Here is a 59,147-nt window from a genome sequence, read left to right as displayed (position 1 = left end):
ACTCGAAAACACGCGTGCCCGTGCCGGTTCCAACCGAAAACCGACAACCGCTCGATTTTAGAGTGGAACCATCGGTTCCCATCCGGTTCAGCCCGGTTCTATAGTGGAACCACCGGTTCCCTCCCGGTTCTATAGTGGAACCACCGGTTCCCGCCCGGTTCTATAGTGGAACCACCGGTTCCCGTCCTGTTATAGAGTGGAACCACCGATTCCCATCCGGTTCAGCCTAGTTCCATAGTGGAGCCGCCGGTTCCCATCCGGTTCAGCCCGATTCACACATGTAACACATGACACGCACGTGCGAGCGTGCCCCACGCACACTCACACGCGCACACGGATGTCCGAGCGCACGTGCGAGCGTACCCCACACACACTCACATGCGCACACGAGTGTCCGAGCGCACGTGCAAGCGTGCCCCACGCACACTCACACATGCACACATGTGTCCGAACGCACGTGCGAGCGTGCACCACACACACTCACATGCGCACACATGTGTCCGAGCGCACGTGCAAGCATGTCCCACACACACTCACACGCACATGCGAGGTTGCCCTAATATTTTTATACACATTTTACAATTCATATTGCATAGGTATTTATATACCAAATTTGAATACCCATCTTTCGATGTGGGATAATTCCCAAACATCATTAAATGAAAACGAAATGTAAATATAATCTATTAATCAGTAATTTATAATCACATGTAGTTAAATGGCTTGATGGTTATGACTTTGAATTTTTTACTTGTGTATATAGTGGTTGATATAAATATTTTTGTTGTTTTCGAATTCCATTGGGCATGTATTGCATTTTTGTTGTATATATAGTGGTTGTTATAAATATAAATATTTTTGTTGTGTATATAGTGGTTGGTATAAATATAAATATTTTTGTAAATAATATAAAAGATATGAAAAAATAAAAAATATAAAAATTAATTTTTTATATAACCGTTAATTTTTGTTGTATATAGTGGTATAATTATTTTTGTAAATAATATGAAAGTTATAAAAAAAATAAAAATAAAAAGTTTATTTTATTTGAAATCTTCATCTTTCTACTAACAATCTCTTTTACTAAATTTATTACAGAAACCTAAAAAAATAAATATTTGAAAAATTGAAGTGTTATTTCCAAAATTTGTACACATTTTATTGATTTTTACATTGATAACCAAATATTTTATTTTATTTATGAATTTTTACATTATAAATCATGTAATGTACTATTTTTCTTACAGTTGTCAATAATGCATTTTTAATTATATAATATTATAAAATATTTTTAATTTGTTATTATTTGTCTAATAAATAATTATAAAATGTAAACTAATAATTATAATTTCAGTATATAATATTATAATTTGTGAGGTTATAGTAATTTTGGATTATAGTTAGTTAGGCTGTAATAGTTTGGGTTTTTTTAGTGGGTTAGGGTTTTTTGCCAAAACGAGATTTTAATGGCCATTCTTTCATTGATTGGTCTACTCTTTATAATAGTCCATATATAATTATATATTTTATCCATGATAATTCTATGATTTTTTTTTTATGTGATGTAAATTTAATAGTTAAAATAAAATTATACAGGGAAAGAACGTCTCAATATTCACAAATTGATAAAAAAATAAAAGTTAATAATGTAGTACCCTCATTTTTTATTGGATTCTTAAAACACAACATTTATAATGAAATTTAATAATTTTTTCGGATTTTTTTGAAGCTTTAATCCTACCGATTCAGCCGATTCCCGATCCGGATCGCCGATTCGCCGATCCGGATCGATTTTTTAGGTGCCCGATCCAGGTCGCCAATCTGGATCGATTTTTGAGGTGCCCGATCCGGGTGACCAATCCTTTTTTTAAACCATTGGTTTTACCAAAACATAACCTTAATATAAATGACTGTATGGGATAAATTTTAGAAAAATCTAAACAATGTCGGGGAAGATGTTCGAATCAACGGCTGTGAAATGAAGTAGTGATTGCAGTTGTTGGATAATACTATTTGTGCAATAAGAAGGTGCTCACAACCATGAATATCTGACTTTATATTTTTTCGTAGAGATGAATAAAGGCCCACGACTGATTAGGAGTGTCGATCTTTAATGTGACAATCGCATTGTGATTCAAGAACTATGATCTAAAGATAATCCACATAATATTCGTATTTAGCTCGGTTTTTTTGGGTTTTACGATGAACTTGAAAAATAAATCGCAATTGAGCTCAATATCCTAGTTGTATACTTCAAGATGAACACAAAGTATGTGATGAAATAGTTTATTAAAAAAAAATACCGAGGCACATGGTGGGACTACATCTCCAATTATTCATTTGGGCTCTGAATGATGTAAGCTTCAGGTCGACCTCCTCCCAACCCAGGGATGATTATGCAAATCAAAAAGCGATTTGCTTAATTTTTCATCTTTTTCTAAGACTTAAAACGAATGTGTTATTTGTACTTTTTGGTTTTTTTAGGTTTATTCTTGTATTTTTTTTAATTTCAGAGATTTAAGGGGTAGAATTAAAGGAAATTATCACTAATATACCTATATTTTAATCAAATCGGAAAAAAAACCTCGCCTACACCATTTTTCTCAATTTTAAGTTTTTTTTTACGAAAATACCCTTTACGATAGTTTTTTTACTGTAATAAACATTATGGTAATTTAAATACCATAATAAGTTGAAGGAGTATAACGGTAATTAAAATATCATAATCCCTTAAAGCAGTATTACGGTAATTTAAATACAATAATACTCATTATAGTAATTAAAATACCGTAATACCTTAAAGTAGTATTACGGTAATTTAATTACCTTAATATTGCCCAACCCTCAATACAATGGATTTTCTACTCTCTCCAGTCTATTATTTATTTACTCCCTCAACAAAAATCTATGCTAACTATATTTTTCAAATCTCAAATTTTTAGGATATAATGTCTACTTAATTTTATATGGTTCTCAAAATTTTAGAGCAAAACTACTTTTAAATAAGTGTTTTTTAGCGAGAGAGTAGATCCACAACATGCTCCCGTGGGAATATGGAATTTTTTAAAAGAAAGAAGGGTAGCCCTAATATTAGCTTCGATTTAAAGTTTTTCAAGCAATAGGAGGGTGGAAGTGACTTGGAAAGTATTACGGTAAAGACTTCTCATACATTACGGTAATTAAATTTCCGTAATACTACTTTAAGGTATTACGGTATTTTAATTACCATAATACTCATTCAACTTATTACGGTATTTAAATTACTGTAATATTCATTACGGTAAAAGACTATCATAAAATGTATTTTTGTCAAAAGAAATTTGAAAATTGAGAAAAATGGTGTAGGCGAGGTTTAGGAAAGTTGGGTTTTTTTTTTTTTTATTATTTATTAAAATGTAGGTGTATTAGCTATAATTTCCCTAGAATTAAAAGTTTTTTTTATTTTAAATATGGATATAGATAGGGATTAACATAGGGTGGACTCCCTTGCAATTCTAGTGAGAGAGTATAATATCTCAACTCTTTAATTTTATTTTATTTCATGCTTTATTATTTTTCTCCCTGCACCAAGTGCATACCATGAAACCATTTTTTTTTTACTACAATAAGGTTACAATTATTTATGAAATCATTTTTTTTACTACAATGAGGTCACAATTATTTATGGCCATTGGATGTGAAATTTAATAGATTGACGTGTGTCATCACATTCAAGAAATTTTATTTTGAATTTTGTGCTCAACTAAATATACATCTCCAACCACACAATTTTACATCGAATGGTCAATAATGATTGTTCCCTCCTTATATCAAAAGCAAATGATATCATTATATACATTTCCATATCTAAAACATTCACGCCTTTTTGTTTTTTGAAAAAGTGTTTGGTTAGGCAATCGGAAGAAATCCACCTTAAAGATTGACGTTTGGGTCCAAAGTTTTGGGATATGTTAATCTCAACTATAGTGTTGATTATGAATATGAAATCTTTATTTCATAAATATTTTTAAAAATCATTATTTTTTGGACACGGTTTCTATGAGTTCGTATAGAAATGAGTCTCTTTTTAAAAATCTATTTTTGAGATGTATTTTTAGACCCAATTCTTAATGACATATAATCTCTAACGTGGAGATCATGAATATGAAAATATAAATAGATTTTAAAATTTTATATATATAAAAAAAGAGTAATGATTTTATGAGACCCTCTCACACCTATGTGTGTAGGACCCAAAATGATCGCCATTAAATGTGGCACAAATCTCTAAAAAAGTTATCACTTGGGTGAGAGATTTGATTTTTTTAGAGAACTGTACCAAATTTAATGGTGATCATTTGATGTCCTACTACACACATGGGTGTGGGAGGGTTTCGCAGGATCATTACTCAAAAAAAAATTAGACTGTTAGTTTCAACTGTTTTTAGGTGGACCATCTATTTGCATCCATCTTGTACTTAAGGGGATGTATATATAGATATGCGTTCCCAATACATGAAACAATTTTTCTTATTTTTTTAATATATTTTTCCAATGTCCATTCTGAGGTATAATGGGAGCACCATTATTTTACTGACAAACTCATTATGTCTGTAAATTTATTGTGATACTTAATTTTTTGGGTAACAAGGTATTGCTCCAGTTGTTGTATATTTACGTTGCTTTGGATTTGTTCTATTACCTTTCACTGGACAATCTGATTTCACGGTGAGAAATTCCTTTTGGTGAGTTTATTGATATGAGAAATTTTTTGAGTATTTTTAGCTGATTATATTTATATGGACAGATGTTTTATTCTATGGTGATTTATTATAGGGAAAAGTTTATATAGAGCAGAGGCTCTAAACAATCAAATTTGAGCTTACTTCAAGAATTTCACTAGAAGAAGTTGTTTTGATGCCCAAATATCCTCAAATTGATCATCTCGACACCAAGATGTATGGATATGAGAAAAAAAATGGATTTCAAGTTTTGAAAATAGTGTATTTTGTAACACATTTTTGAACCGTCAATTTTCAAGATTTTCAAGTTTTCATAGGAGTGTTGATCTACACTATTTTTTAAGCTTTAAAGCTTTAAACTTTACAAGTAAAGATGAAAGTATATTTTAAGACTATCACAAGATTTCCAGTATTGAAACCACGTTTCTCGATACTATTTGAAGGTAAGCTCTAATTTGATTGTTTAGACCATGGGCTCTATACAAACCGCACCGTTGTTAAATTACCTTGCTTAGAGACTGGACAGTTTGTTTTAACCAATCCATTGCAGAACTAATGGTTATGTATCAACACCTTATTTTTCTCTCTTTTTTTTTTTTCGGTTGGTGTCGATGCAGATTGGATAGTCTGTATAATGATTAGCTGTGCATCTTCTTCATATGTTAAATGCGAAGTAACTTGGGCCATTACTTAATTACATGTAAAATTCTGTTGTTTGGTGTGAATTCTAATCGCTCTATGTGTGTGCGGAAAGAGAGATAGAGAGAACATATACATGTGTGTCGGTCTTTTTTCACATTGAGAAATTCCCTTTAGTGAGTTTATTGAGGATGATTTGAGAAATTTTTTTATTTTTCTGCTTATTATATTTATGTAGAAAGGTGTTTTGTTCTATGGTGATTTATAAATCGATCTCCTGTTTGTACACTTGAAAGGGGGAAATGTTTGTGGGGTGACTGCTCATCTTTAATGATATATAGAAATCATGAATACGCATGTAAGTTCAAGAAGGCTCTCTATCACTTGAAATTTAGAAGTCTTAGGTATATAGGGGGACAAGTGGAGATGACTAATAATACCCCGAAATGATAGGCACATAATCGACCTAAAAATGCTTTAGTGATATTGATTGTGCTAGAAATTCCTATGCTTATAGAACAGTAAGTATGGGCCTTGCTTGTCCCTGCAAATTCTGAGATTTTATTGAGGATCTCTGTATTTTATTTTCTTATGAAATACCCGTTGTTCTTGATGTTCTACCACTTCCTAAGTAATCATATTTCATATGCAATTATATTTTACTTTTGTTGCACTCTATTGTCTGATGCACTCCCAGTGGCTTGTAAGTTATTGTATTCTGTCTGCAAATCTAGGGCCTAATTTGTGTTAATTCTGAATTTTTATTGAGAATCAATGTACTTTATCTTATTAGGCTTCAACTTTTAAATAAAAAATTTCAAACAAAATATTATTATTATCACATGTATGTTTCCAGAGTTCATGACCAGTTTTTGTGGAAACCTGAATATCAAGCTACTATAATGCGAATTGTGCGACTAAAATTAGTATATATTTTATGTGCATTGGAGATAATATTCATGTTTATTTTTCTCAAACTGGTATGTAATTTTAGTATTTTATTTAAGTGTATTGAAGACAATATTCATGTTTCTTTTTATCGACATGGCATGTAATAGGATTTACGTGGTAGAATATTTGGGCAGGTCAATGGAAGTAGGTTTACTTGATACCTTTTGACAAGCATAAATGACAACTTGTGACATGCTATTTGTCTGTTCAAGGGATTTGCCTTATTCTAGTTGCTCACAAATTTTATTGGTTCTTTGGATTTCCTAAACTGAGAGTTGCTTGCTATTTGTTTTTTCATTTCAAAGTTTTCCATCTCATAAATAAATACTCAATATAAATAGCTTCTCAATGTCCTATCATTTGGGTCTTATTTTAATATTGATTGATTCTTGGGCCTCGCAATGTCATCTGCTTCCACAAGTAATAGAAGACATCCGTATGTATGATAATATAGAATGTGCCCTCAAAGCATCTTCAAGGCCATCTAACCTGAATAGGTTGTATTGTAAGTGTGGATTATTTGAATTCTTTCAAATGGTGTGACGAATATGTTATTGTTGCGAACAATAATGTCAATTTAAAACGTCACAATACACAACAATCAAATCAAACCAATGAATCACAATAATGTGTCATGGTCAATCAAGATGCGAGTGCTATTCATGAAATGATGCTAAGTGAATTAGGATGCTTGTAACATTTTTTGTTTTTCTTATGTGTAACCAATAGTTGCTTATTTGTATTTATCTTTGTTATTTTTGTATTCATTTGATAGCCCTACAAGAAACAAGGCAAGCTCTCGATTTGGTGTATTTTTCTTCATTAAATAGCACCAAGCAAAACTTTGACAAATATTTTATTGTTTTTCATCTGGTGATTTCTTCTAATTTGGTTACTCCCATATCATTCGCAGAAATATGGGCACCAAAGAGAGAGACCACCTCCAAGTACTAAAACAAATATAGGCACTAAACCAAACGGTAACAATCACTGTAGAAAGAGAGAGACGCGCTTGTTTAGAGAGCCCCCAGTTTTAGCGTCAAAACAAACACTTGGTCATATATTCACACAATCTTTTGCTATCAAATAAGAGTAAACACTGCGTTCTGTTGATTTGTGCTCCATCCCTCCCATCTAGGAAAGAAAACGGTGTCCTACTAAAATAAGCTCAATATTGGGCGGAAGTTAATGTTTTTCGTTTTTTTTTTGGCATCATTTTTAGAAATAATTAGCAGATTTCAAATGCGTCAATGGGAATGGAAACCTAAACTGACAGCTGAGGCTCAAGTGGTATTACCATCACGACTTCAACTCATTCCAAACCAGAGGTTAAATTACTCCATTAGAAGTGTCATTTATCAGTCATTGCTGCGCAATTTGTACCTTCCTCAAGGAAATATTTGGAGCTTAAGGTTATTACAAAGATTTACAGTATTGAAACCACATTTCTCGACGCTATTTGAATGTGCATTTTATTTTGATTATTTAGAGCCTCGACTTCGCACCCATAATAAACAATCAGACACCTTAATAAACCATGCACTATTTTCTTTCCCGATATTATTCCAAGCTTCATCAGATGTGAAAAGAGGGGTTCTTTTGGAAAATATGCCTAATTGCCAAACCTTCAAAATCTGGACCTTTGGGTACATGAATAAATAGAACAGCTGTTTTTTGTGGGGTCTAGGCAACAGTGATTATGAGTTCACCATTCATGGAGAACTTATGAACGATGAGGGTGAGATAGAAAAGGGATGGGTGATAAAAAATAGTTATTGAAATGGTGCTAGATGAGGAGAGGTGTGATGAGTTTAAGACCTACCCAAAATGGGGTATTATTATCTAAGCCTCCATTGCACTTGAACCCTTTTCTTCTTTCTCTGTTTTTTTTTTTTTTTTTTTAAGTCACCAGGGGAAATGGCCCCTACCCGATTTTTATAAATAAGTAGAGAAGCAAAGTACAACTCAGTTTAACATCCCTATTGTAAGGAATTTGGGCAACATCCATAAGTAGATGAAGAATATTAATGCAATCGGACGGTCTTGTACGTCAAATGGTGACATCAAAGGAAAACCATGACTTTCTTGGCAAAAGAATTGACCATCATTGCACTTGATAGTGTAAATTAAAGCCCCTCTTTTATGGTCTTACTAACAGTTTAGATGCATATAAATGTTGAAGAAGCAGGGGGGGCACCACCTTTTACTTTCTTATCACAGTCCTCACATATAAAGGAACCAACTCAATATTTCTCCTAGTCCACAACCGCACTGATTTTCATTGTCCACAAACAAGGGGTACTCTTCTACCCTAAAAATAGGGGCTTCGGCTTTTCATATATCGATGAACATGTTGTCTAGGTTTTTTGGTTTAAATCCAAGGCTCTATTTTATGAAAAAGAAAGTGCACGTTTTAGCACGCTTCTCCATCCTCAATTGCAATCCATTAAATGGTTATTAAGAAGATTGAGAAATATTTAATTTTAGTGCGAGAAGGTCATAATCATCCATAACGATCATATATAAAATCAATTATTTAGTAGTATATTATTGCAAGCACTCAAATCTAAAAAAACATTTATTTTGCAATGCACTTCTATGAACATCTTGGGGGCAATCATGATCCTTAAGTACGATGCGATCGTGATCCTTACGTACGATAGCTAACAATCTCGTTATGTACCACCCCTTGAGTTTTACCTAACAAACAATAATATACATAATGGAATTCCTATTCTTGATATATACCGGTCACAAATACCTTCAGCCATCAGATGTAAAATCAGATAACTTGAGATCTCTTGTATGCCCGTTTACATTAAAATAAAAAATTTATTCGACTCTGATCTAAGCCGGGATAGTACCCTCAACTAAAAGACTTCAACTGCAGCCAACAGTACACCCCTAAAAATCTTAGAGTTGAGATGTCTCACATGCCCGGTAAACTCAAAAAGATAAATGAAGAAAAAATCTTGGACTTTGACGTAGGCAGTGATAGTATCCTCAGCTACCGGTCTTTGAGTGAAGCTAATAATGCAAAAAAAAGATTTGCTACTCCCTCAGGAGTATATCATCCATTTTACTCTATCTGGCAAAACACATGTTAAAAGATACTTTTTAGATTTTCAAATTTTGGGGATGTAATCTATACATCTATAAATACAATCATCCCAATAAAAGAAATATTCAAAATAAACTCTCTGTGTAGGAAATAATATGTACTAAAGAAAAACAAATGCTTCAAGATTGAATAGAAACCATCTATTTTTTGAAAAGCTAGATCTAATTGTCACAAGCCTTAAAATTAAAATTTTTATTGTAAAAAATAATTATCCAGTAGTTCTTACGTGCTTTCCAAAATTTTAAACTGAAAAAATTATATGTTCCCATGAAAAAATTGAAAAATTTTTGAGTGAGGGGGTAGATACACAATATATGCTCCCACGAAAGTATAATATACGGCCCTACTTACAAGAAAAATAAAAGAGTTTAACAATGGTTTATCAAAGTTTAACAAACTTATTGTATACTTATGCTAACAAAAACAAAAGTATAGAAACATCTGTCATTAAAAGTAAAGTGGAGAGCAAAGTGTGTGCACTAAAGACTCAAACCATTGGTTTTCACCACTCTCTCTTCTCTCTGGACCAGTGGGTCAAGAGAAGATCTTCTTTTCATTAAAAGGAAAAGCAAAATATTAAGCTCCAAACTCCAAAACCCAGGGACTTACTTTGGGGCCCGAACCAATGCCCGAACCTAACTGGCCCCGTCACTTTATTTCATCGATGTTAATTAATAATGAAACCTCGTAAAATGTATTAAGTGATAAAGACGACAATTATTATGGGTTAAGAAGAGAAGGTGAATGCTTTGATTACGTGGCATGAACTTGGACTACGTGGCGCTGTGTTCTCCGTATCCGCCGGCAGTGGTGGAGGGTGCCCCTCTGCCTCTCCTCTTTTATTTTCTCTCTCAATTGCTTCTCTACTTATATTTTTATCGTCTCACTTATATATATATATATATATTTTTTTTATTTTTTTCAAATGATTTTAAAAATCATCAAAATTACCCGCGTTTGCTCTAAAATTAACACCATTGCGATGTTAGATGAAGTCACCAAAAAAATAAGGCTTAGGTTTTATGAAAACAAAATAAACCCTAAACTCAAATCCTTGTCTGAAAAATAATTTCAGCAACGGAAATCACGATGGCTCTAAAATTAATTTTCAATGCCGACAATGAAATTTGAAACTAAAAAAATAATATAGATCTTGCGGATTTATGAACACTTATTTTTTAGAGCGAAATGGATAATATAGATAATTTGTTGTAATATACATTTTTTTGAAAGTTTGAAATAGATTTTTTTTTACAACCATAATGTTCAAGCCAAAATGAGCAATGTAAAAGTTTCCTTATGCTTGAATTACAATTTTCGACCAAAGGTGAGGCTTTACTTATTGGAAAAAGTTTATATAAGTACGAGGCTCTAAACAATCAAAATAAAATGCACATAAAAAAAATTCATTATAAGAGGTCATTTTGATGTACAAATATCTTCAAATTGATCACCTCGACATCAAGATAAATATAAGAAAAAAAAATAAAAAAATTAAAGTTTTAAAAATAGTGCATCATATAATAGGACAGTTAATTTTCAATATTTTTAAGTTTTCATAGATTTACTCAATCTACACTTATTTTAAAACTTTAAATTTTATAACTAGATATAAAAATATATTTTAAAGCTATCACAAAAACTTCAGGTAACGAAACCACGCTTCGCTTTGATTGTTTAGAAACTTGGCTCTAACCGGAAAAAGAATGAACGGCCAATTCTTTAAAACTAGTTGGGCTGAAGATGCAAGCGATGTGCATTTTTAGACATTTTATCTCACCTCTTTTCTCTTCTATTTTATTTATTTATTATTTTGGTAGGAATCGAAGTCATTTCTCCCTCCTCTCGACTCTCTCTCTCTCTTTCACTCACGTGGTCCTCGTTGGCACCGATGTCGCTGAGTTGTACAACCCATCCGAGCCCATGGCTCGGTAGGCCAGGCAGGCTCGGAGAACCGTTTGCTTGGTCCAAACCGCAGCGAATAAAGTAGTCGGTAAACAATAGCAAAGGCCAAAAACAAAGGGGCAAAAATAGAGTTCGAGGTTGGGGCCATGGACGCTCATTGATTATGGCTTCAGAGGGAAGCTAAAATGATATGAGAGAGAGAGAGAGAGAAGAGAGAAGAGAGAGAAAGCTTGGCTTCCAAGACACCAGCAACAACTAAACCTACTCTTGTTCATCATCTTCTGTTTCCCCTCTCCAAAACTTCTCTCTCTCATTTTACTTCTTCTTCATCTGCTACTGCTTTTTTTTTTATGATTCTGCTACTTATTGTTTAGTTGGTACAGGAAAAATAAAACCCATCACGCAACTTTGCACGAGAAGCTCCACTGTAAAGCTAAGAAGAAAGCAGAGACCCTCAGAGTTTCACCCGTGATCCACCGAGCTTTAACACTCAATACCTTCTCTCTCTCTCTCGCTCTGTTATATATACAACCAAGTTGAGCTCACAAAAACCATAGGTAGAGAGAGAAAACAGAGAGACTGAATAGAGTTATTGAGAGAAAAGGGAGAGATTATGGGGTTGAGGGTGGTATTGGGTGTGTTGCTTTTGGTGCATTTCCATCTGGGGGCGCTTGCTATTCTTGACCCACTTGATTTCTTGGCTCTCCAAGCTATTAGAAAGAGCCTGGAAGATATGCCTGGTTCCTCTTTCTTGGCTTCATGGGACTTCACCTCCGACCCCTGCAACTTTCCTGGGGTGCTCTGTAACACCGACATTGAGCCCAACAAGGTGGTGGCTCTGAACCTTGGTGATGCTAGGGCAGGTGCGCCCGGGCTCATGGGCCGGCTGCACGGCTCGATAGGCCACCTCTCGGCACTCCGGGAGCTCACAGTTGTGCCCGGTCGAATAACTGGACCAATTCCTGAGAGTCTAGCTGATTGCAGAGAACTGATGTTTTTGGGCATAAGCAAGAATTTTCTCAGTGGCCAGATACCACCTGGTCTTGCTAGTTTGCAGAGGCTCCAGACCCTTGATTTCAGCTATAACCAGTTGATGGGCTCGGTTCCTCATGGCCTCGGCTCATTGCCAGGCCTCGCAAACCTCATTCTGTGCCATAACATGCTCACCGGCTCTGTTCCCCCATTTGTTTCTCCCGCTCTGGTTCGCCTTGATCTCAAGCACAATGATCTCTCTGGTCCCCTCCCCTATACTCTCTCTCCTTCCCTGCAATATCTTTCTCTCTCTTGGAATCGCCTCAGCGGAGACCTGGGCCGAGTCCTGGACCCATTGCAGAGTCTGAACTATTTGGACCTGAGCATGAACAAGCTAACAGGGAGCATCCCCTCCGCCATATTTAGCTTCCCTCTATCTTCATTGCAGTTACAGAGGAATTCGTTTACTGGCAGTGTGACTCCTTTGGACGAAGTGAGTGTCGGAACTGTGGATTTGAGCTATAATCAACTGAGTGGGCATATCTCGCCATTGTTCGCCTCCGTCGAGAATTTGTACCTGAACAATAACAGGTTCACAGGGCAAGTCCCCGCGAGCTTCATCGAGAGAGTTTTAGTGGCGGGTATCCAGATACTGTATCTTCAGCACAATTATCTTACAGGCATTGAGCTCAGCCCTCAGGCCTCCATTCCTCTGACTACTTCTCTCTGCATTCAATATAATTGCATGGTGCCACCAGTCCAGACCCCCTGCCCTCTCAAGGCTGGGAAGCAAATGATCAGGCCTACGCAGCAGTGCAATGAGTTCAGGGGCTGAACACATTGCACCACTTCTCTCTCTAAAAGCTTGTTTAGCCACTTGTTTTCATTGGTTTTCTGATTCATTTATTTATCATCGATATTTTCCGCGTAATGATTGAAGGTCTCGATCAAGCAATGGTGTTGCAGAGATGAGTAGCGAGCAATAAGCAGCAAGGAGTGAAAATTTGGAGTAGGAAGAGAGGACCATAGATGGTTCCTCTGCTTTTTTGTTCGTTTAGGAATAATATTTTTTGAGTTTCTTTTATTTTTTTACTGCTACAAATGCAACGGTGTGAATAGAAAGTGTGCCACTATCATTCATTTTTTGTTTGTCTCTCTGGTTGTTGATTTAATTTCCTGCACCCAAGCTCTAGTGATGCTGTAGTTTTTATTAATATTGATGTACAATCTGCTCCTGCGGGATCACTACATGTTTTTGGCTTTTGTTGTTAAAGCACTGGGCTTACGGATTCGGAAGGGAACTGTTTGGTAGGCATTGTGCATGATATCGTGTGAATTAAGATATTATGCAAGTAAGGTGTACCGAAAATGCAATTTTGGTGCCTTGATATGAAAATCTATTGTTTCCCTCAATTATGAAATTTAAAGTTCCAGAGATAATAACGATCCAGCAGATTTATAAACACTTTTGAAAACTCTTGAAAATAGATGGTCCCGATAATGTGTTAGAAGATTTAACTAGAAAAGTTGGAGAGAACCGATTTGGGGGTTTTTAAGGTGCACTTTACTTGTACAGTATAAGGTAAGGTGGGTTGACGCTTTACATAAGCTTTTTCCATCATATAATTTAAAATACAGGTACATTATGTTGTGTCTCATTGAATTTTAGTTGATGAGGAATGAGTTTACTCATTCAACACATCACATCGTGAATTGTGAAGGTGTGGGGGCGTAGGTGGAAAGGATGAAGGGAGGGACCATCTCCTCTCTCATGACTTGAATCATATCCCTTTCCTTGCCTTTTGGATTGCACGAGATCTGATGATCATTCATTGCTACGCACATGCACCATTGTCTTCTGCTGTTTGCCCTGCCCTTTCCTTTCCTTTCCTTTCCTTTCCTTTCCTTTCTCCACAAAAACAATAGTAAGCGACTCACTCATCCAAGCTGTTGGTCAGAATTTGTTGCACCCATGGCTGGATGGTGCTTGCTAGTTGTCACGCCTGCGGTCTGAAGCAGTGATTCAAATATCCGAATCTGCTCTTGACTGGGTAGGCATCTGTTTTCCAAACAATTTACTTGATTTTTTAGTCGGCTGATCTGATATATGGGCGATTCCTTTGTCCGATGATAAAAATAAAAAATAAAAAAAATAAAAAAAATAATATAATAGTTGGGAAATTTTAGGGATTCCTTAAATCAGAATCATCCACTCGATCCCAACCCAACCCAGGATTCTGTGTCGGATCAGGGATTTCTAGGATTACGGTTTGGAGTTTGAAATTTTGAATGTAGTTATGATATGTCCACAAGCACAAAAGTCGATATTAATTTCATTTCGGTCAAAAAAATATGGAGCTAAAAAACATGTAAAATGAACAAGTGTGCCGGAAAATTGTTGATTGAAACGAACACTATTAGTTTGAAATGGACTGAAATAACTGAACGAAAAAAAAGAGTGTGTGCATACATATCTATTTCTGTGAATAACTTTGTTAATTTCTCATGCCAAATAAACAATTGAGTCTAGTTAGCAATGAGAGTAATCAACAAATAAACCAATATTTATGATTTACTAGTTCTCTAAGGGAGTTATATCCCAATTGGTTAGCAAAAACTAGATGAATAAAATTTACGTAGGTTCAGAGACTTCTGTTGAGAAGTTTTCTTCGAGAAAATGATTATGTTATTCAATACCATACTGTATTCTTCCCAAAATGAGATTTTTTTTTAAGTTATTTTGAAAATTGGGAGCTTCTTAAACATTTTTTATTTAAAATTCGGATGAACTTTAAAAAAATAATAACATTCCAATTGGTGTTCTGCTGGGGATGCTGTGGGCCCATTTCTAGATGTTATTATACCATCTGATTTCGCACCTTACAGCTTTGGGTGGTGTTTGTTTGACGATCCCTTTTAACTACGTTGCTCATAACGTCTAGCTACGATCATTCATCACATCTGGTTAAGATAAAGTATATAGAATACATGAAGATCCGAGCAGCTGGATTTTCAAGAAACTACTGAAAATTGGTAAAATTGAATAAAATTTGCTGAAGTTTGAGTTATATAACTTGAAAATCTGCCAACATTTTCATGAATATCCAAGCAGTTGGATTTTCAAGAAAACTGAAATTTGGTAAAAAGTGATTAAAATTTGCTGAAGTTTGAGTTATATAACTAAAAAATCTGCCTAGATTTTTTGATTGATCAAACTCAATTGCTGAGAGAGAGAGAGGTATATAGGCCTTATAAGTCCCTCTTTTGGGGTGGGCCAAACTGAAAATCTGCTGATCTGACCATATCCATATATTTTTTTGGAGAAATGCACACATCATATGAAAGTTCGATCATCTATCATGTGAAGTTGTGAACTCTTGAAATACCAGTGTTTTGAAATTCTGATCGGGAGGTTGGTTCAACAGCAGCTGGACCGATTTGCATCGTCAATCCAAGTCGGATCAAATTGATTCTCCAGTGTGAAAATCGGTTCAAATTTTTTTAAGAAATAACTTTAAATTTGTAAAAATTCAAAATTTGTAAAAAATACTAATAAACAAAAGGGGGTGGGAACCAGGAGACCCAGCTGTTCTAGATCACTCGGTTCCTTGACAGACTCACCTAGTTCTCTAGCAAAACGTAGTAAATCTATCAAAACTGAACTAAGTCCCGGTTCCAACCAAGAACGAGTCAATCCCCACCAACTCCCAATCATTGACAACTCGTGATCCAGATCGACGATTTCTAAAACAATGTGAAATACATAAATGCATGTGCATGTTAATCTCCACTATACGTTGATGACAGATGAATAAGAGTTAAAGCAATTAAAAATCCTAGTTACGAATATAATGAGACAAAATTGCAAATTAAAATCCTAGTTACGAATATAACCAAACATAATTGCAATTAAAATCCTCGTTCCAAATATAACCAAACATAATCCTGATATAGTACCCATGTTTTTCGGGATGGACATAGGTAATCCTCGTATGCATTTTGTATAACTTTGGATGGAAAGGTAAAATATTTGGTGGACCAGTTGTTTAGATTATTCATTAGGATACACAGGTAAAAACACAGGAGATTGAACCCAAATTTTTTCAAAATCATCTGCAGCTCGTTTGTGATAAATTTAGAAGAAAATTTTGATTTACGCATGTGCAGATGACTCAAATCAAATTCCCGATTGAATGTAGTGAAAATATTTGCTGCAAGAACTTAAAATTCAAATTTTCTTGAAAATAACCATCTTAAATCCCAAAATTTGGATAAGAAATAGGACCTGGTTTCTATGCAGCCAAGCCCGCATATGTAGAAATGCGGGCCTATTAATAAATCTATTTTTGAGATGGATTTTTGGACTTAATTTTTAAGGGCATGTAATATCTAACATGAAGATCATGAATATGAAAAATAAGTAAATTTAAAAAACTAGAAATAATAATTCTGGTAAGAAAATATTTGGACAGTTAGTTTCCATCGTTTTTAGATGGAACACCTACTTGCATCCATCTGTAAGATGGATGCTTTACGCTTTCTGGACCGCATTTATAGAAATGCGGTCCAGCCGGCATAAAACAATTTTCCTAAGAAATATCCTCCTAAGTTACTCTTTTGCCAGAGGAAGTTGTTGTCCAGTATGCTCCTTCAGAAGCATACTACATTTATGTGTGAGTGTGAGTGTGCGTGTACGTGTGTTGGGGTTTGGGGGGTTAGTAAGGTGGGAGTGGAACCAGACATCATGTTGTCGTGCCCACACCACCAAGGCAAAGGCCAGTGATTGCCATTTTGACCAGCCTAAGGGAAGTTTGAGCTTAAATTCATTTTTATTTTATTTTTGTAATAAATTGATCACAAAGTGAATCAAATATGATTTAAAAAACTCATGAAACCCCTATAACTACATATCTATATGTCCAAATAACACAATTCAGACATGCGAGACCATCACAGGGTGGTCAGTGGAGATCAACATTTACGTAGTCCATTCTTTGTGGATCTCCACCGCCCAGCATCGGAAATAGATGGTGGATACCTTCCTATGCCCATGTGGCCCTTGGGAGTAACTCAAAATGTAATATCGAGGAATACACCCGTTATGATTTCATTTTTGGGAGCTTAGTCGAGATAATAGGTAAGCCAACATATGGAAAGCCTGCAAATCCTATTTTAACAAACATGCTCTTACTTTGTTAATTTAAAATGAACAATAATAGTCATTCAAATAAAAAGTCTAAAGGTTGCCTTGTCGCAATTTGGATTATGGTCCTGAGTGCATTCCCAAACTGAGAAGCCTTTTACTTTCGAAGGTCAAAAACTTGTGAACTATGCATGGACCATAGATAGCATTCAGGCCATTGAGTTGAGATCCTTAGTGAATTATCTAAGTGTAGGTTGGTCCATGCTCTCTCAATATTGGGGGACCAAGCTTTTGGTTGAGTTGGGGGACCAAGCTTTTGGTTGAGTTGGGAGCATGTCAAGGGGAGAGGCAATTTTAAGTGGTAGTTTATTCCAAAATAAATAGTAAATAGGTATAATTAATAGGGAAAATTATGGATACTCCACGGCATATTTAAAAAGTTAATATTTTAAAGACTAAACTACCCTTTTAATCTTCTTTTACCCAATATATATATATATATATATCCTTGCCCAAAATGGAAAAGTGCGAAGGCTTCTTGAATTTGAAGTCAGATTTCGGTCCAGCACACTTTTGTGCTGGAGTATTAGACCGACTTTTGGTCTGGTACAAAAATATGCTAGATTGGCTTTGAATTCCTCACTACCGGTCTATATTTTTTCATTGTTTTTATTGCAGTTCAGGAAGAAATTTGCTAGCAAAAAATTGCGGTTCGACAAAAAATGCACCAGACTGGCTTGTAGCTTCTGACGATCCAAATTTTTGGTCATGTTCTTCAAATTCGACACTAGTTTTGTTGTGCCTATACCAAACAACATTTTTAGGCAAATTCTGCCGGTTCGGCAAATTTTGTGCCGAATGGGTTCCCATTTTGGCTTCGAGTGGCATCCCATATGAGTTAAGATAAACATGAGGGTACATGTACTCAAAAGGGTAGTGTCGTTATAAAAATCATAACTTTTTGACTTGGGGATAAAAGCAAAGTGGTTAGGGATGTGATATGAAAAGTATTGGAGGGTTTGATGTCTATAAAATACATTTCAGAGGAGTTATCCATAGTTTTCCTATTTAATATTTGGTATGAAAATGTCACAATCACCTCTTGTCATTAGATGCGCAAAACAGGCAATTAAAAATGTGCTACTTGTTGGGTTTATGTAGCCTTTAAAAGCCTTAAGAGAGATTATATAAACATTTGAATAAATGATGCATAAACTCAGTAGGAATGTGGTCATCCTGTGGACCATATTAAGTAAATGCAATTTGCTAATACTCAGACTAGGCTTGACGTGCTAGGCTAGTTGAGTAGGAAAACCCAAGGTACCTAGGCAAAGAGATGAAATTGATGAAGGTTTAGTGAGTTAGCCCTTAATGAGGTCAGAGTATGTTTGGATGAGAGTCGAGGGACTGTGCGACCCTTGTATGTGATGAACAGTTTATAGAGAAAAGACTAAAACCTCATCGTTGTATCATCACACGACATGTACATAAATAAATCCACTATTATAGGTTAAGTGTGTACATATGCGAGAGATTACCCCTATGCACCATAGAGTCATGGTTGCATCATGGTCATGTAGATCGTTGTTTGTCTCCAGGGGAAAACCTGAAATCCGCAGACTTAGATTACATCCCCTAGCTCATTGATTGACTTTGGTGGTCCAATCATGAGCCTCTACAGTGAATTGTGGGTCAATTTGAGAAAGTTATTGTGGATTGTGATCAATAGTTGAAGGTGAAGTGCTCTTATGCATTGATTAAATCTTATATTTATTCGGATCCGATTCCCATCAAAATTAGTTTATGTTATTTGATTTTTAGAATGTTTATTTGAATTTTTATGAAGCTTATGATATTTTAAATTTGTCATTTGGATTTATAAATCAAGATAAATTATTTATAAAGTTTTAAATAAATTAATAGGTTTGAAAAATCTAAAAATCAATTTTTACTGTTTTGAAAATATGTGGGACCCCCTCTATAATTATTTGAGGCCCATTTAAATCACATAAGACAATTGGGTGGGGCCCATGAGTGACCACCAAAGGGTGGCAAGCCACACCCATAGGGGATTGTCTTTTCTTGCTTAATATGGTGAGATGCATCCCATGCTAATTAAGGAATGATAATATTGAGTTTTAAGATATCTTTTTAATCAAGAAGGTTTGATTTTAAAAATAAAGAATGAATATTTACGAATAGAAAAAGTAAAGAGATAATTTACTTATTTAACTTATTTGATGGGAATAGGGTTATGGATGTGAGGATAAGGTTATAACACATTTTTTAGCATCTTGATGACGGATTTAGGGAATTGATGACTCACATCTCTCATCCTACAAGTCTCTTTAGATCGACAATAAATATTTTCTCTTTCGATTTTATGACAAACGCTAATGCATACAAATATATATAAAAATGATCATTCTTCTCCCTTGTCTCTATACATCTTATTCATTCTCTCTTATCTCTCTAAAATAGTACACATCTCTTTCTCTCTCTCATATAAACAATCCTATGGGGCACGGCCCAACCTAGTAAGTCTCTCTCTCTCTTGTAGACTCTAAGGAGGCACGTCCAAGATAGGTTATGTTATCTTGGTTGTCTCTCTCTCATGGGTTTTAAATCAGGCTAGTTGGGTTATATAATTTTGTGAGCAACAAAGGGATCATCCCTAACTAGTAGTTTTCTTTCTCATTTTTTAGTTTCTATCACTCATGTGCATCAAGCCAATGGGTTTGAATTACGCCTAAACATTGAGGCTTTAAGTGGGTGGTTCTAGATAGAGATCTGTGTGCATTGTTTGTGTTTTGCTATAAGAAGGATAAATCAAGAGATCGATCGAAGATCCCGAATACCATCGAAAGGAAGAGACTCGACGTGGGGTGTACTACACCCGGTTGAGGTAATATCAGACACTCTCTTTTATTTCTTCCATATTTATTTATTATATCTTTTATTTCCAAGCATAAGGTTTGTCTTTTCTTGTTATTGAAAGAAAGGTTTTAAATGACTTCAAGTTCTTGAGATCCTATTGTATTATTTTATTTTATTTTATTTGAAGTTATTATATTGTAAAAAGACTCTTGTATGTAATCTAGATCGTAAGAAAAAGAAAAAAGAATTGAAAAATAAATAAAAAATTATTATACACTCCGGCTAGATCACACGAGTTCTTCTTTCACTACTAGCCATGCTCAAAGTTTGAAAGATATATATTTTTAAAATAGTATAAAATAAGAGCCACATAAGAAAGTAAGTATATTGCCTAGCCCTTTGGGTGGCTAGGGATGTGCTATTGATCGTACGCAAAGTATTTTTAATTTTTTATTTTTTTTTGCTCTTTTTATTTTGAGCTGTGCAGAGAGAAATTACACACATTCAGTTTCACAACAAATGACTAGAGAAGCTTGTGAACAACTTGCACTAAATAAACTATATTACCTTTAAAATACTATTGAGTCATGTAATTGAATGCACATTATAGATCCAAATCTTATCTTCTAATACAACTACTGTTATGTCTTTATTACTCTGGTAATTTCCTGCAACAATTACCCAAAAAACATCACTCTCGCTGCTCTAATTCCTGCCATTTCTTTTTATACTACAGCATGTTTTCCAATTTGTAATTTGACTAAAAGTATATAAAAACTTATTTATCAAAAGAAGAATGATTGATCATGGTTTTTGCCTTAAAATTTCCTAGTATAGTCCCTCTACTCTAACTTATCCGGATTAGTTCTTAAATGGGGAACTAATAAAAATACACTAAACTTATCAAGTATCAACTATTAACATTTTACTCATTTTTAATTATTTAAACTCATGTTCATTTGTATTTTAATGGGCTTTCTGTTTAATAGTTGATAAATTAGATGCATTTTAAAAAAGTTTCCCCTTATAAGATTTGGTCATTCTGTAGTTAAGGCTTCAGAAAGCATGGTGTGTATAAAGTAATAAGGCATGTGTCAACAAGCTAACCTATGCTACACTGTGTGCCTTGATGTTCCACAATTACATTTAGTTAGTGCTTGAAAATTTGGCGATCTATATTGAGAATCAACCCGGCCCGAATTAGTTCAGGAAGGAATTGGTCTCCCCTTAGATGAAAAGAGGAAAGTGCGGTCCGGCACACTTTAAGTAACCATAGGAGAGCGGATTGCCTATATTGAAAGAGAAGGCGGCTGCAGAAATAGAGTCTTTACGGGGCAATGAGAGCGGTAGGGCAAGGGAAACATTCCATCTTTACAGGGCTTAAGGTCAAGGGTATGAGAGAAAGAAAGTATTTGTTTCTGGGTTTGGAGTAGCAGACGATAAGTGAGCCAATTCCTTCCGATAGTGGATGCTGATGGATCAGAATCAAAACTATATTTTCGGGAGTGGAGTTGTAACAAGTACTGTTTGATTTCTTTGGGGTTATAGTAAGCAAGCGTATTAGTACACAATAAAGGCGATAGTTGAAACCAATGATGCGCTTTGTCTTTAGGTTTTGAACTGATAAGAGCTTTGAAGTCGGAACTCAAAGCTAGTAGTGCGTTGAGCAAGAATTCCTTCTTCCAGTTTCAATTTATAGATAGTTTAGGGAAGGCATGTGTTGTGATGAGATCTGTCTTTCGGCTTGGTCGATCAAAGAGAAATCTTTCCTCAAGGGAAACTCTTCGGGCTTTTAAAGATGAGGCTTTTGGCAAAGCCAAGTCAATTTTGGGCCACCAAACCCTGCAACTGATGAGAAGGGTAGGGGAACCGTGTATGTTGTCACACTCCCTGCCTTCCAAGGTACCTAGAGGACAGGCTAGACACAGCAGAGCAACAACTCAGGAGCAGATTCACCACTAGATGGGGGACAAGAGACTACCTCTTTTGGTTTGGCTTTTGGCTTTGAATTTCATATGCCTCTCCGGTCCGCATTTTTTGGTCTGACTTATGGCTTCGAATTCTAGAAGCCTCTTTTGGTATGACTTATGTGTGATGAACCGCATTTTTCCATTGTTTTTTGCCATGGTTTTATGCCAGGCAAGAAGAACATGGAAAAAAGCAGTCCAGCAGAAAAATGTGTAGGAGCATAGTCTAGGTTTTGATGACTGATGGTTGGTCCGACAAAGGTTTCTTTCGGATCAAATTTTTGGCCATATTCTTCCGGTCCGACAATTGCTCATTTTTAGCAAATTTTTGTGGTAAATTTTGTGAAATAGTCTTATTTTTCTTCGAGATGTGTACCACGTGAGTTGACAAATATGGTCGGTACGTGTACTGAAAGGGCTAGTTTATCATTAAAAAGTGCAACTTTTTGACTTCGTGGGGGCAAAAAAAAAAACAATAATTAAATTAAGGGTAAAATATTAAGAAGGTCATGTGATGTAAATAAAAATCAAAGTTTGTTATTATTATTATTATTATTATTTAATTAATAATAGAAAGAGAGCTATAATAAGGATAAAGTTACATGAGAGGAGGGAGGATTTTTTTGATAAGTATTGTTAAATAGGAGATTTAATGAGAGATTTAAGGGATATTTAAATAAATTTAGTGAGAGATTTAAGGGAAATTTAAATAAATTTAGTGAGAGATTTAAGGGGAATTTAAATAAATTTAGTGAGAGACTTAAGGGAATTTAAATATGATAAATATATGGGATTTAAATATGAGAATGTATGTTTTGGATTTATTAAAGGTTGAGGGCTTGAAAAATTGGTATGATAGGTGAGGTTAAGAGAGAGAATATAGAGATAGAGGTGGGTTATTTTGGAAGCAAATCTTTTAAGACAAAAAATAGAGAGAACATAAGGAGATGAAGAGGAAGATGGAAAAGTTTGTGGACGTGAGAGAGAGAGGTTTTTTTAGGCTGTTCGTTTTGAACTCTATTTAAAGGGAGATATCCTTTTATTGTAAACGATGATAAGAGAATGAAAGTTGAATAAAGTTGATATTGCGATAAAATTTTTTGGGGGATTCCCTTAGAAACAAACTTTTTTTTGGGTAGATTCTGTTTTAAACGTTGAGAGATGATAGATTCTCTCAGCGATTTTTTTTTATTTTATGTTTATTGTTCCATTGTTATTTTCTCCATGCATCAGTTGGTATCAAAGTAAGTGAGATCCAAAGATCCAATAGATGTCGATGAAACCCACTCTTACGTTCGAGGATATATTGAAGCAACCCATGGATTATATGGGTTGGCAAATTCAAGAGAGCTTGAATACAATATTGGAGTGTATTCGACAAGAAATAAATGAAACTAATAAGTGGTTATAACGATTGGAGGACATCATTCATAAAAAAGGGCAATGCTAACTTGGTGCCAAATCTCATTGTAGAGACAAAACAAGTTTTGCGATTGACTCGAGCTATTGATCCAGAACGTCAAGAAGAAATTTGCATATGAGATCCGCATCTTGTAGAGCAACCATGAGATTTCGATATTAAAATTGATCTCCTGAAATTTCATGGTAACATCCACATTGAAGCTTTTATTGATTGGCTAAGTGCAGTTGAGAATTATTTTGAATGGAGTTAATTGCCAGAGGAATGTAAGGTTCAACTTGTTGTTACCAACGTCCATGGGTATGCTGCTCTCTGGTGGGAGTTCGACTTCGTAGTGAAAAAAGAAAAATTACTGACTGACAAAAGATGAAAAATAAATTGAAATTTTTTTTTCTCCAGAGCAAATTTTCTCTCAAGAGCTCGAAAATCTTCGACAAAATAAGAAAAAAGTGTAAGATTATACTAGATAGTTTTATCGATTAATTGTTCGAAACAACCTCCAAGAAACAGAAGGACAAAAGTTTACTCGATATGTAAATGACCTTTAACCAACCATTAAGGATGACATTTTTCTACATTGACGTTGAACTTTAAGCGAAGCTTTTCAAATTGCTTTATGAGTAGAAACTAAATTTCAAGAGCACAACGATAAGTGATTTTACACTCAGAAATAAGCTTCGTGCCAACCAAAATTTAATGACAAGAAAATGGATATTGCAAAGTTCACTTGTTATCGATGCAACGAGCCAGGGCACTGTGCATTTGAATGTCCAAAAAAGAGGATGGATGTACACTTGACTAAAGAAGTGGACCTTGCTGCAGGATCCGCTTTGAATCAAACTCGAAGCCGAGCTTCTCCCAGAGTAGAATGATGCAAATAAAAATTAGAGTTTATTTATTTTTTATTTTTAATTAGGAATAGAAAAATAGCCCATAAAAGGATAAAGTTAAGTAGGAGGAGGGATAAATTTTTTTTTGGGTGAGTATGGTTAATTGGGAGATTTAGTGGGAGATTTAAAGGGGTCTAAATATATTTAGTGAGAGATTTAAGGGGATTTGAATATAAGAAAAATATGGGAAGGTATGTTTTGGATTTATCAAACGTTGAGAGGATGGCATTTGAGGTTAAGAGAGTATAGGCATGGAGGTGGGTTATCTTTTGGAAGCAAATCTTTTAAAACTAACAGTAGAGATAAAATAGGGAGATGAAGTGAGAGATGGGAAAAATTTGTGTACGTGATTATTTAGTTATTTGTTTGGAAGTCTATTTAAAGGGAGATATCCCTTCATTGTAAATGATAAGATAAATGATCAAATGAGAGTTGATTAAATTTGATCTTATGATAAAATCTTTTTGGGGTGAATTCCCTTGCAAACTTTAAGAGAAGTATATTTTCTCAATGATTATTTTATTTGATTTTTATTGTTCCATTTTTATATTCTCCCTACATCAACGTGGTTAGTATGTGGGCCTAGCAGAAATGCAGGCACCTTAATAAATATATTTTTCAGATGAATTTTTTGACTTAATTTTTAATGATATGTAATCTTTTGCATGAAGATTATGAACATGAATAAATAAATAAATTTTAAAAATTAAAAATAATAATTCTATCAAGAAAACATTTGGACAGTTAGTTTCAATTGTCTTTAAGATGGATGCTTTATTCATTTGGACTACGTATGTAGAAATGCAATCGAACGTACATAAAATAATTTTCCTATTAAAAATAAAGATTGTATACAATGACCATTTGCCTTTGACACAAGGTGGCCACAATTCATTACAATCATTTGATGTGAAATTTGATAGCTTGGATGTGTCACAAAGTTGCAGAAAATTTCTTTTGAAATTTGAGATTGGTCAATAGGATAATTACAACCACCTAATTTCACATCCAATCCAATGGTCGGGTTGTATCTAAGAGGTTTGGAAAATCGTTTCATATGGGGGGACGGCATTTCTACATTTGTGGTCCCGGAGGCCTAAAGCATCCAATTTTTTAAAGAAGAAAAAAAAGGCATACGTGAGTAAAATTCTATGGTCGTTGAGTGAGAGGGATGCATAAGAAAGAAAATGGATGGGCGAAGCAAACAAGAGAAGGCAGAAGGACGAGCACCCGCACCCGCACCCGCACCCATCCATTCATTATCTCCTCAGCTGTGCTGTGCTGCGCTGCGCTGCGCTGCGCTGCGTCGGTTTCAAATTTGAAACGACGTCTGATTCTCCTTCTAGTAACTTGTGCCTGGGAACGCGCGTTCTCTAACGGCCACCTGCGCCTCAAAGCAAATAAATATAAAACCCTTTCTTCCCCTCTCTTCACATATTCTCTCTTCTTTCTCCCTCTCCCTCTCCCTCTCTCAAAACAAGGGGTGGTTGGTGAGTTCTTCAGTTCTCAACAACAACAGGTGGTGAGTTCTTGTTTATGCTTATAATTAAGTGAAATAGAAGAGGTGGTGAGTTGTTGTTTATGCTTATAACTATCCGCTTCCCAACTGTTCATTTTTCTTTGCAGAAAGAAAGAATGGGAAAGAAGAAAGTGGCAACTCAAACCGTCAGCATCAATGCCAAAGAGGAGAAAAATGGCGCAAATCCAAAAACTAAAGCTGATAAAGAGGAAGAGAAGGCCAATCTCAAACGCCTCAACAACTTTCTATTGAAGCAAACAATGGAGCTCAGAGAACAGGTCGCCTCTCTCAATACCTCAAAGCAAACCCTAGAAATGGAGATTTCAAGGGTAGAAGCAGAGAAACAAAGGCTTGAGGCTGCTTATCAGAGATCAATGAAGGAGCAGGACGACAGCAGAAACCTCGAATCCGAGCTCTCCTGGAGCGTAGGGATCCTCGTCCTCTCTTCTCAGCTATCCGAGCACGATGAGATATTGAAGAAGTTCATTGAAGAGGAGGAGGAGCTCAGTTCGTCTTTGGTCGAGAGCCTGAAAGAGGCTCGAGCAAGGCTGGTTGAGGGTTCAGAGTCATGGAGGAGAGAGAAACAAGGGCTCGAGTCCTTGATTTCAGTGTCTCAATCCAGGGTGAGAACACTTGAGAAACAGAGTGAAGAGAGTGAGAGGACTAGGGTTTACAATGAGGCAAAGATCGATGATATTGAGAAAAACGTTGCCCAGCTCAGGGCCTCGGAGTATAATTTGCAGAAGCAATTGGAGGCCCTCAAGGAAGAGCAGTATGAGCTCCAAGCTGAGCTCAATCGAGCTAAAGCTGAATCTGATCGGCTTGTTAGAGATAGAGAATGTTGTCAAAGGGAGCTCTTCCTGAAACAAGAGGAAGCAGAAACCCTAAGAGGCTCTGTTACAGAGATGGAGACACGTGATGCTCAAAACAGGAAGAAGCTTGGAGAGATGAATCAGAAGCATGAGCAGTTGCTCCAAAAGTTGAAGGAGAAGGAGAGAAGCTTGGAGACTTTGACAGAGGAGAAAGCTGCTCTCCAGGAGAATCTGGAATGTTCAATGTCTCAGTTTGATGCAAAGATGAAATGGTTGATGAGAGAGAAAGAGAACTGGGAGAAAGAAAAGGCTTATCAGGAGAGCAAGATCTCTGCATTCGAGGAAGAGGCTAGCAAGTTCAACATGGCTAGCATCAATATGCAGAAGCATTGCAAAGATCTCAAAGGAGCTCAAACTCAGCTTCAAAATGAGCTGAGTATTGCTCGAGAAGCTAGAGATCGGTTTCTTCAGGAGAGTGTAGCAAGAAGTGTAGAGCATGTCCAATGGAGAAAAGAAGCAGAGGGGTTTCAATCTTGTGTCAGAGAGTCGGAGAGAGAGAAAGCAGAGCTGGGGCTTGAGCTTGAGAGGATGAGGAAAAAGCACAGCCAACTCCTCATTGATATGGGGGCAAAGGACAAGAGCTTGGAATCTGTGAGAGAGGAGATAACCATTCTGCAAAAACAAATGGAATCCTCTCTTGCGGAATCCGAATCGAAGGTGAAAGAGCTCATGAGAGAGAAAGGAAGCCTAGAGCAAGCTAACGCTTGCAAAGATGCCATGATTGCCCAGATAAAGGAAAAGCTCGATGGCGTCACTGGTGTGAAATATGAGCTTGAAAACTCACGCAAAGCTCTCTCTAAGCTCCAGGACGAGCTGAAACTTGCCCTTGAGGCGACAGACAAGTCTCTTTGCAGTACCCAAGGCCTGAAACTTGCTCTCAAGGACATGGAGGAGCACAGTTCAGCAATGGAGAAGGAAGTAGAGAGGATGCATCTAAAGCATGGCCAGCTTCTCCAAGAGATTAAGGGGAAAGAAACAAGCTTGGGTTCATTGAAAGAGGAAAAATTAGCTCTTGAGAAGAGCTTGGAGGAGTCCTCCGATCGATCAGAGGGCCTCCTCCTTCGCATCGATTCGTTGGAGACAATGTTGAAGAGGGTTTATTCGGAGCTCAAGAGCAGTACAATGGAGTCTATGAGTGATGAAAAGGAGGAGAATGGAAGAACAGGTGAGGGAGATGAGACTCTGGAAATGGGTGGCATTGAGGAGGAGTTGGAAGTGATATGTGGGGCATTTAGGAGGAAAGCAGAGAGAGAGAAGGAGATGAGAGAGGAGGTGGAGATGGTGAAGGGGTTATTGGAAAAGGCAGAGCAGGGGAAGAGGGGGGGTTTATGGGGGTGGCCTGTTGCAGCCACCACTGCTGTTTTTGCTGCTACTGCCTCCCTTGCCTTGGTAACAAGGTGGTACCCTTGACTCTCCCTCTCTCTCTTACCGTTGTTGAAAAATAGAATACTTACTTGCTTGGTTTCTCTCTCTATTCTAGCTCTTTGTGAGCAGAGTTTTTTTTGTGAAAGATAGGACTTCCCTCCTCTCACTCTTGGATCAAGGTCTTTTTTTTGTTTGAACAGTAGGGATCAAAGCATTGTTAAGCACTGTTAACAATACAATACAATACAATACAATAGTTGGTTGGTCTCTCTTCTACCTCTTGGTGAAACAAGTTTTTATTTTCTGTGGGTACGATATAATGGTTGGGCTACCCTCTTTTTGTCCCAATTACAGATTTGACTGACATTGATGGGGAAGGTTCATTTTCTTTTTATGGAATTATTTAACTGAAATCGTAACCACATCTCTTTTTGATGTTTCCTTAAACCTTTTGGTTTCAATATAGTGTTGTGACAGGGCAGCTGAGATTTTGCATTCAAGACCCTCTTATTTTTGCTTCCTATTGAAGCTAGTCGTGTATAACTGTATAGTGCGTGTGGTCCATATAGACTTTCTGCCTCCTCAATGAATGGCGGAAATGGTGATGCCCTAACCATATATATAATAAATACAAAGTGCACAGCACATTTGACCAAGTTTAATGTGCTCCCACTGGTGCGTCCTGTACACTTACTCCTTTGCAGAAAAAAAAAAAAACTAGTTTGGCTGGATTTTTCATTTGTAGGCCACCTGTGTAAAAGCCCAGACATGGGCTCTGATTCACCAGCCAAGCCCGAGGCACAGGTCGACTCGGCCATATCAGAGAGCTTGACTCGGCCAACTATTGATAAAAGTGCACAAATTTCGAAGGCTCATCCCAATTTCAGAGTTAGGCATCCAGGCCCGGCTCCAAGTGACGTAAGTTAGTCGATGAATGAGGATTACGTTTCTGAGGTCTAACAGGGCACCCACTTGAAATAATACCTTAAATTTCCACAGCACGTCAAATAAACCTCTGAGGAAACTCTGGTCAGGTAATTTAGAGCCATGCAAAGAGTGATACCAAGGCTCCTTGCAATTTCCACAGATTCTTACCCTTGATGTTCAAACATATGTCTGAGTTGAAGCTAGTCAATAACCTCCAACGCCTTCTTTTCCTCCAGATCCTCGCATACTAAACGTCTCTATTCCTTTTATCTCTTTCTCTGCTTTAGCTAACTCGAATAATCATTCCCACGTTTGCATACGTCGATACGTCGAAACATTTAGGTCATCATAATCACCAAGCTTATCACGAGTTCCTCGCTTGCTTGTGAAGTCTTCGCCATTACAAACATCAACAGCCTTTGCCCCAGTACTACTGTAAACCAATTGAAGCCAATGAAATTGCCAAACACGCAGCAAACATATCGATAATAAAAAAAATTCATAAAAAATCACTAATAAGGATCAAGTTTCTGAGGTTTACCGGGCACCCACTTGAAATAACACCCCAAATTACCACAGCATATAAAATAAACCTCTGGGAAACTCCAGTCAGGTAATTCATAGCCATGCAAGCTCTTGCAAATTTGACAGATTCTTATCCTTGCATATGAAACATTTCTATGAGCGGAAGCCTCCAGTCAATAATCTCCATAGCTTTCTTTTCCTTTCATTCCTCGCTATCGCATATCGTGAACATCTCCATTCTCTATACCTCTTTCTATGCTTCAGCCAACTGGAATAGTCCTTTCCAGGTTTGCACACGATAAAATCATTCAGGTCATCATAATCACAGATCTTATTACGATCCAATTCTCGCTTGTTAGTGATACATTTGAGAAAGGCTTCTCCATTACGAACATCAACAGCCTTTGCCCCGACGCAACTGTAAACCAATTGAAGGCAATGAAATTGTCTAACAGGCAGGAAGCATATCAATAATATATTAAAAAAATTATAAAAATTCACTATAGATCTCTAAAGAAGTCAAGTCCCACGACCATGTGATAACTTTTATAGAGATCTGTGCCAAATTTAATGGTGATTATTTGGGGTCCTACACACATGGGTGTGGGCGAGTCTCATAGGATCATTGCTCATAAAAATGCACATGCATGATTACAATTGGTGTTTTTCTAAGATGAGAGCCCACATAAGACAAGTCAGCTAATGTTGATTTGCAATATATTCTTTTAACATTTAAAAGTCCAAGATGTTCTAGTGAAAAAGAACGGCGCTCATGGCTTGTTCCCATAATAAGCAAAATATAGCAAAAAGAAAGATTCACTTACTTTTTGGTTCCATAGGTTAAATACTTGCATCTCTCTCCTAAGTGCTGCATCTGAATCTTTTGCAAATTTGATGCAATTATCAGACTCGATTCTCGAGGGACAATATTCTGCAGCATTAGTTTGAATTTCAAAAATCAGCATTGGCAAATCTTATGAACAAAATCATAAAAGTTAAAAGATTCATGAAACAGTAAGGTCAATTATTGATGAATGATTTCAATCCCGGTATAACCATATAATTTACCTGAGAGATTTTATTTTGTGAAGTCAGGGAAAAAAGATAATCCTTCAATGATTCAAGCAATGGTTTTAATGCATCTATATTACCCTCCTCAAAAACCATAAGATTCAGCAGTATCATCAACATAAATATGCACCGCTTCCATAAAATCTCTGGTCCCTTCTCAAAACAAAATGAAAGAACACCTACAAAATGAATGAACATGATCTTGGTACTCTTATGCCTCTCAGGATATCTTCCCATCACATCATAGAGAATTCTTTCGATAGGCTGACGAACTTTGTAGTTACCAAAGAGACTAATAATACCAGCTATAGTCTCAAATTCTCTACATATTGGATAGTCTTTCAACGTTTTCAAAATACCCAGACTCCTGCTCCCCCTTATAAGCCTAATTATTTGCAGCAATGAACAGCCCATTGCATTCAATATCGCAGCAAGAAGGCAAGCCTTGTGGTAACTTCTTCCCTTCACTCTTGACTGAGCATTAACCCTGTTAGGTCCAGAGAGGGATCTAAAAACAACACACTTTAATATGGAGCAAATTTCATCTCTGTGTGACTCATCCAGAACATGTTCATTCTTTGTGATGTATTCAGTACATGCAAGCATCATATCAGAAGAAGTTCGAGACAACTCATTGCTCAAGGATTTTTGGCAGAAACCGACAAACTTGAGGATCTGAGAATTGATTTGCCTGTTAATAAAAGTCCGAATAAAAGATTGCAAAGGTTCACGACAGTTTCTTCCGGGTTTTCTTCTACTTCTTTCTCCACTAGAACCAGAATTAGAGTTTACTGGAAAAAAAGGGTAAGAAGGATACACATCAGATATGTGCCTCATGTAAAGCTGAATCGATAAGTCAAATAATTTTATATAAGAGTCATTCAATTCCTCCACTTTTAGGCCAACATCAATGAAGTGGACACCAAGGGATCGGGTAATCAAAGTAAACACATGTGCCTGGAATACATCGGGTGAAGAAATATTGATCATAAGATCAAGCAAGGTCATAACTGCCCAATGGCTAAGGCCATGGCTCTTAAAATCCCACTCGTCTGACCAGAATATTGTGTGAATAAACTTGTTCATGGCAGCCTCATTACATATGGACAAAAGAAAATGAGCAGAAATGACTTCCAGCACACCGTGAACATCCTCAGAGGTAGCATTGTGCACAAACATTTCCGAACCGAAGTCCAATTCAGAATCTGCAGCCATAAGATACTTCCTCAAATCTTGATGAAGCAAAATTTCATCAGCAAAAACCTGAAGAGATTAATACACCAGTTACACCATAAATAATGGCTTTCCTTTTTTGCGTGAGTTAATGCATAATGGCTGTCATCATAGTTATTCGAAACAATATGGATTTTCCGAAGATAGGAGGGGGAGAAGTAAAGGAAAAAATAAATGAATAAAATGTGTCCACATGACAAAGTTCACTTCAGGTCTAGTAAAAATGATGTCTTGGAACCCCTAAACGACAGAAATAACCTAGCTATCCAGGTCAGTTCTCTGAGCCATTAAGTGCAAGCTTGGCGAGTAATGGGTCCTGAGTCTAACCTCCTGACAGATATAAGAAAAATCCCTTACTCAAGATCAGACGTGGCACATCCCCAGGTTGCCACCTGCCGAATCAAGTTGGGACCAGCCCGAGCCAACTTGATTTGCCAGCTACCAAGTCAATACCATCAACTACCTTGCAAGCAATGAAGCAATGGGTAAAAATAAAATTGCCTAGAACCATAGGAAATGTCAGCTTCTGTGTTTCAAGAAGCAAAAGAGAAATAATGTAACAGTTTTGACCAAATATGTTGATTCATATTCTTGACTCGATATTGCTCAACCCATGCTACAAATGGAGGATTTCTGTGCTTTGAACAGCAAACACAACCTGCTTTCTCGAATTATGTGATTCTTTATACAACAGCAAAGAAAGATAGCTTCCTGATGTTAATTTAGGTGCAGGCATCAAGCCATTGTTTGCAGTTATTTACACTACTTGAAAAACAAACAAAACAATACAGCTTCCAACCAGGGCCTATGCAACAGAGTAACTTCAAAGATACAAAGTCCAGATCCAAAAAATATGTCTGAGATATGTTGGGTACACTTGCAACGCAAAGAGAAACCCAGCCTTATTTTTATGCATGATGGCAAAAACTTCAACAGGATTATGATAAATCTACTCTAATACTCCAATCCTTTACTAAGCAAAAATTGTGGAATAAAAAAACACGAGGTAGTCCCATTAGGGAAATTGACTACCTTCCTACGAAGTCATTCTGAAGAGCTAAGATCAGAATAGGTTTACACTAGATAGTTTTGAGAAGTGAAGCCCGAAAAAAGTAAACCATGTAGTCCTGGTGCAAGTGCAGCCTGAAAAAGTACGCATGTAGTCAAGGTGCACGTGAAGCATGGAAAAAGTAACCCATGTAATCAATTGCTGCACACCAAAAATGATAAAGCATAAGACATGACATGTACAGGAACCCAAAAACCAATATGTAAATGCAGTTTTAATGATGGACCCAATTAGGAGCATTAAAGGACAACCCACTAGCAATAAAAATGAGGATGCATGAGTTACAAGAACATTGTTACTTTGGTGAATGGGGATATAAAATTTTTCATACTTTCGTCAATAATTCTTGGATGTGGCAAAGAAAATAGATATCCTTCTCTTTGAATACCAGATATCGATAAAATACACAAGGACATCTGTATTGCACAACTGGTTATAGAAGATTGATTTACTTATTGATTCTACAGCTGCTAATAGCATGACTAGAAGATACTGATACTTTTGTGTTCATGAAAGCGGCTGGGTTTAATAAAAAAAAAACATGCCAATATGCACGATAATGTTTGCTGGTAGAACCAAACTCCTTGAAGATACCTCAAGCAGTGAGCACAACCGATGAACCAATGAACCAGAAGCTTCTTGAAAGGTATATGATATCTTTGCATCGACCTCCAATTGAGAGCTGAACACACCATCATCACCTACAACACATTCTTTGGAAATAAAACTCGTAAAGTAGCTGGTCATGGTGCTGATGTGTTCCCCTGTCTTACAAGAAGCTACAAGCGACACCAAATCCGGACCACAAAGTTTGCCAAGTGCAGCAACAAGAATTCGGGATTTCTCCAAGACTAAACTTTGATTGAATTCTAACAATGGTAAGATCACTACACAACATCTCAATAACAGAACAGATTCTGAGATGCTTGAAATATTTGGATAATGCTGATTAAGATCCGGAGAGACAGTTGTTGGCAAAAGCCCAAGAGCATGGAACAGCTGTTCTAGCCTTCTGCACATCTCTTCATATAGCAAATCAGAAAGACTTAAGATATCAATGAATTTGATACTAATTAGACTCCCTTTGTTCCATATATCAATGGAAATTGTATTCTTGCAATCATATTGATGCAACGACAAGCACAAAGATACTTCTGATAAGAGATGGCATAAATTTCCCAAATGAGGCAATTTTAAAACCTGCGAGATGGCATATAAATAACTTAGCACTTGCTTACCCGTATTCTATCAAATCAATAAATCTTTCAGAAGTTAGAAGGTAAATTGGGTTAGAAGTTACAGCTGGGTTAGAAGGTAAATTGAATCCATTATTTCACAGTGGTTTGCTTCATCAGAAGTTCAGAACAAAAAAATGATCATCGTTTTTCACAAAAAATATCGATCCGTTCTCCAACAAAAAAAAAAAAAAACTTTAAAAATAAACATTTGCTATTTTCATTGCAATATCAGATTAAGTCGTCCATTTCTTTGTTTCCAATAAGTAAACATTCGGTTTAACCAGATTTATTCATACAAATCTCACAATTTATTCAAGTGTAAAAGAAGGAAGCCGAAGAAGTTTCTTACCTGTTCTAACTTATGACTGTGGTCACGGAGGTTGGCTACCATGCGAGCAAAAGCATCTGGATCTTTGCTGAACTTCGCGATACTCCCTTCGTGTTCCATCTCTCCCTCATTTACAGTAACCCATCCAGATAGTTGAAACCCTAACCATCAATTAAACAGAGTTGACACCCTAAACCATCTATCTAATCCAAGAGGATGAGGGGCATGGCTTCTGTTGTGTATAGTGGTAGTGTGAAGCAGAGAGGGGAGTTGCAGAGAGGGAAAGGCTAAAAAAAAAGCAAATGTGGCGCGAAATTACAGATGCCACGGGGGGAGAGAGAGGTGAGGAAAAGAAAGTTAAGAGAGAGAGAGAGAGAGAGAGAGAGAAGAAAACAAAGTTAGAGAAGAAGAAATATGCGAGAGAGAAATAAGCAATCGAGGCGCATAATTTCTCCAATTTTTTATACTTTTTTGAAATGATGATATTTGATATTTAAGGTGTCGTTTAACATTTGTAATAAAATGCTTACTCTTTTTTTTTGGAGGTTATTAAAACTATTTTGGATTTTGAAAATCATAGGTCCTATGAACTTGGGATTAGTTGAAGTCCAAAGTTTTCTTTGCATCCAACAAGCTTGCTTGTGAGCTTATTGGAGGCCACAGAGAGTACATGGCAGTGCTCCAAAAGTCGGGAGTTACTCTGCCTAGGGCCCTTGTTTGATTTAACTATGGGATCTTAAATTATTTTTTTTTAAAAAATAACAAATATATTTATAACATGTTTATTTACGTTTTTTATCATTTTGGCAAAAATTAAAAAGTGTTTTGGTCGTGAATATTTTTTTTTATATTTTTTAAAAAATTGAAAATACCTCTAGTCACAAACTTATTTTTTAAGATAAATTTGTTTTATGCGGGCTGGACTGCATTTCTACATATGCAGTCCATAGAGTATAGAGCATCCATCTTAAAGATGGATGCAAGTAGGTGTTCTATTTAAAAACAATGGAAACTAACGGTCCCAATGTTTTCTTGCTAGAATTATTGCTTTTAGTTTTTAAATTTTATTTATTTATTCATATTCATGATCTCCATGTTAGAGATTATATGTCCTCAAAAATTAAATCTTAAAATCCATCTGAAAAATAGATTTATTAAGAGGCCCACATTTCTACTTATGCGGGGCTTGGCCGTGTACAAATCAGGCCCTTTTTTTAAATCTATTGTTATGCTACCTTTTTAACAATGTAGTTGTGTTTTGTTAAATTTTACTTTGAATATGTTTTTCCTATTTTTTGGGTTTTTTATATTTTTTTAATAGTTTTCAACCGCTATAGTGTTTGGTTTCACTCAAACTCATGCGAGTAATTGGCTGGGGCATGGGTCGAGTATTCCCCAAGTCGACTTTTCAAACATTAGTCAAAATAGTACTTTGGGTTACTTGTTTTCAAAATTCAAAGTTTTTGAGCTTCAAATTTTGAAAATCCAAAGTTTTTAAAAAAAGATAAAAAAAAAAAAAGGGAAACCTTGGACTTTCAAAAGTTAAAGCAATTTGGGAAGAAAAACAAAAAAACAAAAAATGGGTATAAACATAATATTCAAATTTTTAAATGGACTTTTTAAGGACGGAATTCAAAATGATATGTATGTAAATTACTTTAAATAAATCAAGCCTTTGCCCAAAGAGACGTATTTTTGCAACATGTATTTCAAAAAATATTTCATAGCCAAAAGATAATATACTCCTTTAATAGTATACTATTTATTTACTCTCTCGAATAAAACCCCACCTAGGATTATAATATAAAAGATAATATACGCCCAACTGAGTATACTATCTATTTAGTTTTCTATTCTATCATTATATGCATATTTCTATATTCTTTTCAAAATTAGAAAATAAATAAAATAAAATATAATAAAAATTGATTAAATTTTAAATTTAATGGCTAATAAAGGTCACAAAAGCGTGTACTTACACATCTAGGTTGATAATCCAAGAGAATAGAGAGATTGAAGATGATGTCATACATAAAATTAGAGATGAATGGGTGAAGCGCAGACATGCATCCAGAGTTTAATGTAATCGCTGCATACCATTGAGACTAAGGGGAAAGTTTTATAAGACAATTGTAAAACCAGCCATGCTTAATGGGACGAAATGTTGAACAGTCAATAAACAACATATCCATAGGATAAGCATAGCTGAGATGGATAAGTGGCAAGACAAGAAATGATAGAATTTAAAAATATTATATACGAGGGAGCTTAGGTGTAGCTTCCATAGGCGATAAGATGAACGAAAGTAGTAGACTTAGGTGGGCTGGCCATATGTATTGTAGACTTAATACAACACCGGTTAGGAGGTGCGATTTAATTCAAGTGGAAGGCTCTAAAAGGACGAGGAGAATGCCCAAAAGAAAATGGGTAGAAGGAGAGGGAAAATATATGGTGACTTTTGATCTTAGGTATGCCCCTTAATAGAGAAGATTGAGGAAAATGATTCATGTACCTGACCCCAAGTAATTGGTATAAGTCTTGAGTGATGATGATATCATCTAAAATGATAGAATAAAAATTATTTGTATATTAGAAATATTATAGTAATTAAATATTTGATTTATTGAATATTGTATAATAAAAAATACTCTATTATACTGAATTCTATTAAGATGAAATAAACTTAGGTAGGCTAGCCATGTACAATGCAAATTGTAATGAAGTGCGAGTTAGTTCAAGTGAAAGGCTAGAAAGTGTAAAGGACATACCCAAAAGACATGATTGGAAGTAGTGAGAAAAGATATTGGAAGTTATGACCCTATGAAAGGTATGACTATTGATAGAATATAATGAAGGACCAGAATTTGTGTATCTGATCTCAAGTAGTTTGAAAAGGGTTTGATGATAATGATCTAGTGTTATTTTAGTTACCACCTTAATCCCCACCCCCATAAAGCCCTAGTTTTATTTGAGATTGTACACACTATGAGACCAGGTGACAATTATTTATAATCATCCGATAGAAATTTGATGGCTTAAATATGTCACGAAGTTTGAAAAAAAAAACATTTGACTTTTAAGTCAAGTCAATGAAATAAATGCAGCCACCTAAATTCACATCCAATGGTCAAGATAAATTATGACCATTGTGTACCAAACATAAATGGTCTCATTGCATACTTCTTCTTTTAAATTTTTTTTTTTAAAAAAAAATTATGGATCACTAATTGAAACCGATCGAAATCGCCGATCCAACATAGATATGTAGGGTGGGCGCTCCACCCCACCTATCCGGGTAGAACCTGAAGACTACGTTAAAACTCAAAAAATTGTACAATCTTCACATATATAACGAAGGCATCTTTTTAAAAAAAAATTATTTCCCATTCTCAAAAACAACATGAGAGAGAAAGAGAGAGAGGTCTGAAAATTATCATGTAGTTCCCACTATTTTGCACCATATTCAGGCTAGCTATTAACCAAAGTAGTATTATTGCATTCCTTAAAGGCATTGTTCATTCCATAGCCATATTGGACATTCAAACTTTATTTAATTTGTAGCAACACAAGTAAAAGATGGAACAGAAGGAGCAGTTGCAACCTTTAGAATCTCGATCCCCTCATATTTATAGCAACATAAGTGAAAGATGGACCATAAGAGGCAGTTGTACCCTCTACAAATCTTGATCCTCCCATACAAGTTCACGTAATTCCTCCACCTATGTACACCAGATAAATCACAAGGAAAATGCACAATTTGAAAGGATGGTCACGATTTTCTTTTGTAACTCCAGCCATGAAATGCCGAGATATCTAAACCATCAATAGCTCCCATGCCCAAATGCCTGTAACTAACTCCATATATATGGGATAAGTAGCCTCTATTTCTTATGCTGTGACTTCTTTCGATTCATTTGATCTCTCTCTGAAATTTCCCAGCCGGCAACTATGCCATCCCATCCCGAACTGATTAGCATAGGGAAATGAGGATGCCAGCTGCAATCTCTTACAGTTGTATCATGATATGCAGTTTTTCCGACCAGAGCTCCACTTATCTGATATCCATTGTTAAAGGCATTCATAATTACTTGACCAAAAAAAAGTGCAGTCATAATCAAGCAGGTCTCATGAGGTGGCATCATTGAGACAAAGAAAACATCTGGTTCAGGGAAACTGAGACTAAGGCCTCGTTTGCATGTACTGAAGCCATACCCCAGCCCCTCATCTTTACCTGCCTCCTTTTTTCTTTTTGTTTTGTGGGGGCGCGGGTAGTTCAAACTTGGGATGTATTGTTGTTAATGTTAACTGCTAACTACTCAAGCCCATGCCCTATCTTTAGGGGCAAGCATGAAAGTAAGCACCCAAGAATGATGGTTACTAGCAAAATCTTTACCGTCATTTTCTACTATTGGTGGTAAAATAGGTAACCTTTTTTATCAAAATGGAAGAACCACACTATTGGCAGCGTTTGGCTGTTAAATGGGGTTCCATTCCAGAGTTGTGCCCACTAATTGTGGCATGCCAGCCAATTTGGCGCAAATCTAGGAGAAATGTTTTTGCTAAACAGAAAAAAAGGCCATCCAAACAGGGCCTAAACAATAATGTGCATACGTGATAGGCATCTCACTTATGCTATACAACACAGGCATGGAATCCACCATCTTTCTCAAGATGAACAGTGGAGATGAACTGCAGTCCCATGGTGAGCTTTCACCATATAAACTAGGGCACATCTCCACCATCTGTGCAGATAATTAGGCGATGGTGGATGGCATTGCAGAGTATTGTCCACCATTCATGATGGTTAATACTTTCCCATGCATGTAATACGTACCACATCATATATGTAAACGCATCCATCATTGGATCCTGTATAGATGTACTTCTGACCAGTGCTGTGAAAAGAGATGAAAAGAAGTTACCAACCACACTACAATAGCACGATTTCAGCATACCATATCACAAATAATATAGGCTATAGACTTCAAAAGCCACTTATCAGCACTACTGAATATCTACACGACAGAGTAACATCGCAGATTCGTATTTATATATAAATCCATATGCAGAAATGAGCTATAAGTGATTCCCAACACAAAAGCTACATTTGACATTATTCATATATTCATTGATGTTTATTAGCTTCAGAAGCTAGTTGAAAAACGGATGTGAAAGAGGAAATGTGGATACATTTACATATTCGTCAATCATATCTATGTAGAAGGGAGATCAAAAGAGTACGTCATATCACATACCTGGAAGCCGGAGAAAAGTAGCATCGTATGAGGGTGCGCAAGACACTATGGCCTCTGTATGTAGCCACGGATTGATCATTTGGATGTTTTACATCTTTCCTGTGGGCAGGGTAGTCCATCCATCGGTAATCCCACTCACTGTAAGAAAATTTTCTTCGGCGGCTGCACAATGATGAAGGCCTGATTAGGAAACAACTCACAGGTTCACTAAACTTGTCACAGTTCTAAGAAAATGTCATTCATGGATAAAAACCACAGATGAATTGAAAGATTGAGGCTATTTCCTCATTTCATCCTAGCTCAAAGATCGGATGGGGTCTATGAAATTCAATTTAACAATAGATTTTTCAACTCATAGTTAATGAATGCAACATCTGTTTTTAGATGAGGCACTGAATTTTGGAATTCAATGGTTCACAGAACCAATAGTTAAGCAGATATAGTCAATTACAGAGTCTGAATCTTGTCGAAGGACAACAATTGGTTGTAAGACTTACAAAATATGTAAGAAGAAAGTGGCAGTTTTTGCTTCATAATGTTACTATATACAGAAAACCTGATTTCATCGATTGGGAATTTACATATATTAATCAGAGTAAAAAATATTTCATAAATCCTTGCAATTTTGAATTCCTTTTGAGAGAGTGGTGTGATCAGAGGCGTCCTGCAAATTTATTAAATATCTTACAGATATATAATATTTCGATGAATCGCATATCCACTTCAGATGTTCCTTGCCAACATGCACACACATAATTAAGTATTCAAGCACCGTAATATCATGGCGACCATGTTACTTTAGCCCATAACTTTCAACCAGTGACAATTACCATTTCAATTAATGTAAAGCATGAAATTGTCATGTTAGGAGATAATGCATACCGCCTGATGCTGGATGCCATCTTCCGGATATCCCAGAGTTTTGTGGTTTGATCTTTACCATTTGAGATAAAGTAGTGGCCATCCCTGCGGCTATCAAGGAATGTGATGCCTTCTAAATGCCCAACCAAGACCCCAGATGGACGGTCTCCTGATAAAGTGCAACGCATGTCCCAAACCTGAAATAAATCCCGAGGATATTCTCATATGATACTACCACGACACTAAAAATTAGATTCAAAAGACTTTTTGCAATGTTCAGCGAATTAGACAACTTCATGAGAACTGAAATGAATCTCATCCAAAGGATCACAAACCATCAATCAGAAGAAGAGTACTGATAATATGGTAACTTATTCCACTTTTGAAGATAATATATCTGAGCTACAAGCCCATTAAGTGTGATCATGCATCCGTAATCTAGGCACTAGACTTCTACCGACCCAAGAAAAAGGCCAAGGCCTCAAACACAATATTCATACATGTCAAGTTTGATTCCTTGGAAATATATTTCCCATTTCAAGCATTAACCTAGACTCAATTCTCTCCACCACTAGGTGTGACATGTTTCCTAGCAGCCTGTATGAAGAGGCAGTCTCAAGTGGGAAAATGGATGCTAGATGCTCTATGAAAACATTCAATTACAAATGATATTAGAAGAAAAATTTGCATCAGCCATGTGTCTCATTGGTATACGAAGGCTAACATGATAAGATAGCTTATCTAATGTCAGAACATCATGAGAAAGAGAGATCCCAATTCAAGCAACTCACATCCTTCACATAGTTCTCATATTAACAATCGCAACTTACTTTAATGATAAAAAAGAAAATAACTACAACTACTATACTCAAGTCTTTGATGCTGACAAAAGGATTTATAAATATCTCTTTTATTTCTTTTCTCACCAAACAAACAAGATAATCCAGATTTTACCTTACAAAAGCTATCATCACTCCCAGAATATATAAGATTGCCGCTTTCATCAGCAAATGATACAGTATTTACATCATCCTGAAAATAAACAAGATTTAGTATTTCACAAGCTGATAAGATTTTACATCATCCTGAAAATAAACAAGATTTAGTATTTCACAAGCTGATAAGATCAAGAATCCTGGTCACAGACTAACAAAGCTGTGATAATTCAAAATACAATCACCAGTATTGAGTGCAAAATAATGAATTAAACATCACATATTGACAGAATAGCAATAGTAATATACATTATATTACTTCAATTCATCAATTCTCCCAAGACCACACATCACCTTGTCAACTCATGAAGGTCTTAAGGAAATTGATAAGCAAGCATACGTTTAAAAAAAGAGCCCCAGCATACAAGTTTGCACCTGAAGCTCTTCATTGTATGTTTTTGCAAAACAAGAAAGGTTGTACAATAACTTACCCTTGCAAAAATAACCAAATCTCAGACACTACACCACCACTCCCACCTTTCAAAAAACTCCCAAACCCAGACCTCCTTATCCCTAACACCAACAAACCTGAGAAAGTATGATCAAAACAATATTCAGTGTAACAAAGAGCTTAGGAGAAAATCAAATCTAGTTCCACCCCCACCTATCCTAGTATTCACACCACTATTATCAATTCACCCTTAAGCCCCCCAAAGTCCTAGATGAAACTTTCACCTCCCCTTTCTCGCGACCTCCCCCATACTACATACAACTTTATAGGTCTGATGCAAGAGAAGAAACATGATCAGGAGCAAAAAGTAGAAAGTATGGAAAACCATAAGATTGGGAAGACCCAGAGAGGATCCGCATCATACACACATATGCGTGCTTGTGCGAACTTAATGACACATTTCTAGCCATACACAGAACTATAAAAAATACATGGTATGCATGTATCATACACTTCATTTGTCAATTTATGAAGAACTTACATAATAAAGTTAAAAGTGATACCTCGTGTGCTAAAATTCGCAATGTGGGTTTATTTGCTTCCATATCATAAATATACAGGCAGTGATCATTACTTCCCGCTACAAGCTTCCTCCCATCAGAAGAAAAATTGACAGAGAAGATTGAAAATCGGCGCCCCCCATCAGCATTGCCAGAGAAGTCTAATTCTTCATGAATCTCCTGTAGAGGTAATCACTAATCTGATGAAGTATAATGTGATCCTCAAGGCAAGAAATTATAAAAAAAATCCTGCAAAATAAAACACGATAGAGAATTTTCTGCCTATGTTAGTTGTGTTTGCATGATAGAACATTCACGGAAAATCGTAAGATCTGCGGTATTTATACCTAGATTCACTTGAATTCCAGTCAAGGATTCAATCTGTGTTTCCTTATCTGACCTATAAAGCCCTACTATACCCTCTAATTAGATTCACAAGAATCAACATGCCTCATGTAAATCTCCGAGGAGTCAAATGTATATATTCTGATTTGCTCCTCATTGGATTGGGAAGCTAAGGGCATCACATTCTGACAATAGTCGTGTGGATCTTCCACTGAGTGGCATACCACTCCCAAAGTTGATAGTCTCTCGAAGTTTTCCAAGTGATTCAAAATGGAAAATCATTGCCCAGGTGTTTCTCATGGCCTAAGTTTTTCATGATTTATGTTCCTAGATGCACAATATGATAAGCCCACATCACATTGCCTTTCTGAATAGGCATCTCATTCCCTAGATATTGTCGCTGTTGAGTCACAGAATTGTTTTTTCTTAAAATGCGGTTCCAAGCCCTGCATTTAGGTTCCGTAGGATTCATTTTACATTGATTGTGGTTCTCAATAGAACAAGCACTATAAGCTACCTAGTCTACCCTTAGGCTCCCGAAACTCAGGAATTAACAAAGTTGGATTCTTTCTCAAAACACCAAGACCTCCAAACTGATCTGCCAAAAGTTTCGAACTCAACCCAAAACCTACCATACCACTGAGTTCTTCGGGAACATGAACTCTTGACCAGTGCCAAGATAAGTCATCCCCGTTAAAGAATAAAGCCATACTTGTCAAATAAACCCTTTACAAGTCCAGCCAACTAAACTTGGACATGGATTCCAGTCATGATCTCATTGGAGTTTCATTTAATTCTAAAAAAGATTCTATAGTTTCCAGTTAAAGAAATGCTAGAAGAATAATTATCAGTGTGCAAGCAGCTTCAAAATCACACACCAAAAGGCACAAAGTAATATCTTTCTAATAAAGTGGAACTGTAAAGGCATAAATATGGGACTTTCCATTGCACATATTGCATGTTAGAATTTGAAATCTGAAGATATTTTATAGAGTCAAATGACCAACGAATCAAAAATTTGTGGCCTTCGCATGGTCTTTATAGTAATTTATAGAATTTGCAGTGAGAAGAAGTAATCTTTCATATTATGCAAAGATGGAGATCAATGGAGAAAGCATGTTACATACATTGACATTTGCAATTGACAGTGTTCCAGGAGTCCCCACATTGACAATATGAACAATAGGTGACATGCTAGAATAAACCTGCCATTAAAGAAAAAGTTGTTAAAGATTGTTAAAGACAAAATATGGGAAATAAATTATGAAAAATTCAAAAAAGTTTTTTTTTTTAACTAAAGATGAACAATTAAACCCCACAAATTAACCATTCATCTGAAACCACTTGAAGATTTGATAAACTAGTCCATCGAGGTATTCATATAATCAAAGTGGCCAACAACTATAACAAAATATAAAACAGTTTAATCTTCCACTATGCGTATTAGTTGTCTACTGAGAGATATTGTGCATATATTGATCATTTTCAGCAGAGTGCTAACCACAAACTTACAAGAAAACGTTGGTCAGGGGAAAGGGATGTATCAGTAATAGTCCAAGACAGATTCTTCGCACGGATATCCTTCTGAACTTTCCATCCATTATCGACATCATAGATTCTTATGTTCCTATCCTGTAAGAATCATGAAGGAAATGAGACTGAGCACCTTGAACTCAAGAAAAAGTAAAAGTAAAAATAAATTACAGAACAAAAAGTGTCTGTACGGGAATCAGAAGTAAGAAAAATTAGCACGATACCTGAAACCCGGTAATGAAAAAGGTACCATCAGCCGAAAATTGTGAAGTATATGCCCTGCTTTCTGTCTTGTCAATGATCCAGGGGCCATTAACAGGAACATATCTACTAAGTACATGGCAACAATCTGCTGAAGAGAACCTCCCTTTTCCAGAATAATTAGATTCCCTTCCAAGAAGCATTTTTACAGTCGAAACATAGGTGCTGGCCTTCGCACGCGTAATCCTACTTATCATGTCACTTGGTTTGGATCTAACTTTGATGCTATGTGCTATTTCATTGTCAAGGACAGGGAATTGTCCAAGATGCGCTTGAGTACCACGACCCAGTTGAGTGGGTCGATCACAATCATGGATATCAAATTCCTTTTCAATTGAGCTCCTTGCATAGTTCAAATCATCAATAAATTCTTCCCCATCCATCATGTCCATGTTATATGGGGCTCACATGATAATTAATTTGGCAGATTCGAATTATAGTAGGGCTCTATTACCATCAATACAGAAACATTAACCTGACACAATCACCACCCAAAACCATGCCTGATGATTAATTAACAATTTTGATCAGAATTTTCCAACGCAGAGGAAGAATAACATAAATACATTTTCGGATATTTGAGGACAACATTACAGCTTTATCATTTATTCGCTCTGAACAAGTTCCAGGCAAAGATTCCTACATCAAGTTGTTTGTATGAAAACATTTTTTTCTTTTTTTGAACAACGTGCCATGTGAATTACCTGGCAATTGGATCTTCACTATTCTTGTGAAAAATCTCAAAAGATGTTATTTGTTAAAAGTTCAAAGTTTCAAACCATTCACTACTCTTATGAAAAATCTCAAAAGATGTTCTTTGTTAAAAACTCAAACCATTCAAATTTTAAACCGGCAGCATGCACAAGAAATTTAAGTGTTTTCCCACTGCCATTAGTGATGAAAGGATAATTAAAGCAAACTCGATGTTATGTCACTAAAATGAATGACAAAAAAATCTCAGAAGAGGACATGGAATTACGAAACTAGCTTCCACCATAAGGCTAGTTTTAGCCTTTTGGGCATCAAGTAGATTAGAGAAAAGCTTTGGTTTTTGAATTACTGCATGATCTTAAACATCACAAACAAGTTTATTAAAAAGAAAACCATAATGACATAAACCGTCGATGCAAACAAATAAAAAAAAACAAAAAAAGGCCCAAATTTTGGGTTTCTTAGACTAAACCAAGCAACCTCAATAAATTGGGCGGAGAAAAAAAAATTCCATGAAGTTATAGAAAATAACAAGGAATCGACTAATATGCAGCTACCAGAGTAGAAATGCATAGACAGGGCTTCAGTTTCAAGAATTGGTACACTAAAGCCATAAGAAATTCAATGATTCCCATTGCAATTAAAGTAAGCATGATATAGGAAAAAAAAAATGCAAAAGAGATTATTCAGAATACAGCAGCACTTTCAAGCCATAGAAAAGCATGGAAACCCAAAAGAAAAACAAAAGAGGAAAAATGTAAACAATATAAAGATGTTAAATTGAGATACAATACTGTTTACCAAAAAATAAAAAATTGGGAGGATTGGATAAAGCAGATGGGGAGAGAGAGCTGCAAATAAAGATTTAGCTTAGCGTCCTCTAACCTGTTAAAACGATAATCCCTAACTGAATATGGAAATTTACGTGATGGGAGCGCAAATAGGTGAGGCCTGATTTCCATGAAAACCGATCCTTGATGTGTTATATAAAATTATTATTCGGACAAACTTTTCTTCTTTTTTTTATTAAATTTTTTTGCATCAGGAATTGGATGGTTAGATGGCGACGTTTACTTGACTGGGATGGCTACATTTTCCGTTCTTCGTAATTTATCAAGTGACAGTAAAAAGAAAACATTAATGAAGCTCGATTCCTTTTTTAGGCGAAATTTACGTACCAGTTTTTATACCGTAATCGGTATGGCTCCTTATCCGAATCTTCAGTGACCCTCACATTTGTTTTACAAAATTAAAAAGAAAAAAACTCAAGATTTTTTACGCACTTTACCCTACCCAAACTTTTTTTAACAAATCATTTTCGGATTCCAATAAAAAAAAACATCGGATCGCAAGTCTACATTCCTCGATTGCTCACTTCAAAATGCCCATACTGCCTCTTCAAAACGCCGGACTGCCACTTAGACTGCCACCATGAAACGCGGGACCGGCCATTGCAGCAAAAATAATTGTCAAACGGCATGTTCAAAATGCCAAACTGCCCACCCCAACGAAAATAATTTATTAGTTAACATAAAGGCATTTTTGTAAAAAAAAAAAAATTGAAATTTTGTATGAGGTATTTGCTAGAAAAAGTTGGATGGGTAAAGTGCGTTAAAAGTCTTTTGAGGATTTTTGTAATTTTTTTTTTTTTTTATCAAAGTTTGCCCCGGTCCTACGCTCTAAGTTACTAGAAAATAAAAAGTAATTTTTAACTTTTAAAAAAACAAAAATATCTAATGTTTAGTTTTTGAAAAACCAAAAACACGATAATTTTAATTTTTTAAATATAAAAAATCTGTCTATTTTTCCAGAAATAGTTTTTGGTTTTTTCAAAACTGAAAAAGATAGTTCCATCTTTCAAAACAAATGTTATGAAGTTAAAAAACATAGACATGTAATAATGAAAACTTCACAACAACCCTTAATAACGTTGAATATAATAGATATATACATTATTTTCTCCATAACATACCATCCATATCTTTATTTATTTTTAAAAATTTCTAATTTGTCCATATTTTTACCTATCTTTTTGTTTTAATAATTTTATTAATTATTTGATTTATTAGAATTTAGAACACCAACGGAATCGGTGCGCTCTCTCACCAGAGTCTAACAATGTTGGGATTGATCCATTATGATATATGAAACATCGCGCCTAGACCTTGTGTTGATCCATCACGATAGACCTTGTGTTGATCCATCACGATCCGTCGCGCCCACAAGTTGATGTTTTGTTGAGAACTCCTTGGCCGCTCAACTATACAAGGAAGTGCTTGATATTTCTCGCCATGCTTCCTGGGGACCACATCGATTTTTAGGCATGGATTCTTAATATCTTCGATTTTGTCAAAATTCATTGTATTAGTTAATGCTTACAATAATTAAAATCAGGAAAATTAAAATTATGGAAATTAGACCTATTTTTTCATAATTTCATTTCCATAACAAAACCTGTTTTTTTTTCTAAGGCCCTTGGATTTCACTCATTGGCTCCCTCGATCCGAAACATAGAGAGCATTTGATAAGTATGAAAATCTTAGAGAGAGAAATACCTAAATTTTTAGAGATAAATTTTTAGAGAGAGAAACTCTATCTATTTTTAACTTTTAGAGAGGGAAAGTATGTTAAAATTCAGAAAGAAAAAGTACCAATCTTTTTTTAGAGAGATGAACTATCTCAAAATTTTAAAAAGATAAACTATCTCAAAATTTAACTTTTAGAGAGAGAAAATATGTTAAAATTTTAGAGAGAGAAAATCCGTTAAAATTTTAGAGAGAGAAAGTACCAAATTTTTCATAGAGATGAACTATCTCAAAATGTTAGAGAGAAAAACTATATCAAATTTTAACATTTAGAGAGAGAAAGTATGTTAAAATTTTAAAAAGAGAGCACCAAAAAATTTTAGAGAGGATATCAACAAAAATTTAGAGAGAGAAACTATCATATTTTAGAGAGAGAAAATACATGCAAATTTTTAGAGAGAAAAACGATTTCAATTTTTTAGAGAGAGAAACTATTTCAAAAGTTTTAGAGAGAGAAATAATCTCATATTTTAATTTTTAGACATAGAAATTATATCAAGTCTTAAGTATTTTTAAAATTGTAGAGAGAGAAAGTAATATTAAACTTTTAAAGATAAACTATTATAAATTCTAGAAAGAGAAACTGGCAAAAAAAAATTAGAGAGAGAAATATCTCATTTTTTAGTGAGAAAAACTATCTCAATTTTTTAGTTTTAGAGAGAAATTATATCGAATTTGGTATTTTAGAGAGAGAAAATATATTAAAATTGCAAAGATAAAAATTATATCAAATTTTAGAGAGAGAAACTACCTAAAAAAATTTAGAGATAGAAACCATCTCAAAATTTTTGGAGAGATAAACTATCACAAAATTTATGTTTTAGAGAGAGAAAGTATCTCAAATTTTTAAACTTGAGAGAGGAAGTATATCAAATTTTAGAGAGACACTCTATCAAATTTTCAATAGAGAAACTATTTCAAAATTTTAGAGAGAGATACTATATCAAACTTGAAGTTTTAGAGAGAGAAAACATCTAAAAATTTAAGAGAATAACTACATCAAAATTTAGAGAGAGAAAGTACATAAATTTTTTTAGAAAAATAAACCATCGCAAAATTTTTAGGGAGAAATTATCTCAAATTTTAGCTTTTAGAAAGATAAAGTATCTTAAAATTTGAGAGAACAACTATATCATATTTTAGATAGCGAAATTACTTAAAAATATTTAGAGAGATAAACTATTTCGAAATTATTGAAGAGGGGAACTATCTCAAGTTTTAAGTTTTAGAGAGAATCTTAAAATTTTAGAAAGAGAAACTATATTAAATTTTGGAGAGAGTAAAACACCTAAAAATTTTAGAGAGAGAAATTATCTCAAAATTTTTAGATTGACAGTTTCAAATTTAAATTTTGGATAGAAAGTATATTAAATTTTAGAGAGATAAACCACATCAAATTTTAGAGAGATAAATTATCTCAAATTTTTTATAGATACACTATCCTAAATTTTGAGTTTTAAAGAAAGAGAGAGAGTATACAAAAATTTTAGAGAGAGAAATTGTATCAAGTTTTGTTAATAAACAATGGACATGAAAGTGATTGCAAAGAATCCATGAATTTTGTATGGTTTATCCAAACATGATATTTGATGAATCCATGAAAGAAATCTTTAATATTAAAAATCCATAGATTTTCTTGGATTTCAAATATCTAACATTCCTAATTTCTTTCTATCCAAACGGGCCTTATATGTTTAGGAACCGATTTCTATGCTCCAAGCCCGCATATGTAGAAATGCAGGCCTCTCAATAAATCTATTTTTGAGATGGATTTTAGGACTTAATTTTTTAAGACATGTAATTTCTATCATGGAGATCATGAATATGAATAAATAAATAAATTTTAGAAGCTAAAATTAATAATTCTAGTAATAAAACATGATCCGATTTCTATGCATCCAAGCCCGCATGTGTAGAAATGCGGGCCTATTAATAACTGTAATTTTTAGATGGATTTTTTTACTTCATTTTTAAGGACATGTAATCTCTAACACAGAGATCATGAATATGCAAAAATAAATAAATTTAAAAAGTAAAATAATAATTTTAGCAAGAAAACATTTTGTACATTAGTTTCCATTGTTTTTAGGTGGAACACCTACTTGCATCCATCGTTATGCTTTACACTTTTTTGACCGCATATATAGTTATGCAGTCCAGCCTGCATGAGACAATTTTCCATAAAACATTTGAAACGTTAGTTTTTATTGTTTTTGGATGGAACACCTACTTGCATCCATTTTAAAGATGGATGCTTTATACTACCTGGACCGTAGACGTAGAAATGCGGTCCAGGCCACATGAAACTGTTTTCCGTTTTTTAAACTATCGTCCTTGCATGAGGTTCAGTCTCATGGTCCAGAGCAACCGGCGAACTGGTACTCATTCAAGTTACTACACCAGTGGGACTATTAAAAACTAGTCATGGATCAGTGGACCAACTAGTTCATTATACCGACCAGTCCACTGGCCATGACTGAATTGTGCAGTACTAAAAAAATAATAAATAATCAAAAGGAATTGTATACAATGAAACTGTTTAAATTGGATACAATAAGATCACAAATATTTATAACCGTAGTGAAATCTGATAACTTGGGTGTGTCACAAAGTTCGAGAAAATTTCTTTTGACGTTTAAGCTTGATCAATGGAAAACATGTAGCCATCCAATTTCTAGTGTTCAAAAGAACGAGTCAGGCCGACTAGTTGGCTAGGTCCCGACTAATTATTCGGTCTGATTCTGAGTTAATCGGCCGATTAGTGCCAAGTTTATACTCCAAAATGGAATGGATGTAAAAATTATCAAAAAAAAATATAAGTTTGGTAAAAAATATTTAAAATTTACATGTATTGCTTTTTTATAGTGTCACAATAGAATAAACTATATATATATATATATGGGACGGTATGCCGATTCGTGTACCGCTACAGTAAACACCAAACGGCCCAGATCGAATCTGGGCCGATCTGATGATCACAGATGTCTAGTAGTGTTTTATTTTTTATTTTTTTATAAAAATCAAAATGATCTAAAATTTGGAACGTATATTCATAAAAAATAGGTGTACCTACAAAAAATATCAAAAAAATATTTTACATGAAATAAATTGACCAAAATACCCCAAAAAAGTTTTAGGGGTATTTTGATCAATTTTGTTTTTGTGAATTATTAATTTTATATTTTTATTAGGTGCGCCTCACTAAGATATACACACGCTCCAAATTTCAGATCATTCATATATGTAAAAAAAAAATTAAAATTCAAACACTCTTGGACAACCGTGACCGTCAGATCGGCCCAGATTCTTTTTGAGCCATTGGGCATATACTGTAGAGGTACGCACGTGGGCGTACAGGAACTTTTTCCATATATATATATATATATATATATATATATATATATATATATATATATATATTTGGGTTTTAGAAAAAAAAAATTAGGCACGTAAAGAAATACAATTTTGGTGAATTAGTAATTTAAGGAGATTACATATTATACAATAATAATAAAAATATTGCTCAAAAGTAGTAAGATCGACAGTGAGGTTCGAGATTTTCTTGAGTTTTGCTATCATTGTTGACAGGGGAAAAAATCGTCGTGAAGTACGGTGGAGTTTGTAGGGCAGCAGCAGTATTGCCAAGTAGTTTTAAAGTTCCTATGTCATAGTCACTTAGACTTTGAAACTGTTCATGCTCCTCGCCTCTTTGGCCTATGTTTTGCCCCTCATCATCCTAAATAATTAGCCTACAACACCCGCAACCTGTGCATCTATGTCTAGGGGTGTAGTTGTTATGCATGGCTCTCTCGACTTCTGCCCGAATTAAATGAAGTTCCTCTTCTTCCATAACGGAGGTCCTAGTACCTTGCGACACCTCACACTCTACGACTGTTGGATCGTGCCAATTATCTTGCATGTTCCTATTATCACCATCATTGTCCTCATTGATTCCCTCATCGAAATCGTCATCGTCTTCCTCCATGGCTTTGTGGATTCTACCACATCCCCCTCGTTGGTTGCCGTGTTATTCATGTCTGCAATCGATTATTCTAAAAACTCTTGATTTAGTATTGATATCTTCGGTGATACCCACTCGTCAGCAAGGTTTCTATGAAAGATGTAATCCAAGTTGATCGGGGGTACAGTTTGAGGAAAACTTCTCTATCTAGTGCGACCACGGTTTGAGGTTATAGTGGACATATATGAGGTTGTGCAGTGTCTTAGTCTTCAACTTGTTCCGCCTGGGACCATGTATCCAACGAAATGTGCTCCAATTTCTCTTACAACCTGAAGTAAAAGATGTTTGACTTTAAACTTTTGAAGGTGTGGCATTCGAATACCATACATCATCCACCAATTATCTAATACAAACAAATATAAATTATTTAATAACAAACAAGTTACAGTGCTTTATAAAGTAACTTGAAATCTCAAAATAGCGATAGTTATGTAGTTCTAGAAATAACAAGGAGGCAATCATCTAATCGCTCTTATCGTATTGTTAAACCCTCTACAACACAAAAATCTCCATCTACATGATAGAGATTATCTTAATAACTAGTAATAAAGTCCAAAACATTGAAAATAGATAGTAAAGGTTTGCAAATAAAAGATAGTAGAGGCTTGCAAAAAGCCTGCAATGTAATAATGCATAAATCCACCGATATTTACAACAAATCACTGATTAATGCACAAATTAGCTGATTAGTGCCGATTTGTACAATAAATCGATCGATTAGTGCACTAGATGAAAATTGCCAAATCCATAGGGTTGAGAATTTACCCGATTCGGATTCAAAAACCCTCAATCAATCTCTAGTTTTATTTACTGTTATTAGTGTTTCTAGGGTTCTTGCAAGCAGAAAAAAATTCTGCCAAAACCTAACTTTTTCTCTCATCTCTCTGTTATGTTTTCTATTTTTTACTCTTTCTTACTGTTATTGGTGTTTTGTTTATGTTTTCTACTTTTTACTTTTTCTCTAGATTGTGATTTCTTTATTTACTGTTATCAATATTTTGTTCATCTCTATGTCATATTTTGTGAGAATTTTGGATTAAATTCTTAGGACTCATAATTTATTTTGGTGCTGGGAGCCCATTGTTTTTTTGAGTTATTTTGGCATTGACTGGTGTCGGGAAAGCACTAAGATTTGTGCTTCTCTCTGTTATATTTTCTGAGAATTTTGGATTAAATTCTTAGGGCTCATAATTAATTTTGGTGCTGAATGGTGACCGGAACGCATTGTTACTCAATTATCAAACCAAAGTTACCTAATACCAAACAAGTAGAACTACAAATCCACTATCCACAATACACAACCAAAATTATAGTCCACTTAGCTATCTTATGGGTATTGAGTGGTAAAGTAAAAGAAGGGATAGTTCTCTCTGAGGAAGTAATATGTGCTGGACCTATAGATTGTTAGGTTTCTCCATGATCATTGACTCCATGCAAACATGGGTTAGTTGCTAAAGGACCTGAGTCAATATCAAAGGTTAGTGGGCGGCTTACTTCAGGGATCGCTCCTAGCCATTAAAGGAGCAACAAGATGCCAAAAGATGATTCATTTGAATCTTACTTGGGAGCATACTCTTTCTCTAATGCTTTTGTATATTGCAATAAAACAACTTGATAGGCTCTTGGAAGTTGTTTAGTTTGAAATTGTAAATAAAGCTGGCTTTTATCAATAAAGCATTTCCCCCTTGTATCCCGAGGTGCCTCATCATAAAACTCTTTTTTTGTTGATTTTGCATAGCTATTCTTTGTGTGCCCATACTGTATTGTATTTTGATTTTTTTGATTTTTGATAAAACTTCTCATTTCTTAAAAATATTTATTTTTAATTAAAAAATTCTATGCTATGAACTATCGACTTTGGGATCTTCCTGTATTTGTTGATGCTCCCTTTCCCATTCCGGCTTTCATCCATGTCCCAACCATCACCATCCGCATCCGGCCCCCTTCCCCCCGCCCCTTTTCTTTTCTTTTCTTTTATCCCCCAACTATGGTTAAACTTTAGTTATCAAGAAATTTATTGTGCTTACCAAGCACCCATCTTGATATTGATATTAGACAATGTGCTCACTAGTTCAATTCTACAGCTTATGCCTTCTGTTTTTGAAAAGAAGTGCAGCTTCAAGCACTTTTATTATATTGCGGGGTAGATGATGAAATCAAAATTCGAAAACATCCTCGTTCTCGCAATTTATTATATGGCATTGTTGTATCCATTTGGTGGAAGATATTTGGTACCTTATTGAAGGTTTCTAAAACCCTGAACCTTGCTTGAGGTTTAATATCAGAGCCTAAAACCCTTCTCTCCTTACGGTTTTTATTTTCCATCTGGCATCTCTCTTTACCTGCATCTCTCCTCTGATATTTTGTCTTCGGTTGTTCCTCTCTCTCTCTCTTTGCATTTTCTCTGTACATGTCTCTCTCTTGAAGGTTGGTTGAATTGGGATAGTGTAATCAGGCGGGGTGGCTAATCGGGCTGTCTATAGGCCCATGAGGTTGAACCTCAGGCAGGAGTCAAGGTTTTAAAAACCTTACATAAGGTATGGAATGCCCCTATTTTTTGCCAAATGAACACAGCAATCCTGCATATGAGCTACAAAACTAAACTTGTGAGTGTTTGGAAATTGCCTCGGCCAATGTACTTGGTCCTTGGCCGAGGTGAGTAACTGAGTCGAGTTTTATGCACCCAAAAAATGAAAAAAAAAAAAAAAAAGAGTAAAAAAATTTGTTAATTTTTTTTCAAAAAAATACTTAAATATAAGAAAAAGCTGGAAGGGTTTAATAGAAATCACTAGAAGACTAAAGAAGATGAAATAAATCTATAAACGGAAAAGTTTATATAGAGCTGAGGATCTAAACAAACAAATTTGAGCCTACCTCAAAACTTTCACAAGAAAATGTTGTTTTGATGCCCAAATATCCTCAAATTGATCATCTCGACATCAAGATGCATAGACATCAATAGTGTATTTTGTAACGCATTTTTGGATCATTAATTTTCAAGACTTTCAAGTTTTCATAGATCTGTCGATCTACACTATTTTTTAAGCTTTAAACTTTATAAATAAAGATGAAAATATATTTTAAGGCTGTCGCAAATACTTCCAGTATTGAAACCGCATTTCTGGACACTATTTGAAGGTAGGCTCTAATTTGATTGTTTAGAGCCTAGGCTCTATGCAAACTGCACCCATCTATAAAAGATGGACTATTGAATAATTAGATCTGTACTTTGAATATAATACAATAAAACATATCAAATTTTCCAAATGATCTTAAAAACTAGCAAAAAAAAATTCTAAACAAAGTATTGGTAACCAATACACTGGTGTTTTCTAATTCTTTTGTAGTTGTTTGCTTTTTCTTATTTATATATATTTTTAGAAGTTATTTGGGCCTTACAAGTTAGGCACCCAACTCGCCCCTAACTCTCTTTGCCACTAGGGGAGGCCAAGTCACTTGGCTGAGTCCTGTAATGCTGAAGAACACTACACTGTCTTATATCAAGATGGATGCTTGGTCGGGAGGCAGAGAACATGGAGGCAACGTAACGGTGCTTGAATTGAATACTCAGTAGTTGGAACAAGTCAAGCATGCTGCTAGTAGGTCGGCAGCATTTCTTGTCCCTCATGATTGGAAAAAACCAGAGACCATAAAATTCTGAAAATGTTTCTGTTTTCCTTTCTTAAAAGTTCGAAATAAACAACGATTGCAGGTGAAACTGTTGAATGATTCCTCCAAGTCATTAAAACTCAACTCATCAAGCGAAGGAGAATGGGAAGCCACCATTTCAATGTAAAATTCCACTTTGCCAGAATTGGGATAGGGCAGGTAAGTAATGATCATGTGACTGCCAATTTCAGATACTTTGGATTCAACAAGTCTAAATGAGATTGGGTCCATATAGTTAGACCCAAAAAGTATTTGCAAACAAAATCCTTAGGAAGGAAAGCTTTAGCAAATGAAATAGGCAGCAGTGTTTGAAAGGAAAGCATTAGCAAATAAAATATTTAGAAAGGTCATTCTTTCTGATAACATGATTCAAATTTTGGAAGAAAGAGTATTGTTACTGAACCATTAAGTGTTGCTCCTCAAGGTCTCCTTCTCCTCCTTCACCTTTGGTGGTACTTAATGCCATTTCTTTTTGTTTTCTTTCTCCTATTTACATATGTACTGATTCTGAGGCAACAGAAAATATTCAAGAAATATCTGACTAAAACCAAACAATCAATAATAATAAAAAAAATGATATAAGTGGTATTATGTTTGGACAAAAACTAAAGCACAAATCTTTCCCATTGCAAACAGCTATTTTTTATTTTAGGAAGGGAACAAAAAAAAAAAAAAACTGAAAAGTTTCTCCTATTGAAAAATAAAAAGAAAATATTTTTATACCCAAAATACCCTTGTAAGGTCATTTTATTTTTTATTATTTTTTTGAAAATTGTTGGATGAGAATTACGGCATGCCTCTAATTTCCTATGATTATTTATAAAATTAAATTAAAAGAACAATATTGGGTGTGACACTATGGTTGAAGCTACCCTAACCATTCATTTTTGGATTGGACGGCTAGGAGGAGAATGAGGTATATATAAACATATACATGAACTTTTTTAGCCTCAATTAATTCAGGTCAATCGGTCGTAGATTTGCTAGATCCACGTCCAAGTTGGGTTCGAACTTTTGGGCCTAATAGTTGCGTCTGCGTCTGGTGCATAAGTATGGATTTAACTCATTTTGGGTCAGGCGTATGTTCATGTTAGACTTGACCAGGTTGGGTTGGGAACTTGGGACTCGGCATAACTCGAATTGCTAGATTCTCTCATTAACATATTTTTCTATTTTTATTTTTTGTATTTTAAACCCTACCCAACACCGGGTCGACCCGTGGACCTTGTTGGTTAAGTCCAGGTAGTGTAGTTTGCACCTAACTTAAACTGCTCCCATTTTGAAAGCTTTGACAAGAAGATATTGACAAATAAGCGGGGGCACATGTTGGAGTAGGAAATGACAAGGTTACCTTTGTAAGAATGTTATTTATTTATTTTTATTATTTCTCTTCTTCTTTTTTTGTGTGTGTGCGCAAGGGTGGCAACATGCCAAGTTGGGTCCAGCCCAAACCCAATACCTGAAAAACTATTATGGAACGTGGACCCGGAACAGGACCAGATAGAACCCAAGAATATAGTGGGACTTGGATCCAGATCCGAACCCAGACCCGAATAGTATAGTTTATGCTTCCGGTTGGAAAGAGTTTGGGCAGGGAATATACCTTAGGAAATTCAAATCGGGGGAATTGTGAGGTTTGCGGCTTGACCATGTTATTCTAGGTGAAAGTTTGAATAGATATAATTATGGAAAAAGTTTATATAGAATCGAGGCTTTTAACAATCAAATCAGAGCTTATCTCAAAAATTTCACTTGAAGAGGTTGTTTTGATGCTCAAATATCCTCAAATTGATCATCTGGACATCAAGATGCATGGACATGAGAAAAAAATAGATTTCCAGTTTTGAAAATAGTATATCTTGTAACATATTTCTTGACCGTCAATTTTCAAGATTTTAAAGTTATTATAGATCTGCTCAATCTATACTATTTTTTAAGCTATAAATTTTATAATTGAATATAAAAATATATTTTAAGGCTATCACAAGGATTTTCGATATAGAAACTACATTTCTTGACAGTATTTGAAGGTGTGCTTTACTTTGATTGTTTATAGCCTCGGCTCTATACAAATCGCACCCATCTATCTATGGGAAAAGAATGCAATTTCTTTATAAAAACAAAGTAGAGCCTTATCCCCGTCGTCTTTTGAAAGCACTTTGGGCATCATAAATCTCCACCATGGGTCCTAAAATTAATTTTCTTGAAAGCTCAAAAAATGGTCTAGATATTGCCGATCTAGAAACACTTATTTTTAAGGCGAAATGGGCAGTCTAGATAATGTGTTACAAATACACTATTTTTAATATTTGAAATCCTTTTTTTTCTTCAACTATAATACTCAAGACCGAGATGATTGAATGGAAGGTTTCTCGACACTAAAACTTCAATTTTTAGTGAGTTTTGAGGTGAGGATTTTAACCATTTTGATAGGGTTGCAGCCCTATCAAAAACAATTCCATGAGAAAAAGGTTAAAAATGCCTAGATTTTATGAGAAAAAGTAAAGTCTGCTCAAAATTTATCAAAAAATGTAGTTATGGTGTCATCATGTAAGAAAACCTTTAACTTGATCATCTTGACCTCGACCATTATAGTTAAGAAAAATTAGATTTCAAGATCCAAAAGTATTGTATATTATAGCACATTATATGAAAAATTAGATTTCAAGATCCAAAAGTATTGTATATTATAGCACATTATTTAGAGTGGTCATTTTCAAGTGTTCATGAATCCGCAAGATATGTACATTTTTTTTAGCTTCAAAATTTATAATCTCTGTTGGAAATTTATTTTAGAACCATTACAAAGATTTCTGATGCCAGATTGTTTTCCGAACAAAGTGTTGATGTAACACTTCACTTTATTTTTATAAAGCCTAAGCCCCATAGAAATTGCATCTTCTTATATATTTGTAGTGAGAAGTATCTCTTTTCGCAAACTTATCAAATAATTTATTAGGTTATTTTGAAAGAGTAATGATCTTACCCATGTGTATGAGACCCCAACTCATGACCGTAGGATTCACATCTACATCTCGAGAAAATAAGATGGTAGTAATCACCCGGTTAACCGACCAGAGAGAAGGTTTCTCTTAGAGGAGGTGCATACCCTCTTTACCAAATAAGATACTAGCCCGCCTCCTCTCTTGCTAAACCCTTTCCCTTCTAAACCTCATCTACTTTCAATCCTTTTTCCGTCTAAATCCC

The 59,147-nt window shown here is 35.3% G+C and overlaps 4 protein-coding genes across 22 annotated transcripts; 2 read left to right on the top strand and 2 right to left on the bottom strand.

Moving 5' to 3' along the window:
* The first annotated feature begins 11,376 nt into the window (after positions 1 to 11,376).
* Positions 11,377 to 13,449, top strand: LOC18446848 (uncharacterized). Its single transcript, XM_006856953.4, has one exon. It carries the CDS (start codon positions 11,951 to 11,953, stop codon positions 13,142 to 13,144), a length of 1,194 nt encoding a protein of 397 aa, XP_006857015.1. The 5' UTR covers positions 11,377 to 11,950; the 3' UTR covers positions 13,145 to 13,449.
* Positions 13,450 to 25,742: 12,293 nt separating this feature from the next.
* On the top strand, positions 25,743 to 28,636 carry LOC18446850 (uncharacterized). 2 transcript variants are annotated; one of them, XM_020675152.2, is made up of 2 exons: positions 25,743 to 26,125; positions 26,233 to 28,636. In XM_020675152.2, the coding sequence occupies exons 1-2, from the start codon at positions 25,778 to 25,780 to the stop codon at positions 28,405 to 28,407; spliced, it is 2,523 nt and encodes an 840-aa protein (XP_020530811.2). In that variant the 5' UTR covers positions 25,743 to 25,777; the 3' UTR covers positions 28,408 to 28,636. The 2 variants fall into 2 exon arrangements, with proteins under 2 accessions (XP_020530811.2, XP_006857017.4); XM_006856955.4 differs by having other exon boundaries at positions 25,743 to 26,128.
* A 316-nt stretch (positions 28,637 to 28,952) lies between these two features.
* Positions 28,953 to 35,277, bottom strand: LOC18446851 (2-isopropylmalate synthase). 8 transcript variants are annotated; one of them, XM_088853217.1, is made up of 8 exons: positions 34,775 to 35,140; positions 33,782 to 34,387; positions 33,151 to 33,261; positions 32,476 to 32,577; positions 30,883 to 32,148; positions 30,639 to 30,745; positions 29,831 to 30,232; positions 28,953 to 29,722 (listed from the first exon to the last, which is right to left on the bottom strand). In XM_088853217.1, exons 5-7 carry the CDS (start codon positions 32,098 to 32,100, stop codon positions 29,968 to 29,970), a joined length of 1,590 nt encoding a protein of 529 aa, XP_088709343.1. In that variant the 5' UTR covers positions 32,101 to 32,148; positions 32,476 to 32,577; positions 33,151 to 33,261; positions 33,782 to 34,387; positions 34,775 to 35,140; the 3' UTR covers positions 28,953 to 29,722; positions 29,831 to 29,967. The 8 variants fall into 8 exon arrangements, with proteins under 8 accessions (XP_088709343.1, XP_020530810.1, XP_088709344.1 ...); XM_020675151.2 differs by lacking the exons at positions 32,476 to 32,577; positions 33,151 to 33,261 and having other exon boundaries at positions 30,883 to 31,676; positions 32,028 to 32,148; positions 34,775 to 35,186; XM_088853218.1 differs by lacking the exon at positions 32,476 to 32,577 and having other exon boundaries at positions 30,883 to 32,090; positions 33,151 to 33,328; positions 34,775 to 35,153.
* A 2,951-nt stretch (positions 35,278 to 38,228) lies between these two features.
* LOC18446852 (transducin family protein / WD-40 repeat family protein) lies at positions 38,229 to 47,551 on the bottom strand. Of its 11 annotated transcripts, none has more exons than XM_088853225.1 (10): positions 46,844 to 47,551; positions 44,918 to 45,429; positions 44,673 to 44,792; positions 44,288 to 44,365; positions 42,819 to 42,995; positions 41,824 to 41,901; positions 40,891 to 41,066; positions 40,009 to 40,170; positions 39,588 to 39,648; positions 38,229 to 38,808 (listed from the first exon to the last, which is right to left on the bottom strand). In XM_088853225.1, exons 2-10 carry the CDS (start codon positions 45,344 to 45,346, stop codon positions 38,635 to 38,637), a joined length of 1,455 nt encoding a protein of 484 aa, XP_088709351.1. In that variant the 5' UTR covers positions 45,347 to 45,429; positions 46,844 to 47,551; the 3' UTR covers positions 38,229 to 38,634. The 11 variants fall into 11 exon arrangements, with proteins under 11 accessions (XP_088709351.1, XP_020530813.1, XP_088709349.1 ...); XM_020675154.2 differs by having other exon boundaries at positions 40,009 to 40,188; positions 46,844 to 47,174; XM_088853223.1 differs by lacking the exon at positions 46,844 to 47,551 and adding an exon at positions 46,467 to 46,618 and having other exon boundaries at positions 40,009 to 40,188.
* Positions 47,552 to 59,147: the final 11,596 nt, after the last annotated feature.

Source organism: Amborella trichopoda, chromosome 12 (assembly GCF_054954075.1).
Source record: "Amborella trichopoda isolate Santa Cruz 75 chromosome 12, AtrichopodaSantaCruz75HAP2 v2.0, whole genome shotgun sequence".
In the NCBI taxonomy this organism is placed as follows: domain Eukaryota; kingdom Viridiplantae; phylum Streptophyta; class Magnoliopsida; order Amborellales; family Amborellaceae; genus Amborella; species Amborella trichopoda.
Note: the sequence above shows the minus strand (reverse complement) of the source record. Positions and strands in the feature narration are given on the sequence as shown.

Excerpts from the sequence above, each read along its gene's own strand:
- LOC18446848 (XM_006856953.4), top strand. The coding sequence starts at position 11,951 with ATGGGGTTGAGGGTGGTATTGGGTGTGTTGCTTTTGGTGCATTTCCAT.
- LOC18446850 (XM_006856955.4), top strand. The coding sequence starts at position 25,778 with ATGCATAAGAAAGAAAATGGATGGGCGAAGCAAACAAGAGAAGGCAGA. Across the intron at positions 26,129-26,232 it reads GTTCTCAACAACAACAGGTG|AAAGAAAGAATGGGAAAGAA; the intron begins GTGAGTTCTTGT and ends TTTTCTTTGCAG.
- LOC18446851 (XM_011629703.3), bottom strand. The coding sequence starts at position 34,873 with ATGGAACACGAAGGGAGTATCGCGAAGTTCAGCAAAGATCCAGATGCT. Across the intron at positions 32,149-33,781 it reads GGTTGTGCTCACTGCTTGAG|GTTTTTGCTGATGAAATTTT; the intron begins GTATCTTCAAGG and ends TAATCTCTTCAG. Across the intron at positions 30,746-30,882 it reads CACAAAATAAAATCTCTCAG|AATATTGTCCCTCGAGAATC; the intron begins GTAAATTATATG and ends CTAATGCTGCAG.
- LOC18446852 (XM_020675154.2), bottom strand. The coding sequence starts at position 45,346 with ATGGACATGATGGATGGGGAAGAATTTATTGATGATTTGAACTATGCA. Across the intron at positions 41,902-42,818 it reads TGCGAATTTTAGCACACGAG|GATGATGTAAATACTGTATC; the intron begins GTATCACTTTTA and ends GTTTATTTTCAG. Across the intron at positions 40,189-40,890 it reads ATGGCATCCAGCATCAGGCG|GCCTTCATCATTGTGCAGCC; the intron begins GTATGCATTATC and ends TTTCCTAATCAG.